At 31.4% G+C, this 61,236-nt stretch overlaps 5 protein-coding genes and 1 long non-coding RNA gene across 7 annotated transcripts; 2 read left to right on the plus strand and 4 right to left on the minus strand.

The window, feature by feature from the left end:
• The first annotated feature begins 7,067 nt into the window (after nt 1–7,067).
• On the plus strand, nt 7,068–10,311 carry LOC107962572 (heparanase-like protein 3). The gene is given in 10 exon segments (XM_016899008.2): nt 7,068–7,559; nt 7,850–7,886; nt 7,975–8,124; nt 8,127–8,157; nt 8,246–8,394; nt 8,515–8,745; nt 8,835–9,024; nt 9,113–9,238; nt 9,637–9,736; nt 9,813–10,311. Coding segments are annotated over 10 exon segments (1,635 nt in total). The 5' UTR covers nt 7,068–7,328; the 3' UTR covers nt 10,203–10,311.
• A 1,788-nt stretch (nt 10,312–12,099) lies between these two features.
• Nucleotides 12,100–14,791, plus strand: LOC107963254 (protein SRG1-like). Its single transcript, XM_016899817.1, has 4 exons — nt 12,100–12,321; nt 13,936–14,105; nt 14,251–14,539; nt 14,651–14,791. The coding sequence occupies exons 1-4, from the start codon at nt 12,100–12,102 to the stop codon at nt 14,789–14,791; spliced, it is 822 nt and encodes a 273-aa protein (XP_016755306.1).
• On the minus strand, nt 14,067–19,615 carry LOC107962573 (arogenate dehydrogenase 1, chloroplastic). Of its 2 annotated transcripts, XR_001701684.2 has the most exons (4): nt 18,319–19,615; nt 16,921–17,897; nt 16,403–16,523; nt 14,067–14,596 (listed from the first exon to the last, which is right to left on the minus strand). XR_001701684.2 is itself a non-coding variant. In XM_016899009.2 (3 exons), the coding sequence occupies exons 1-2, from the start codon at nt 19,410–19,412 to the stop codon at nt 16,943–16,945; spliced, it is 2,049 nt and encodes a 682-aa protein (XP_016754498.2). In that variant the 5' UTR covers nt 19,413–19,615; the 3' UTR covers nt 15,894–16,523; nt 16,921–16,942. The 2 variants fall into 2 exon arrangements, 1 of the variants encoding a protein (XP_016754498.2); XM_016899009.2 differs by lacking the exon at nt 14,067–14,596 and having other exon boundaries at nt 15,894–16,523.
• A 1,610-nt stretch (nt 19,616–21,225) lies between these two features.
• LOC107962574 (pyrophosphate-energized vacuolar membrane proton pump) lies at nt 21,226–25,976 on the minus strand. The gene is made up of 8 exons (XM_016899010.2): nt 25,586–25,976; nt 23,898–24,472; nt 23,408–23,787; nt 23,238–23,324; nt 22,825–23,155; nt 21,946–22,356; nt 21,788–21,847; nt 21,226–21,700 (listed from the first exon to the last, which is right to left on the minus strand). The coding sequence occupies exons 1-8, from the start codon at nt 25,845–25,847 to the stop codon at nt 21,494–21,496; spliced, it is 2,313 nt and encodes a 770-aa protein (XP_016754499.2). The 5' UTR covers nt 25,848–25,976; the 3' UTR covers nt 21,226–21,493.
• A 5,153-nt stretch (nt 25,977–31,129) lies between these two features.
• Nucleotides 31,130–31,770, minus strand: LOC107963255 (60S ribosomal protein L44-like; the record flags this gene model as incomplete). Its single annotated transcript, XM_016899818.2, has 3 exons — nt 31,130–31,285; nt 31,373–31,447; nt 31,726–31,770. Coding segments are annotated over 3 exons (180 nt in total), but the record flags the coding sequence as incomplete, so codon positions are not given.
• A 19-nt stretch (nt 31,771–31,789) lies between these two features.
• LOC107963532 (uncharacterized) lies at nt 31,790–32,876 on the minus strand. The gene is made up of 3 exons (XR_001701964.2): nt 32,713–32,876; nt 32,513–32,579; nt 31,790–31,823 (listed from the first exon to the last, which is right to left on the minus strand). It is a non-coding gene; the product is annotated as an uncharacterized lncRNA (long non-coding RNA).
• Nucleotides 32,877–61,236: the final 28,360 nt, after the last annotated feature.

Consider the following 61,236-nt stretch of genomic DNA (forward strand, 5'->3'; position numbering starts at 1 on the left):
TTATAACATTAATAATAAAATTTATTTAAAATTATAAATTAATTAATAATATTTTTAAATGATACATACAATTAAATCCTAACATTTATATAGAAATGAATTATTAGTTAATAAATATACTTTGGATTGGTAAAAGTATCATATTTATTCAAAAATGTACATATATTACAAATAAAATTATATTGATAAATCCTATAATATTAATGGTAAAAAATTACAAATATACAAATAATTACTTGAGTTTTGCCATGAATCTGTAGTATTAAATATATCATAAATTTCAGTTCAACAGCATCCGACTACGGCATGTTGTTCAATGGAATTGATGGAGTTAAGGGAACAGACAAATGTTACGGAGGCTAAGAATAATCAACTTAATCAACAAACCAATTCTCTATCTAAACACCATAATTTTGAATTTTTCCTTCAAACCCCATTTTGTCGTACCTAATGGCTTGTATAAGTGGGAAAATCAACCCAAAAGGAAGGTTATTAGAACATTGACACCCACTGATTCCGACTTTATTAATTGCTAATAATCAAACACGATAGACTCCTATTACCTTCTCCTTTATTAATGATTGCTACCTTTGTTTGATTCTTGTTTAGATAACATGTATCCTTTTGACTATGGCCACCATTTTTAGATTACTTACGGATATATCTCATGTATTAATTGTGTTATATATGTTACAATATAAAATTAAATAATTCAGGATTTATCATATTAAATTGCGAAGAATAAAAATTAGATGTGAAAGTGCACCTAAACTCATTGATATGGGAGGTCTAGAATGTTAAGTATAATTAATTCGAAATCTTAATTTTTAATTAATTATATGAAAATCTATGCATATTTAACTTATATTTTATTTAACCATTGAAGCCTTATAAATCTTAACCATATTAGATTACTTTTAATATAAGTTAACCTTTTATGAGTTTATAATATAAATAATATGTCATTATTCTTATTATATATATGTTTGATTAAATGTATCAAAATCTTAAATATGATGGCATATCATATTTATCATTTTATAGTTAACTAATATCATGTTATTTACGTTACTTTATATTTATTAAGCGAATCATATTCATTTACTGTCAATTGAGTCTTATCTCAGTTGGCATCAGTATTATTGTCAAAGCAAGAGAACGTGAGTTTAAATGTAATGAAACACATTTATCTTCTTGTTTAAAGATAAGAGGATTGTGAAATAAGGGTGTTAGGTTAATGTTAGAATCAAAAGGAAAATGGGAAAGGGTGTAGTGAAGTAGAATTGAATGAAAAGGTAAGGATGGTTCTCAATCTGTCGCTTGATCTTCGTGATGAAGAAAATATAATGGGATAAAGGAAAGACGTGTGTGTTCACTGAAAATCCCTAACTAGTTAGTTTTGAGTTTCTACACAAAGAAAGGGATCAATTTGTAATGAAAGAGGAATTGCAAAAAAATACACACTTATTTATGAGCTTTTATCCAAATTCATCTTATTATTTTGTCTGTGGTGTAATGACAAAAAATTTTTGTTGATGTCGTGTCATGAATTCCATCCTTCAACACTCGTTGTTCCTTCGACTTTATATATATACAACTTATTATTCCATTTTTTTAATTATAAAATAATAAATATTTAAATATTTTAAAAATATAAAATGATTATTATAAATAAAATAATATTTTAATAAAGGTTAGTATTTGATATACGGACGGTGTACTAATAAAAAGCGAGTAATTAAAAATAATTTATTGTGGTGGTAACTATTTTTGGTAATAAAGTATTTGGTAATGAGCAATAGTCTTACCTTATACTTTTGAATAAACCAATTTGGTCTAAGTTTCTTTCTAAAGACTCAATTATTATTAATAGGTCTAAAACCTTTAAACAATTCTATTAGTTCCCAAGTATGATTAAACATAACAGATTCTAGCTCATTATTAATATGATCTCTTCAAAAACTTGCATCTATTGATTCTACGGCTTTATCATAGGTTTTTGGATCATCATCTACAAAAAATGCATGAAAAATAGAATCACTTATTAGTTTAAATCATTAATCTTAATTACAAAGGAAGTAAAGAAACCAGGTCTAAAACAGTAGCAGTCATTGCTTTTACTTCTCCTAGGTTGCACATCATTATTAAGAGTATTTCTATTATGTTTACTAGAAAAAGAAATATGTTCATCTAACTGTATATCAGTATTTATCCTAGATTTATTTAAAGGAAAAACATTATTAAAGAAAAGAATCTCTAGATTAAAATATGGAATGATCATGCAAAGATATAACACTATTTAGAGCATATTTAAAAATACAACATCAACAATTTTAGATCCAATAGTATTCTTTTTAAAAGCAGACAAACATACTTTTGCTAAAAACTCTCACACTCTCAAGTATTGTAGATTAGGGGCATAACCTTTCCACAATTCATATAGGGTATAATCTAACTTTTTATGAGGCACTCTATTAAGAATATGTTTTGCATAAAGTACGACCTCACCCCATATACTGTCAAGTAAATCAGAACTTAGAAGTAAAGCATTCATCATTTCATTTAGAGTTATGTTTTTCCTTTTAGCTATGTTATTTTGTTGTGGGAAATAAGGAGCAAAAAATTCATGTATAATATCGTCTTTCTCACAAACCTCTTTAAGAAAATTAATGTCATATTCACCACCTCTATCGGATCTAAGACGTAACCTTTGTGTATCTAGAGCAATCATCTACAAATGTGATATAGCAGTGTTTTCCATTTTTACTTTTTGTGTTTCTAAAGTCTGCTAGATCAGTATGAATTAATTCTAATAGTTCAGTCTTCCTAACATTAACAATTTTTAAGGAAGGTCTATCACGCTTGACTTCAACACAAATTTTGCATTTATTAAAGCTACTATCATCTAGATTAGGGAGTAAATTCATTTTTTCAAGTTTTTACATGACCTAATCTATCATGCCACATGTCAAAAGATTCAACAATATAAGCAGAAGTGGTGCTTGTATTATTATTAAATATGGTCTCAATCACAAATAACCCTCCATTCAGATAACCTTTTCTAACATAATCTCCATTACAGGAAAGTACGAGTTTATCGGATTCAAAGGCTAGTTTAATGTTTGTCTTATTCAATAATCCACCACTAATTCAATTCCTACGCAAGGCAAGTACATAAAGAACATTATTTAACGCTAATGTTTTGCCAGAAGTAAGCTTGAGAAAATTCTTTCCTTTACCAAGTTCTTCTGAGCTGTTAAAGTTACCCAAGTAGACTTGTTCATCAACTAGAGATATTAGAGTTTGGAGGGGTCTTAGACGATCTCGCTGAAAACCCAAACTTGATAGGATGAGAGATTGTGGAGAGAGAGTAGAAGAAGTTAGGGTATCAAATGAAAGAAAAAAATGTCTCCTATTGATAGGATTTTGAAAAAGGCAAAAAGGCAATTTAATAAGAAAAAAATGTGATATTTTTATGTAAGGATCAGAAAAGTATGTAATACATTTTTATAACTATTGGAAATAATGATTTGTAACTACTGGAAAAATAAATTTGCATTACTAACAATTATAACCATTATTATCACTTGTCCTTTTACTTATGAGGATTAAATTACTCCATTTATTTTATAAGAGATTAAATATTCCTTCCATCTTGTTATTATTTAACTACTTCCTTTAATATAATTCGTATATAATTTCTATTTTATTATTTGTTTATCTTTTGATTCCAAATCTGTTGCCATGAGCCAACGAAAGTTTGCTTTTATTTTAACTCCCCTCTCTTTTTTTTTTTGTTTTTTTTTAATTACCATAGCTTTAAAAATAGAATAAAAAATAACTATATATTTGATATATTACAATATATAATTGGTTTAACATATTTTTTGGTATTGGAGTTTAACCTTTTTTTTAAATGTGATATTTATATTATTTTTTGGTCTAATTTAGTATATGTATTTAACAAAATATATATATTTTAGCACTCAAAGGTAATAATATTAATTTTTTAATATTTAATTTGGGTTTTAGGATGGATTTGATTAAAGTTAATTGTTAATATTATAATGCTTGAATTTTTATGATTTTGTTAGTAGAATAAATTCAGCCTTAATTATGAAATTGTTTAATTTTGCGTTTATCTTGTCAAATACATTCCGATGGATGTGGTTTAAGTTGAGTTTTAGGATTGATTTTATGAAAGTTAATTGCTATTATTAGCTAATTATGAATTTTTATCAAATTAACTCTAAAACTCGAATTAAACACTAAAAATTTAACAATGTTACCATCAAGTACCAAAATGTTAAATTTATCAAATACTAATACCATATTGAACTTAAAAATATCACAGTAAATAAAATAACAAACTCAAATACTAAATTATATATAAAACCTATATAATTTTATAAAATGCTAATAACTCTATTTTTAGTGACATAACAACATTTGATTTACTAAAAATATCATACGTTACCAACCCATCAAATATTAACCTCATAAACAATATTGGAAAATAGATATTACCAGAACCTCGTTGGATTCAATAAATTTGATTCGAATTAAATTAAATACAAGATCAAATATATACAATTTCATTTAAGTTAATTTAATATAATTATTGTTTAATTTATATAAATTAAAAACTCTACCACATACGCATGTGTCTGAAAATTATAAATTTAGAACATAAATGTCTATTTAAAAATAACATACAATGAATAATGAAATGTAGGGTTAGAAACTAATTAATAATAACACATGGGATATTTGCATTGTTAAAGTAAAAAATTAGATTAAATTATTTATCATGGTATTGTCATCAATCTTGAGTCAGTGTCGAATTAATTTGTGACACAAACTTAATCAAATATATTATTAATATATACAATTGATAGAGGTAATAAAGTATGCATATTACAATTAAAATGTATAAAAATATTAAAAAGTTTTACTAATGTAATTGGTGTGGATTCAAATCCCACTATATACATATTTTTATTGGTTTTTAAGTGAAAAATACTAAAATGCCCTCAAATAATATTACTTATTTTAATTATGAAAGGGCATTCTCGTAACTTCCAAATTGAGTTGATGATCCGGTTGATGGCGATACCAAGTCAACTAAGGGTTTTATTAATGATATAGATATACAACTGATGGAGTTAATAAAGTGTGCACAATAAAATTAAAATATATAAAAATATTAAAATAAAATTTTAGTTAAGTGGTAAATTAAAAGTTTTACTAACTCAATTGGTATGGATTGAAATCCCGCTATGTAAAAATATTAAAATTCCCTTAAATAATAATATTTATTTTAATTATGAAAGAGAAATCTCGTAGCAATCTAGATGTGTTGATGACAAGATTAAAAATAACACCAATTCAATTAAGAGTTTTATTAATAATATAAGTATATAAATGTTAATATTAAAATAATATTTTTAAAAAGTAAAATAAAAATTTCAAATTAACTGGACACGATCTTCAACGAGTAAATTTTAGCATAGTTCGATGAAACTTTATTTATTTTATGATTGGTCTAAAGGATTGTAGAATGGTGACTTTTTCTTCACATGCAAAGTTGTACCTCATTTCATACACTTTGCTTCAATTACTTTACAGTGATTCGAAATTCGACAAATTTTGGATAAAAATATTAAATTTGAGAAAATAATTTAATTTTAAAATTTTATAATTAAAATATTAGTTAAACTTATCATAAAGTTTGAATTTAATTTAATCTATCTTTAAGTTCATATTATTTTTATTTTATGTAATATGCAAGTTATATTATACGAAAATTGTATATATTATACTATTAAGATAAATATTAAAAATATATGAGTTCAAAATTTTAATTAAAAAAATTACATATATTAGTAGTAAAAAGTAAGCATAATTACTTAAGGTTAAATTCTGTTATGAGTACCTAAATTTTGTAAAAGTTATGGATTTAATTTTGTATTTTGTATTTGGTCATTTTTAGTTTTTATATTTTTTAAATTTTAAAATTTGAGTCCTCACCAAACAATAACTATTAAAATTATGTTATTTTTAAATATGATGCACCAAACATATTATCATGTGTGTAATGCAATGTCAACTTATTATTTTCATATATTACTCACTAAAAATCCAATTAATGAATTAACATCTATCATTCACGTCAAAACCGTGACCTAATTGGAAAAAAAATGGATTAAATATATATCTATACGCATAGTATATGACTAATGGTTGAATTTAACCAAACAAATTTAACTGTTACTATTTAGGTGGGGATTAAAATTTCAAATTTTGCAAACTACATAAACAAACTAACCAATTTAAAAAATAGAAAGACTAAAATTGATCAAATAAAAGTATAAAAATTAAATTTATAATTTTCGTAAAGTACAAAAGCTAATAGCAAAATTTAATCATTACTAAACCTAGCCAAATTTAATTAATTATGTACGATAAATCATATCATAATTTAATTTAGTTCAATTCAACACTCTATTATTTTTATTTTTTTATGATTTACAAAAGGAAAGTAAAATTATAATAATAATAACTTAAAATCAAAACACACTTAAACAATAAATATCTTAATGATCGTATCAGCACAGAATTCAACAACCATTCTAATTTAAAAGGCCCTTCCAACAATTATAATGTACCGAAAAGAATAAAACACGTCATTGAACCCAAAAACTGTATAAAATTTCCCGTGAAATGCACATTAATCAATGCGGATCGCCGACACAATAATCAGATAGAGATAAAATATAGTGCGAAAAAAAAGAAAACAACAGTACATAATTTTAATAAATTAGAGTATGAGTTAGCCGTAGATATATATTATCAAATTATTTTTGAGAATATATTTTGGGGGAATGGGTCTCTGAGACCGTAAGAAAATAAAGATTGCGGCTTCGTTGTTCCTTCTTGCAAAAAAGTAGGCCCTAAATTCTCGACATGCAGCTTGCTTTGTTTCTTAGGTAAGAAAAAATCTTTGCTGTTTTCTTTAAGAAATGTAAAGCCCAAAAATGGTTCCATGTAACTAACGAAAATGACTATCTTAACTTATCCTCCCCACTTCCATTAAACATTTTATTTAATATGCCTCTCTGTTTGCATTTATAGCTCACTTTTCTCAGTAAAGTTTTTATTACTATCCCTTTTTATATATATATATTTTTACATTTTGGCTCCTGTGGATGGGAAACCCTGTTAGGAAGTTCTGAACTTGCCCATTCGTAGAAGAATACTAAAGGGTTTCAAGATCTAAACTTTTGTTTTTCAATTGAATCCAAAGATTGGGTTTTCAGCTTTGGTAGATGGGTTTTTGTTTTTGGGTTTGTTTTGGGTATAGCTTGCTTTTTGTAAGTTTACAAGCTGTTGCTGCAGCTGAAGGGGATGCAATTGTTGAGGGTACTGTTTATATTGATGGGAAAGCTCCCATTGGTACCATAGATGATGATTTCGTTTGTGCTACTTTGGATTGGTGGCCTCCTGAGAAATGTGATTATGGAACATGCAGTTGGGGTCATGCTGGACTTCTCAATCTAGTAAGCCTTTTCTTTTTCAGTTTCATTTGCTCTTTTGAACACTTCACCTAGTTTTGTACAGAAAATATGATATCATTCTGTACAGAATCAAGGATTTCTGCTAAAGAAGAATCTGCATTTTCTATTTTAATTATATATTTTCAATTATGAATTTAACTACTTTATCTCTTGATGGCTTTCATGCTTAGTAAAAGTATTCCTGTTCATTTTTTTTTATAAAAAGCCTATTTCCCAGTTTATAATGCTTGCTGAGATGTGTTTCACTTTCATCCATCTTTTCCTTATTGCAGGATCTTAACAATAATATATTCTTAAATGCCGTGAAAGGTAAGTTATCCTTTCCATTCGGATAGATATTGTAAATAACAAAAACATATATATTTTTTAATTATTTATTAGTCCCTATATTTTTCAGCTTTTTCACCATTGAAGATTAGATTGGGAGGCTCATTGCAAGATAAGGTCATATATGGTACAGATGACAATCAGGAACCCTGTACTTCATTTGTTAAAGACCCTTCTGAGATGTTTGGTTTTACTAAAGGATGTTTACCCATGAAAAGATGGATGAACTTAATGCCTTCTTTGCAAAAGCAGGGTAAATCAAATAATTACGTCCTTTTTTGTTCTTGTATTCCTTGTATGAATATTTTGACCATTAGCTTAACTCAAGTTTCATAATTCAGGGCTAAGATTATTGTTGGACTAAATGCTCTTGCTGGTAAATCTATAAAGCCTGGTGGTTCAGCTGTAGGAGCTTGGAACTACACCAATGCAGAATCTTTTATACGTTACACTGTTGAAAAGAACTATAAAATCCATGGTTGGGAGCTAGGTAAATGATAAGCCTCTTTTTCTTTATAACATATTTGCAATTCTTGTTAGATGATAGATGAGATGGAAGACGATTGATGATAGATTGTAATAACTTATATTTGATATCTTTTGCTTGTAGGAAACGAATTGTCCGGGAATGGGGTTGGAACTAGGATTGCAGTTAATCAGTACGCAGCTGATACAGCAGCTCTACAAAGACTAGTGCAAAAGATATACAAGGATGTTGATTTGAAACCCTTGATCATAGCACCCGGTGGGTTCTACGAGTCAAAATGGTTCAAAGAATTCATCGATAAAACAACCACATCCTTAGATGTGGTCACTCACCACATATACAATCTTGGACCAGGTATAATGTACTTCATCTTGTATAATCTTCTGGGAGCTTTAAGACTTGAAAGAAGGTTCTAACTTGACAATCGTATCCTTTTGTCATAGGAGTCGATACCCACCTTATTGAAAAGATTCTTAACCCTTCTGTTCTTGATGGCATCTCTGGAACATTCAGCGGCCTTCATAACGTCATCAAGAGTTCTGCAACTAAAGCAATTGCCTGGGTGGGAGAGGCAGGAGGAGCTTACAATAGCGGCCGTAATCTTGTTACAAATGCATTTGTGTTCAGTTTCTGGTAAAGTGACAATAACTTGCTATCAAGCAACTTAGGCCTTATGCTGTGATTGATTTGTAAATGATATTACATTGGACATGAAATACAGGTATTTAGATCAGCTCGGCATGGCGTCAAAGTATGATACAAAAACATACTGCAGACAATCACTGATTGGTGGAAATTATGGTTTACTAGACACCTCCACCTTTGTACCAAATCCAGACTACTATAGGTAATTGCTTTGTGAAATTCTTTCATTATGAGACTTACATAACTAGAATTCATTACTACAGTAAAGGAAAATTTTTCTTTCAGCCCTTATCACTGCAACCATTTATTTCCAAATACTTAAAAATAAGCTTTTGATTATTTGTGTAAGAGAAAGAGGGAATGCAAAACTATAAAGACGGTCGTCATAGTAATCAGTGACAATAAATTTCCCTGAAACAGATTGCTACACTATTTAGACTTCTTTTTTGCCTCAAACAACTTGATCAGCCTATCATTTATTCCATTTCACTTCAAAATCTGAGGGTGAGCAAAAGTTATTCATGATTTTGTCTTAGTGGAAAATTTACAGTATGCTATCCAAGCCCCCATATGCATGATACTCTGCTTTCTCCACTGCAGTGCTCTTCTTTGGCACCAATTAATGGGAAGAAATGTCCTGTCTACAAGCTTTGATGGGACCAAAAAAATACGCTCCTACAGTCACTGTGCAAAACAATCAGTAAGTCTCATACCACAATTATGCAGCAGATTATCTTCCCTTTCTTGGTATTTGACCAATGTTTCCTATTTTGCAGGAAGGCATCGTGGTACTATTTATCAACCTTGACAAAAGCACTACTGTCCAAGCTAAACTTGCATTCAATAGTACAATGACCTTGCGACACAATCACGAGTCTCGGACTTTGCGCATTCAGCGCATGTCTTCTAAAAAAATGATTATCGAGCTGCCTCAAATGGTTGATGCTGAAATCAGAAGAGAGGAATACCATCTAACGGCAAAAGATGGAAACTTACAAAGCCGAACCATGCTACTGAATGGAAACATTTTAAGTGTGGATTCATCTGGGAATATACCTCCTCTGAAGCCTTTATATGTAAACTCAGCAAAGCCAATAACGGTCGAACCTTTATCCATTGTGTTCATTCACCTTTCGGATGTTATTCTCCCTGCTTGCAAGGTATAACTCTAAAGGGAACCAAAACCGGTTCCTTATTGCTAATCAAATAAGAACACATTGCAAATGTACCATTTTTATCCACTGAAGAAATTATGGCAACATACTTTTTCCATAAGCCCACTTATTTCCTTTCTTCAACCATATGTGTGTGAATGTAAGTATCTATAATTAAGTCAAATCTCTTGTACAACAAACTTGTCATTAGCCATATAAAAGGCTGTGGGAGAACAAAACCACACAGATCGGTCCATCTGTTAGCAAATGCCAACCAGACGATTCATGAGGGAACAGAAGCTTTTGGTGAGTTAAATGGAAGCATTTGTGTTAGCGAGAGGCCAGGAGGGAAGTGGTTTGGTTTGTGGATAGGGATTTGCTTTAGAAGAACAACACAAACCATTTACCGGAGGAAATAATTAATAATTAGAGAGAAAATAAGTCAATGAAGTCAACAGAAACCATTCTCCTAGGCATGAAAAAACATACGCAAAAGCTTTTTTCGCAAGCATTTTCCTCAGAGACCTTCCCCCCATTCTCTTGCTTCTCTATCCATTATTTTCTTTGCCATCTTTCTTTCTCTTGCAGATGAAGCTATTGTATTAATTATTTGATATATAGTATAACTCACAAGTAGATTGAAAATGCAATAAGTGTTTCATTTTTAATATATTTATTTTTTTACTTACATGTAAGATACATATTGTATTCTCAAAGTTGTTTGTAAAGTCTAGAAACTACTCAGATAATGTATGGGATAAATTTAGTTTAGGCTTCGAAGAGAGAGAGAAAAAAAAGAGTTGGTAAAGAGAAGTGGAAAAAGTTGCAAGAAATAGGTTATAAATGCAAAAGGTAATGGAAAAAATGTACTAATTTAATTAGAATCATAAAAATGTTACGAATGTTTTTTAATGAATGTTCAACCTTTCATATTTCATTTTCCTTGACCTTCCAACTTTCATATTCTTTTATCATATTTTCATATCCATATTTTGTTTATTATTTTTTTGTTTATAATGCATTATCAACACGAGTGCTTACATCAATCCAAAAGCCTTACGTTCTTCGTTAGTTTAGATCAAGGTATGTAGCACATTTTATCAAGATATCCATTATGATAAAATTATTTATGTTTATAGTTTGTTTTATTTTTTAAGGGTTCCACTAATCTCGTAATTTGTTAAAAACTTCTAATATAGTCAAATTACTCTTAATTTATTTTATGACTAAATTGTTGTAATTATTTTTTTTTCTGTTATGTTATTCTTGAAAGTTTTGTTAAGGGATTACTAATGTTTGCTTGAATGTTTGTTAATGAACTACTTATATTTATATTAAATTTATATTGTAGCGATATCATCAATATCGAACCTTACAAAACTTGAATTTGTGGCTCTTGATATTACTGAAAAGAACTATTTATATTGGATGTTAGATGCTGAAATATATTTAGATGCAAAAGACCTTAGTGAAACTATTAATGAAGGAAATGAAGCATCTAGTCAAGATAAGGCCAAAGCTATGATATTTCTTCGTCATCACCTCCATAAAGGACTAAAGATTGAATATTTGACTGTTAAAGATCCACTTGTCCTTTGGAATAGTTTAAAAAGGAGATATGATCATTAAAAATCATAATACTTACTAAAGTTTGCTATGATTTGCTGCATTTGAGATTACAAGATTTTAAATCTGTGAGTGAATATAACTCGGTTATATTTAGAATCACTTCCCAATTGAAATTATGTGGAGAGAACATAACTGATGAGGATATGTTAGAAAAAAACATACTCCACATTTCATGCAAATAATGTTGTCCTTCAAAAAAAAATATCTTGAAAAAGGTTTTAAGAAATATTCTGAATTAATATCTTGTCTACTTGGGGGTGAGCAAAATAATGAACTGTTAATGGAGAATCATGAGTCACGTCCAACTTGCTCTACTCCATTCCCTGAAGCGAATGTGATATCATATAACGGAAAGGATAAAGGCAGCACTTGCAGTCGCGATCGAGGACATGGTCGCAGACGCGGTCGAGGACGTAGACATGAACGAGGTGATCATTTTAGGAATACCCACCAGAAGTGGGATCATAAAGATGGAAAGAATGATAAAAACATAACTGGGAAAGTAAAAAGTTTGTGTTATCGTTGTGAAGGTAAAAATCATTGGTCCTGTACCTGTCATACACCAAAACATCTTGTAAAGAGAGACAAATTTTGTTTGTGAGAATGGCAAAGATGACTATGGCATTATTGGTACAACTCATTTGGAAGCTATTGATTTCTTTACCACCCCTGAAGGAAATAATTGATTTTTTAATTTTATTATTATAGCTTTAAAGTATAAATTTTTATGTAAGTTTGTTATGTTTTTAACATGGTTATTATACTATGTTTTAAACTATTTATGAAAATTTTATATATTTTAAAAATTTACGTGACATTTATTTGTTTTCTTTGAAAAATATGAATACCTCTCAAATTCAATTAGCAACAAATGGTGAAGACTTATGCTTAGCAAACAGTGCAACTACACATACTATACTTAAGAATAAGAAATATTTTTCTCATTTAACAATGCAAAAAGCTAGTATAAGTACTATATTTGGTAGTACCAAAATCATAGAAAGCTACGGTATATTGTTGCCTAGAGGAACTACGTTTCAAATTAATGATGCGTTATACTCTCCTAAGTCTCAAAGAAATTTGTTGAGTTTTAAAGATATTCGCCATAATGGATATCATATTAAGACAATAAGTGAAGGGAATGATGTATCTTCAAATTACGAGTATAATTCAAGAAAATAAAATTATTTTGGAAAAATTGTTTGCACTCTCCTCTGGTTTGTACTAGACGAGCATTAGTACAATTGAAGCAAAGGCTATAATAAGTCAGAAGTTTACTGATGACTTTATTATTTGGTATGACCGGTTAGGCCATCCCGGTTCAAATATGATGCGGAAAATTATTGACAATTCATGTAGACATTCATTGAAGAGCCAAAAGATTCTTCAAGCTAATAATTTTTCATGTGACGCTTGCTTTCAAAGCAAATTAATAATTCGGCCATCACCAACCAAGATAAACTATGAATCTATCACTTTTCTAAATCGGATACAAGGACAAATCAATATAGATTTATAGTAATAGTGAATAATAAGAATAAGTAATACAACGATTTCGAACTCTATTTAGAATCAAACCACCGATATTTTATGGTTTTACTCGATGCTTTGACTAGATGGTTGCATGTGTCCTTGTTATCAACTCGAAACATGCTGGTGAATTTACTTCCCAAACTTTTAATGATTTTTGTATGTCTATTGGGATAAATGTTGAACATCCTGTAACACATGTTCATACACAAAACGATCTTGCTGAATCATTAATCAAACATCTTCAATTGATTGCAAGACCATTACTTATGAAGTCAAAACTTCCAATTTCTACTTGGGGGCATGCCATACTACATGCAGCATTACTAATTCGAGTCAGGCCAAGAAGTTACCATAAGTTCTCCTTGTTACAAATGGTTTTTGGTTAAGAACCAAATATTTCCCATCTGATAACTTTTGGTGTATTATATATATCTCGATTGCTCCACCACAACGCTGGCTCCTCAAAGAAGGTTAGGAATATATGTTTCGTCCTTTTAAATAAATGTGTTGTGTGTCTGGCTATTGGCCATGGGATTTCCAATTCGTCCATGGAGTTGCAAAACAATTTTTTGGACTCCCACAGGAAGAGAAGCTGAAAAACTCAAGAGCAGCTAATGAGGTGGAGGGTTATGGCCATGATCTGATAGTCTCAGAAAGACAAGTTCTTGACTGGAACACTCGCTTATTTCTTAGGGTATGTCCTGAAAATCAAAGAAACCTCAATCTCTCGCCTGAAAACCCACATAATTTCAGGTATAACAACTTACACTTAAAAGCACAAAAGGAATTTTGGGGCCAAAATTTGTGGATTTGTGATGTAGTTGCTGTCTAATAGTTTGTGATTTATGATATTTCTATTTTCTTGAACAACTGTGTACTATTAGTTGAATACTTGCAGGGATATCTTGCATGCATACTCCCCCAAGGTAAAGCAAATGATGGATCTTCCCTTTAAGGCCATGGCTAAATCACTTGACTTTGAAAAGAATAGTTTCTCGGGTCAGTTTGGAGACAACACTGCAATGCAAGTGAGGTTCAACTTCTATCCACATTCGGATAGATCAGGTGTGACAGTCTTATTACAAGACGAAGAAGTGGAAGGCCTTCAAATTGTCAAAGATGGGGCATGGATCACAGTTCCTCGCATCCCTCGTGCTCTTGTTGTCAATCTTGGTGACCAAATGCAGGTATGAACTTTTAACATTAAGCACTGAAATCTTGAATCTGTATAATACAGCATTGAGCTGCAAAAGAAAATGAAGTATGGAATTAGTAGAATATGTTGTGAATGGATGCAGATAATGAGTAACAGGATATTCAAGAGCCCTGTGCACAAGGCGGTGACTAACACAGACAAGCCAAGGATATCTGTGGCAATGTCTAATGAAGCAGAGGTAGATAAGGATATTGGACCTGTGGAAGCCTTGATAGATGATTAGAGGCCAAGGTTATACAGGAATGTGAAATATTATGCTTCTTTTAACTATGACTGCTTTCAGAAAGGCAAAGTAGCACTTGAGGAAGTAAAATTTCATGCATAGAACTTGCAAGGATTAAAGGCTATTTTTAGATTTGATGCATGCCTTTTGAAGCATCAAGTTTAATCATATATACTATACATAATATGCTTTTGACTAATGCTTTTATCGAAGTAAATTAGATACCAACTATATTAACAAATTCAAAAAATAAATAAAACAAAATTACTATAGAATGTAAAAGTGAGGTATACATATCTTTAAAATCATGCACCTATACATACAACACATGTTTTTAACGTTTAATTTTTATTTATTTTCACCTTTTTTTTTAACTTGAAGAATAAAGATAGCAACTTAGAATTTTTTTTTTAAAAAACTTCAATTTTCATAAACATGCAAATGTTATTTTAACATGAAAATACTATTAAAATTTGCAGTTATTCAATTTATAAAACTGTCCAAGTTTACCTTGTAACTTCTTTTTCCTATTTTTGATTGATCGATTTATTTTTATTTTCTCCTACATTGTTTAACAATACCATTATTACTCAGATTTCTTATATTGGAGTATAACTGATACTGGTGTTCAGGTTTGAGCTTTGACTATTAAGAAATAAATAGTAATGATAAAAAGAATAAACTACAAAAATTATAGTTTTCAAATATTCATAAAATACTATAAATAATATTTTTAATATAAAGTAATTTCAGATAAAACTAATGAATTGAATAAATCAGCTAAAAATATGTATAAGCATGAGGTGCATACGCCAGCAATTGTTGGTTCATCATATCTCATCTAGGCTTGAATGCTAAACAACAGAAGTTACCTTCGACACGGCTGAAGGGTAACGTTTAAGTTAATATTACCCTGAAGTTACAACTTACAAGATTAGAAATGCTCCAATGAGAATGGTTTTAAACAAGGTCCTAGTGTATGCCTAAAGAATGCTAATCACCAACAGTAAGAGACATACAGAAAAAGATTCAGACGTGTCTGTGATGAGAAACATCCATTGTGCAAGTAGCTTGAGTAGAAAAATCATACTGGAGACTAAACTACTAGCAATAACTCAGTAGCATCAGTGGATTCTCTCTTATATATAATAATCACCACAATGAAATGTGGAATATTATCTGGCACAGCTCCTACACTCAACAAAATGGAGTGGCAATGCTACAGAAATATAAGTGATACAACAATGGCCACCTCCTTTACAAAGAATAATAGAAAATAAAAACAAACTGCTACCTCCTACAAAGGGATAACTCAGGATCTGGTAAACAACTACAGTCAAGACAAAATTTTGATTGAAGCATCATATTCCTGGGGCCCTACGTCACTTGAAATCAAATCACCTATATTTCTTTCATTATTATGATTTATCACCAATGCCAACTTCTGACAATTCTTCCTGTCCTAATGTTCTGTATCTCAGTGCTCATATTTATTTTATAGTCTACAACTACAATTTCCTTATTATTCAGAAACAGACCCTCTTGTAGGCATCATTTGCTTCCCGAAGTACACTAGAAATAAATCTATAAATAAATAAAAAGAAACTTCACTTTTGCAGCAACGATGACGTGCATGGGGTTCGTACACCATTAACAAGTCCTTCACCTGCTGATTCCAGTGAGCAGTAAGAGACCCGATCACCATAATGTAGAAATAACATCAAGTGAAATCCTTCACAAGTAAAAAAATGCCAAATCAATACCAGAATGATAGAATGATAAATATCTAATTAACAGATATATAAATATATACATAAATAGACACATACGTATACAATGTATCCATCAAAATTATACTAATAAAAAGGGAAGACAGGAAGAGATACAGCAACATAGAGTACGTGAGATAACCTGCAATAAGATAAATTTACAAACTTAAACAGTTGCCAGAGGCAATACTTCCATGCCCTCAAGCAAGCAAGACTTTTGAGGATCAACACTAAAGCCTTGATTTTAAGAAATTTTAGCTTAAACAGCCTTTTGATCTTTTGAGAGTCAAATAGATATTAAAATGGCCTAAAAGTAGTAGTACAAACTACATCAAGATAAAGATTAACAATATAACTTACGGATAAAAACAAAAACATAGAGCTAGCTGATTTTAACACTCTCCGGAGAAGATGAAAGTGCTGCACCATTTTTCCTAACTGATTTCTCCTGCAATACCTCAAGCTTCTCTGAATCTCCAAACAGTTCCTTCCGAAGAACACCATGCAATCTACCAAAGAGCTGCTTCTTCAATGACTCAAACGCAAAATCCATTCTCTCAAGCTGTTCCATAGCATTTACATTGTACATGAAAAGCCCATAATAAAGCTCAAAGCTGTCGCCTGCTGTATTCTCCACCAACTTCAACAGAGTCTCGTAACCTTTTGTGTTAATTGGTGTAGACTCCAACTGCAGCTTCTCCAAAACCCTGCCCATCGTATGGGTAATAAATTGAGAACCTGCCGCATGCCAATCATGTTCTGCACATGTCATCTCCACCATTCGGCATCCTTCTCTTGCAAAAATATCAAGGAAACTATTACATCGAGCTACCCGTCTTTCATCATTTCCAATCCTCACCTTATCAAAAACAAAAGGAAGCTCGTTCCATCCATTTTTACCACTTTCAGGTCCAAACATGGGATGTGTGCATAGAATATCAAACTCTGGCGGTAAATGTTGAAGAAACAAATTCCTTGGAAACTCCTTCACTGATAGTACATCAACAAACAGAGTACTTCTCTTCAATCTCTGAAAAGGCATTGACTTGAGAACTTTTTCAGTCGAAAGAATCGAGGTACACAAGAGAATAACTTCAGGATGCTCTTCACAGAGGTCATTAGCATCAGAGAAGAAAGAAACCCCCAATTTCTGAGCTGCATCTCGATAATCAGTTCGAGAATAGGCTAAAACAGAGCGGCCCTGACGAGCCAGAGTCTTTGCAAGGAACTGGCCAAAGTTTCCAAATCCAACAATCGCCACCTTGAGCTTTGAATTGTCATCAACACTTCCCGATATCTTTCCTTTAAATTCATAAGGTATAGTAACATCTTGATATCTGAAAGTTCCAGTAAAAGACAGTAAATATATTATACAATTTGCATCACAATAATCCCAACTTACTCTCTCCCTAGCACTTTTAAAGGTCTATTAATCCTAGATCTATTATAAACTTCACAAATTATTATGCATTTAATACGAAATTAACCATGTCAAGGAAGAAAAAGGATACTAAAATCCTTCATTCCTAGCAATTCAGGCCATGATCTTAATATTAAACGACTATCAAAACAAAAGCATTAACCATAAACAGCCTGTACAACCAAGAAAAATTCTAAATTCTCTGTGATGTTCCTTATTCACCTTCAATTGATATAGAAAGTCTTCAGTCTAGAAGCTAAAAGAATAGTTACTATCTATGCCATGCATGTTGAATTGAACAAAAAATTAAAGAAACAAACGTGACATCCAAGAAATACCTCAAAGCATTTGAGCTGAAAGCCGATGCAGCACCATTTTGGTAACTACTATCATGCACACTCTTTACCTTCTCTCCATTGTCAAACAACTGTTTCCTCACAACGTGATGCAGCCTACCAAAAAGTTCATTCCTTAAAGCATCAAAGGCCAAATCTAACCTCTCCACCATCTCCAAAGCACTCTTATTATACAGAAACAACCCGTAATACAAATCAAAGCTATCCCTACAAGTATTCTCAACCAAATCCAACAAAGTCTCATAACCCTTTGTATTAATCGGCGTTGACTCCAACCCCAACATGTCTAACACTCTTCCAACCGTGTGTGTCATAAACTGTGACCCCGCCGCAAGCTTGTCGTGCTCCTGGCAGCTCATTTCCACCATTTTACACCCTTCACTTTGAAAAATTCCAAGGAATTGTTCACATCTTTGAACCCTGGAGAATTCGTTTCCGATTCTAACCTTTTCGTAAACAAAGAAGAGGTCTTTCCAGCTTTGCTTGGCGCTTTGTGGTCCGAACATGGGATGCGAACAAATGATATCGAAATCAGGAGGCAAGGAATCGAGGAGTAGATTCCTGGCGAACTCTTTGACGGATAAAACATCGACAAACAACGTGGAGCGTTTAAGTCTTTGTAAAGGAAGACTTCTCAAAACTTGTTCGGTTGAGATAATTGAAGTAGAAAGGAGTATAACTTCTGGGTGTTGCTCACATAAGTCGTGGGGGTTTAAGAAGAAGGAAACTCCCAGTTTTTTGGCTACGTGGGAATAATCGGATCTCGATTGGGCTAAAACTATGTGGCCTTGAGAAACAAGAGTTTTAGCAAGGAACTGGCCGTAGTTACCGAAGCCAATGATGGCAATCTTGAGGGTGGAAATGGGTGGTGCATGGTCTGGGTGGGATTGGGATGTGGGATTGGTGGAGGAGCATTTGACATGGAGTGGTTTAACGGAATGGACAAGTACGGGTTTTGTTATTGAAGGTGATGTTGGAAGGAAAGAGAGGTGTTGGAGGAAAGGTGGAGAGGAAGAGGAAAGAAAAGAGAGAGAGGGCTTGGAAAGGGACGGATGGAGACAATGATGAGTAATCATGACTTGTTTAGCAGAAAGGAAATCTCTGCTTATGCACCTAAAATTGGCAATCGGCAGCAACCGGCGAAAGAGGGCTGACCCTGAGACCCTTTCGACTATGGGTGTGTCCAAAATCAGCAATGAACTTAAGATTTCAAGGGGTACTGTTTTAGCGGCCCTAGAGAAAGAGGGAGCGGCTGCAGCACCATTGTTTTTCAAAAGCTAATGATTTTAGTTATTCAACTCCACAAAATTACAAAATTATTATTAAATAATTTAAAAGTTTTTATTTAACTCATTTTTTTCATTTACTGTTTATATATACAAATAAAAATTTAATAATTTTATTCTCCGATAACGCTGACTATCAAATTAACTTAAATTTAAGGTATATTATTTTACTTGTCATTAGATACTAATATATCATATTAATTATCGAATTGTTACTTAAAACTTACTAATTAGGCTTAAAAATAAAACTCAACTTCTCAATTACTTAAATAAAAACTTTTAAATAATTTATTAACCATTTTGTAACATTTTTAAAATTGAGTGACTAAAACATAAATTCGCTAATAGTATAGTCAATGCCAAATTTACCCAAATTTTTAAAAGTCAATGCCAACTTCAAAAAAAGTTAAACTGTACTTTTAAGTACATGTACTTTCAATATATTTAAAATTTAGTTTCCTTACTTTTATTTTAAGAAATTTAATCTCTTTATTTTTTAAATTTTAAAATGGAAGTCTAATTGTTATTAGTATTAAATTTTTTTATTAAATTCAGATTTATTGCAATATTATTTTTTTCATTACATAACTATTAAGCAGGGAGAAGCAAGAAATTTTCTTTAGGGGAGCGAAATTAAATTATATATTTTTTACAGTAGTAAAAATGCAATTTCATTATTTTATAGCCTATATTTTTATAATTTTTAAAGGATTAATTTTATCATTTTTAGAGGGTCAAAATGTAATTTATCATTATTAATTTAAGATTTTACAAATTATAAAGAGACCTAATTGGAAAATTTTTCATTTTAGAGGGTTGGAGCCTTGTCAGCCCCTGACCCCACCCTTGCTACTAAGTGAGTATTTTTCTTATTTCAAAATTTTACACCAACAAATTTAATAAAAACATAATAGTGCTAATAATTGGACCAAAATTTTGAAATTTAAAAAGTAGAGAGACTAAATTCTTAGAAATAAAAAATATACTAAATTCTAAATTTACGAAAAATACAAGAACTTATAGCATATTTTAACCAAAGGAAAAATAAATCATCATTTAATTTAAAAATTTATAACTGGTATAATAACACGAAAAAAATAATTTAGACATGAATTACAATAGTTAAACATGAAATAAAGAATAATTAATACATATTTAAACTTAATATTAGATAAAAGAAATTAAAAATAAATCACGAGAAAGATTAAATTAATTTATTATTAACCCATATTAAAAAAGATTTAAGAATTTTGATAATTTAAGTTGGAAAAGTTATGGAAATAAATTTTATTTGTAAGTTGTGATTAAAGTTAGCCTAATCTATGTAAGATATATTTTAAATTTTAAAGAAATAATTTTTCACCATAATTATTTAAAGGTCGATTTTGATTTTGTGTCACGTGCCATTTCGATGCCACAGAAAAGGAGATTTCAGCAAGGATTATTTCTTCAATTATTTTTATTTAAAAAAAAGTCATATAAGCTTGGTAGAATGTAGATAGGTCTAGCAAGTAAAACAGCACTTTTCCCAGTGGATTAAAAATGATGGCTTCATTTGTCATACACTCAATTGTTGAGTTTTGCCTGCAATTTATAACATGAATTTCAGAGCAATACAAACAAAACGCCTTCTTCCATGGAACAAAAGAAAGTGACAATACAGTTCTTAACTCTTTTCTAGATTGACCATTATCATAGTCATCATCATCATTGATTTCATTGTCAACCCTTTACAAGGGAAAATTTTCGCTATAGATTCAACCTTTAAGAGGATATGTCAAAATGTGCTACACACTAAAACTATACTTACGAAAAAAAAAGGAGATTTGGAAGAGAACCGGCAGACTGGAACCGTTTTTGTGTTCTTTTACTTAAAATATCTTGAAAAGCAGTCCACCGTGTGTGGCGAAGAAGGGTGCAAAGACAAGTGATTCAACAGCCATTAGCTTGATGAGGATGTTCAGTGATGGTCCGGATGTATCCTTTAAAGGGTCCCCAATGGTGTCACCGATAACAGCTGCCTTATGTGGTTCTGATCCTTTGGGACCAAGAGTTCTTGCATGTTCTGAAGCACCGGCCTGCATTCCACAACAAAGTCCACACAAAATATAATAGAACCATTAACTTCAAAACATCAAAATTACAGTCAGTCAAATCATGGATACCTCGATATACTTCTTAGCATTATCCCAAGCACCCCCTGTGTTCGATGCGGAGATAGCAATCTATAAATATTACCAAGACAGAAACAACTTAAAAATGATCCTTTTGTAGGAGAATCACAAGGTTGTGGTGACCCGATATTAAGACTTGTTAACATTACCTGGACGCCAGAGACGAGGGATCCAGCGAGGACACCAGAGAGAGTTTCAACACCAAAAAAGATCCCAACAATAAGGGGTGTGAGCATAACTAGCGCACCAGGTGGGATCATTTCTTTGATGGAAGCATCAGTAGAGATCTTAACACAGGTAGCATAGTCTGGCTTAGCAGTGCCCTCCATGAGACCTGGGATCGTGTTAAATTGCCGACGCACTTCCTCAACCATCTTCAAAGCAGCACTTCCCACACTCTTCATGGTCATAGCAGAGAACCAGTAAGGAAGCATTGCCCCGACAAGCAACCCAATAAAAACTTTAGGGGTCAATACATCAACTGTTGAAATAGCAGCACGGCTCACAAAGGCACCAAAGAGGGCAAGGGACACAAGGGCTGCTGAACCAATGGCGAAACCCTGAAAAGAAATTAGGAGTGTACAAATGAATACCCATTATCACCGTAATGCAAAAATATAGATCACATTTTCTTCAAGCAAGCAAACACATAAATGCTACGTGAAGCAAAAAGAAGTGCAACTACATTACAGGCCTTAGTACAACAATTAGTTCTCAACAGACAAACCAAAGAAGAAAACAAAGATGCTCAAGCAGTAACAGTTTCAAGGGCAAATCTCTTAGTAAGTAATCAAAATATAGAATAAATGTTAAAGTTCAATTTACACTAAAGCAAAAAATAAGGACTTGGAAAAGCAAACACAAGCTGGCTTCAAGGGACAAATGCAACATTTTTGCAAAGACATCAATGCCAACCAAAACACTAAAACCTGCATTAGAACTTGTTATGCCAATGCAATCCAGAGGTGACATAAATCAAACAAGCAGAGAAACTGTATGCCCGGTACTTCAGCGAAAACAAATCAAACCTTTCCAATAGCAGCAGTGGTGTTTCCTGCAGCATCAAGAGCATCAGTTCTCTCTCGAATTCTGTGGCTCATGCCAGCCATCTCAGCAATGCCTCCAGCATTATCACTGATGGGACCATAAGCATCAATAGCCAATCCAGTAGCTATGGTGCTCAGCATTCCAAGGGCAGCAACAGCAATGCCATACATAGCTGCAAAGCTGAAACTAACAAAAATACTGATTGCAATGGCAAAAATAGGAATAATGCAAGACTTGTAACCCAAAGCAAGGCCGAAAATAACATTAGTCGCTGCTCCAGTCCTGCAGGAATCAGCAACGTCTTGTACAGGGCTGCAGGAGAAAGTACACAGTTAAAATCAATGACAACAAAAGATAGTCCAAGAGAAAAATAGATACCATCCAGACTAATTACCTGTATGCATTGCTAGTGTAGTACTCGGTTACAAAACCGATAATTAGGCCAGCCCAAAGACCAACAGCAACACATAAGAATAGCTGCCTGCAGATGGAATTCAATGTCACACTCATTCTAATGCAAGCATATGATGCTATTTCTCAATGAAAGAAGCACCAAGAGTTTACCAATTCTTCACAGCTTTCTGATCTCCAAAATTGAAAATGGTAAAGGAAGATGGAAGAGCTACCCAACTAACAATCCCAATTCCGATAGTCATGAGAACAGTGGAGATGATAAGCTGCCTCTTTAATGATGGCTCAATTTCCTTAACAGCCTTGATCTCAAAGAAATCAGTAGCAAATAAGGTGGTGATTAAACAAACAATGATACCAACGGAACTTATAATGAGAGGATATAACATCGGAGTCAATTCATGATTGATGCCAAAAGAAGAGATGGAAGCGACAACAAGTGCAGCACAAGATGATTCAGCATAGGACCCAAAAAGATCAGATCCCATCCCAGCGATATCACCAACATTATCCCCAACATTGTCAGCAATCACCTGAAAACAGGAAAGCAACTCAGCGACAAGTGAAAACCCAACATGAGGAACCAAAACTCAATTTCATAATTCTAAGTGCCATAACATGTTAGTAGATACAAGTTACTTACAGCTGGGTTTCTAGGGTCATCCTCAGGAATGTTCCTTTCCACCTTGCCTACAAGATCAGCACCCACATCAGCAGCTTTTGTATAGATGCCTCCACCAACTCTTCCAAAAAGCGCCATGGATGAACCTCCAAGTCCATAACCAGTGATTGCCTCAAAAAGACCACCCCAGTCATCACCATAGTAGAGCTTGAATAAGTTGATGGCAATGTAAAGCACCAAAAGACCATTTGCAGCAAGAAGAAAGCCCATGACAGCACCAGATCTGAATGCAGTAATAAATGCCTTCCCAACTCCCTTTCTTGCCTCCAGGGTGGTTCGAGCATTAGCATAGGTAGCAATTTTCATCCCAAGAAAGCCAGAAACTACTGAAGTGACAGCACCGAGCAAGAAAGATACTGTGCTGAATATAGCAGTGGCAAGAGCAGGTTTGCACATCTTAGATTTGTCATAAGTGCAAGGCTGGCTCTTTGTGCTGAAACCCTCTACCGAGCCAAGGAAAAGGAAAATCAAGATTGCAAAAGCAACCATGAAAATGCCAACATACTGGTACTCGGTGAAAAGAAATGAGGTTGCTCCTGCAAACTCATAAGTCCAAAATTAGCTAATGGGGAAAGTCTTCTCCAAAATTAACAACAGAAAAGGCAATAAACAGAGCAACTAAATGTAATCCAGTAATCCCTTGCAAGAAAAGTACTATATTAGAAACATCATCTACAGAACAAGCTAGAGTTTTCTTATTACCGTCCTCACTTAATTCTTTGATGCAATGTACCAAAACAATAAAATAAAAGATAGAACCGAAATAATTCCTCTCAAAACAGAAAAATAGTTGCATTTTCCAATACAACCTTTTGTTGACGGCAAATTTAAAAATATTGAATCTATATATACTTTTGTTTTTAAGAACAGTAACCTATAAACACAAAAATAAAGTGTAAAGCAGAAACGAACTTGGAAATGTTAAACCAAAAAGTAACTTAGTATGTTACAATCTTAGAAGCACAAAAATGATTCCAAAGCATCTCACTTTCCAAAAGTAAAATAAAGTGCTAAAGCATATAATATCATGAAATAGTGCAGCATTTGCTGAAATCAGCTTTTACTCTGACAATCATTCATGTATGATACATTTAACGCAAAAACACAATCTTTTTTCTTTTTTAGAGAAGGAAGAAAACAAAGTAAATAAACCATCCAACTTTTATATATTTGTTAAGTAAGGCTTTCAGAGTAAACAAATTGAAGGGTTCTGGCGACTGAAAACTTGATTCAGTGCAGCCCCATATGAAGTAGGAATTCCAGATCTGGTACAAGCAAATACAAACCTCAAGAAATACAAACACTTAGGACAGGAAAACATCAAGAAATACAAACCTCGTGCTCCAAAAATCTTTCTTCTTCCCAGTGATGATTCATAAAACAATATCAAATTTTATACAGACAAACCAAAAACACCACCAACCAAACATAAAAAAAGAACTCAAAGATTAGAAAAAGATCTTGAAGTTCAGAACACCAAGAAAAGTCTCGTTTTTCTTCAGAAAGACGAACCATTTCAGCTTAACTAATTCCAACATGCAAAGACGGGAACCCAACATAAAAATTATAAAAAAGTCCAAAAGAATCCACTTTTCAAGAAACCCAGACCTCAAAAACATGTAAAAAGAAGGGTTGAAAAGAGCAAGAACCTTCAGATATGGCGGTCTGAATTTCAGCACATTTAATAACAACATTATGGTCATTAAGACCTTCTTCTTCTTCAATGAGGTAATCGGAATAGCCGTTTTTCCCACCCGCACCGTTGTTACCGGGGGAACCCGAGTCTCGACCCGGGGAGAGCTTCACCTTGGAAACAAGAAGCCATTGTACAAGAGAAAAGGCAATTCCAATAACGGCGCAAACGGGGATCAAGATCTCAGCTCCGAGATCTGGCAAAATCGAAGACCCCATATTGACCACCCTCCTAAAGAAATGAAAAGAAAAGAAACGACCGACGCGAGAGACAGAGAGAGAGAGAGAGAAAAGAGAGTACTATTTTCCAATGAAAGGAAAAATGGGAGAGAAATGAGAGTTTATATACACGCAAAGGGTATAGTCGAAAACTTTAAAATATAATAAATTAAATCACAAATTAAATATTTTTCTTTTCTTTTCTTTTTTTTATAAAATTGTAAGAAGTGGAAGGAAAGTTTTACATTTACAAATTTAAGTGGTGAAAATCACTTTTGTTTTTTACCTTTATTTTGGGGGATTATGTGGGAATTTTACAATTAAAATTAATTTAGGACCGAAGTCTTTTTTTGTTATTATTTAGAAATGTAATTAATAATTTCGTTTGACAACTTTGTGTTCAAACTACTTGCCATAATTGATAGTGATTACTTGGCTAAAATATGATTATTTCCAAATATTCATCTTACAACTTAACTAATTATTTTTTTATAATTTCATTCTAATGGTTAATGTTGATATCACATTGTGATTGTCACTGTAACTCTGACGGTTTATTTGATGGGCATAGAGACGTAAGTGATTGTAAGTAATTCAAGTTTGGAGGAGGAAGAAGAAGAAGGGTTTTTATATGTGAGAATTTGGGAGAAGAGAGAGAGATTTTGATTCCTTTGCCTTAGATGGTCTTATAAAAGACGATGTTGATTCTTCTAGAGACATCATGTGTCCTTCCCTCATTAATTTCATATTTCCTAAAGCTTAGTCGACCTATTGACCTCCCTTCCTCCTAGGTATGGGTTGTTATGTTAGGAAAACGGGTAAATACAATGTATGGATGGCAAGTATTATATCCTCACCAGGAATGTGGTTCTCACAACAGGTGCTTGCCATGCTAAAGATCTGTGAGGGAGAGAGGTCATAGAGTCTTGGTCGATAAAGTCTTGATATTGTAGTTCTCTTTAGCTCGCGAGACAGCTTGTGAGGTTGATGGTTACAAGCTGAGCTCATAGGGGTGTAAATGAAACATTGGTGCTCGCAAGTTACTTGAGTTCAACTCAAAAAATTCAAACGAGACTTGATACAAATTTAAACTTAGCAATACTTGACTCAAATGACTCGTGAGCTTTATCAAGCTTTTCATATTTTTATATTATTAAATTATATTATTACCCTTGATATATATTATTAACCCTAAGCTTATTTATTGAGTAGCTTGAACTTAAGAATAGATGTTCGATCAAGCTCGAGCCAAGTATTGAGCTCCCAAGTTTGAGTCGATATCGAGTTCAAGCTTAGCAATATTTAAATTCGTTTAAGCTCAATTACATCTTTAGAGCTCACAAAATAGAAGTATAACAATAAATTATGTGAAAAAAATAAAAAAATATACAAATGCTCTAAAAATTGACTCCAACATTTACTTCAATAATTAAATATATCTTTTTCACTAAAATAATAATTTTAGAAAAAAAACAAACAAGTTTTAAATACAACAATTAAATATCAGTACATGATAGAGGCCGAAAACTAGTTATGATTAAATTATGGAAGTAGCAGTAAAGCTTTCAAAGATGTGATCAAAATGTTTTAAAGCATATGGCAAGTTTTTAGGATAAGGTTTGTTAAAATATTAAAGTTTACTGTATTCACATATCAAAATTAGATTTAGGCGTTTATTCTCTATAAAAAAAATGTGCATGTATTTAATAAGTTGGACCTCGTGTTTAAAGGAAATGAAATCATTCTTTTTTTCTTTTTCTTTTTTTTTATTTGGGTTGAATTGAGATATGATATATATATATATATAATTTTTGTACACGTTAAATTAGTATGGGTATTATTGTTGATGTAAGAGGATGTAAATTCGAGTGTGTTGAAACGTATTATCCTCCTATTTATAGAGTAGGAAGAGATTATAAATAGTTCTAAACATTCAGATATAATTAGAAAATTTAATAATATTATCACATGATTAATAATAATATATAGGGTGTTTTTTTAAAAAGAAATCTAAGCTTAGAAAATGAAATATGAACCAAATGCAAACAAAATGGGTATTTATCAATGGAAATTTCTGACTTGAACAAAACAAGGAAATGAAAACGACATCGTGTACCCAAAAATGATGCCAATCAACGCGACGGAGTTATGTATAGGATTGGGCTTTTCCCTAAATAGGAGGAAACCATTTTTATTTTATTTTTTCAATTAATTATTCTTATAATTCTAGAAGGGCGTATTTTACACGCATTGTGCGCCTGAATCAACCTTTTTAGAACGAATAAAGACTCCTTATTTTTATTTTTGGAACAAGTAATGATATTTGAATCGGATCAAATAGATAAGTTAGAATGAGAATTGACCATGATACTAATTTTGAGAATGATTTTAAATTGATAAGATTGGGAGCTTGATTGAATCCGCAAAAAAAACAACCAAAGGAATTAATAATTTAATCAATTTTTTTTATTTTAGTGATATTTTAATTGACCAATTCGAACATTGTTCCAATTCTAAAACATTGGAGAAAAGGGTTAAAAAAATTAAAATCATATGCCAACATTTTTTGTTCTGATTATTTAACTCCAAATTTTTTTTATTTAGTTATTAATGTTATCAACATTTGATATTTTGGTTTTTTCCTCCTTTAAATCATTAACAAAATGTTCACATTGTCTTTCCTTATTCTCATAGTAACAAATTTAGCCCTCTAATATTTACAAAATCTATCAGTTTGACCCTAATTTTAAAAAATTAATATATTTAGCGCTTAATTTTACATTCTATCAATTTAGTCTATATTCTAAAAAATTTTAAAAAGAATAGATAAAAAAATTCAAAAAATACTTTAAAAATAGAAATTAGTAAAACAATTTTTTTTATAAAAATACATAAAATTTTACAAAAGTCAAAAAAAAATTAATCATCTTCTTTTGATTTTTTTTATAAAGTACATGGAAATAAGTAATTTTCATTGTCCTCTTCTTTTGTCATATTTATTCTGACAAAAATTCATTATCATCTTTTATTTCTTCTAAGGGTAAGTTTGGATGGACGGTGAGTTTACTTGCGGTTAATGCAAAATGTAATGGCATTAAATACTATAACGATATTATAGCGTAAGATAAAAAGTAAACTAAACACACCACACTTAATTACCCATCCAAACCCACCTTAAAAGAATATCAAAGCACTTTGGCTAACCCCATTCAACGCCATAATCTAAACGTAAAACTATCAACACCATTTTCACCTATCGCTATCCTCAATCCATCTTAATCTTCACCCATCAAAATCACCGATTATAAATCCAAATTTGGGCAAATACACTAAGCAAAAGCAAAACAATCCAATTACAATCAAGGGTTAATACTTATTGAAAAGTATTTAGTTAACATTTAAATTTTTCTCCACTTAATTGATACTTAAATTTGTTTGTCATACATTTTGGTATTTTTACATTAGTACCGTTAGTTAATGTTGACATGATACTGACAACCAATCACATAAAGATACGCGATAAATATAAATAAAAAATTTAAAAAATCTTTAAAAACATATAAATTAATAAAAAATATATTTTTTTATTTTAAAATATATTTTAAAAATTTTATTTATTTTTATTGAAAAATGAAGTTTTTAGTAATATTCCATTTTTAAAAGGTTTTAAATTTTTTTTATCTTTTTCGAATTTTTAAACAAAGACTAAATTGATAAAATGTGTACAGTTGTGGGTTAAATTTGTTATTTTTTAAAATTAGAATAAAATTGATATAATTTATAAATATCAGAGAACTAAATTTGTTATTATACCAATAAAAAAGACCACATCAAAATTCTGCTAATGATTTAACAAAAGGGTGACGAAATATGGAATGTCGATAACGATAGTAATTAAATTAAAAAATTTGGAGTTAGGTAAAAAGACACTGATAATTGGATGGCTATGGGTTTTGTTTGCCCATATATTTATAAGTACATAATTGAGATATATTTATATCTATATATATAATATGTATGAAAAATATTTAGAAATATTGAAAAACCCGAAATAATATATCAAAACATATTAATATTGGTATATATGAATACCATAATAAAAATGAGTTGTCTATCGATACGGTATTCACAACCTTGCACGTTTGGTTCGCTGTATTGGATTAGAGGTGTATTGGATTAGAGGTGTAATGGAATAGAGGTGTAATAGCAAATCAACTGTTTGGTTGAATGTAATGGAATAGAGGCGTAATAGTAATCTTGTGTTTGGTTGAATGGAATAGAGGTGTAATAGCATAATGGAAAAAACTAAAATGACTAGAATACCCTTAGCATAAATTTATTTTGGTAAATGATTATTGTTATTGTTATTTAAATTTTAATAAGATTATTATTATTAATAATAAATAATTTAATCATATTTAAACATAATTATTATTAAATATATTAAATATATTATAATTAAAATATATAATTTAATAAAATTCTTAATAATTAATATTCTTATATGAATTTTCTCAAATCATAATATATGATACTATAAAAGATAATTTGAAATGATTAATATTAAATATATTTTAATTAAAATATATGATTTAATAAAATTTAAAATAATTATAACTAATAAATTATCTTATATGAATTTGTATAATTTAAAATAATTATTATTACATATAATTTAATAATAATATATAATTTCATAAAATTATTGATAATAATTTTTCTTATATGAATTTATACAATTTAAAATAATTAATATTAAATATAATTTAATAATGATATATAATTTCATAAAATTCTTAATAATAAAATGTTCTTATATGAATTTACTAAAATCAAAATATAACTTGAGAATTATATTCTGCATAAACATAATTAACTTATATTAAGAAAATGTTAGATGAAAATGAAATTCTACATCATAATCCATATGTTATATAGTTTTACAACATCAAAAAGTTTGAACATCGATTTTACTTAATTAAACCAAAAAAAAACTTTAATGAGAAAAAAATTCCAAAAAGATCTAACTCTGCAAAAAGAAATAAAATATCCAACTGTTTTACTTAACTAATCAGATTGCTTTGCGTTGAGATCTTATTTATCTTTCAATTTCCAGAGCTAAAATGGATCAAGAGTGCTGAATTGAATTCCTCGTTCATGAAAAGTATAGCAGAGATTACTGAAGTTACCAAAAACAAATAAATTAAAATACAGTATTTAAAACAAATGGCGACAATAGATCAAACGATGCCATTACCTATTAAGTGCTTAAAGAACACCATATCCCTCAGAAAACAATACATTAGAAAAACTAGAATTCCATAATGTCTTAAAAAGTTCCCAACAACATGACATGACATGAAATGAATAAACACCATTTAGAAAAGAGATGTTCCCTTCCCTTTCTTGTCGCCACCAATTTCAAAATGCTTGCACCTCTGCAACAACACAAGACACAAACACCAACACATTAGCTCATCAAGCAAACACATTGGTCAACAAAGGGTTTTTCTCAATGCACAAACCTTGATTAGATGCTGGGATACATGCTTGCAACCCTGGCATTGCAGCCTCAGCACAATCTTCTTGGTGGTCTTGGCCTATTCAAACCATACAATGCCATTAATATTATATAACATGCTAGGAGTCTTGAGAAATAGCAATGATCAGAATGACAAAATGAGTTAACACTTCTTACTAACTAGTACCAGAAGGTGCAGCATAAGATATTAGATCCTCTCTCGGTGTATCGAGAAATAGCAATAACTAAACATCCTTTACTAACTAGTATTAGAAGATTCAGCATAAGAATTCTAGATATTTTGGTTATATAACTAAACACCAAGCAAGATACAAAAGACAAGTGAAGAGGAATTACCTTCTTGTGGAACACTAGTTTGGTCTGACCACCATAACTTGATTTTTTTAAGCAAATTTCTACCGCATTTTTAATGCCAATTTGATGTTCTTAACCAACTGCCATTAAACATTTACAAGAAAAAGAGAGAGTCAGCTGTTAATTAATAATAACCAATTAAATAATCATGCAGAGCTTAGTTACGCAATATTTATTGCGTCATTAGGGAATATATTGACCTAAGCAAACCTTGTATTCATCAAGCTAAGGCAGAAGATATCTATGCATTAATTTCAACCCCCATAGTGTGGCATTGAAAGGGTTCTGAGCATGTTAACAAACTGATTTGATTATTGATGCAAGAACGAAAATGATAAGAATCGGGTTGAAAAACAGGTAGTATAATCCATGAACAAGCAACAGAATATGAATCCCATGCTGCGAAATGTAATAAGACCATGTTTTTGCATGGGATAAGCAAACCAGATAGCATACATAAACCTTAAGACATAACATTGCAAAAAAGGATAATCATCTAGGCCTATTGAGCAGAGGTTTGATTCTACAAGAATGAACATGGTGCAACTTTACGACAAAAACTTGATTGCGATTTCAAGCTGCATATAAAGCAAGCAAAGAAGTAGAATTGGGTTCTAACTGACCATAGTGCAGTGTCATAGTGAACATATAGAAAGCTTCATAGCTTCCAACTTCATCCGGGTTCGAAAATTAACAGCCTATTGAAAAAAACATGCCTAATATGCCACAAAAGTGAGAACCCTATAGGCCTAGACTAAGGTTATGCAACTGGTAGTAGAGGCGCAGGCGGCGGTGCTGGAAGTTCAAATCTGTGAAAGTGATGAAATTTTTGGGTCCTGATAAAATAAAGAGCAAAAACATATGAGAAGATGGAGCTAAGGGCAAAAATCAGTTTTAAGTTTACCTCTACAATCAATGGAAGGGAAACGTTAGAGAGGATGAAGCTTGATGAGGGTAGAAAAAGATTACCTCCCTTCCCGCTACTGTTTCTCAGTCGCTGCAAGAAGCGGAAGAATGGTGAAGCCCTTTGACTGTCAGCGTACCTTTGGCTGGAAGAAGATGAAGGCGAATCGATTTGGCTGGAAGAAGATGTGAAAACATGAAGGTGAATCGATTTGGCTTGATTTGCGGATATGAAATCGACGAGAAATTTTTGGGGAGAAGAAGGCAGGCTATTTTGGTCTCAAAATTAAAGAACAAAACGGTGAATAGCTATTACAAACTAAAAGTCAGGAATACCTATTACAGCTGCTGAGGGAATAGGCAAGGAATAGCAAAACCTCCGATTTGGTAAACGGTGAACCAAACGGCATATTGGGTGGGGCCACCGAATCGGGGTGTAATGGATTAGCCATTACACCCAACCAAACATGGTATTAAAATTTAAAACTTAAAAGATGAAATAATATTGTGATTATTAAATTATTGTGTTTTATAAAATTAATTTTCTTTAAAAATTAAGTTAAATTGTATATAAATTATTATTCAATTTCTATTTAGAAAGAATGTTAAAAGGGAAGAGTAATAGAAAACAACCTACTATAATACTTATAATTAAAGATGAAAATGATAGTGATACTGATAAGTTTGTGAGATAAATTTCAATTTATTTATTTATTTTGAAACTAGGTTATGGATTGCATGAAGCTGTCAATCATGCAAGTAACGTAAAATAAAATAAAAATAAAAATAAAGGGTTTAGGCCTGCCAAATAATTAAGACGGGGAGGGAGATGAGGACCCTTCACCCAATGTGGATGGCAGCCTCGTAGCCAACACCATGTACCTTTACCAATTTTTTTTTTTTGAAATACACTACTCAAAATTTAATTATATTTATAGGTGATTAGGATTTTTTAATAAAAGTATATAAAGCATGTAATTGTTTTATATAAAATGTGAATTTAGAGTAGTGTAGATGAGTTCATTTAGTTTTGATTAATTAAAAAAGTTAGATTTTAAATTAGTTTATAAATTTATTCACTTGTGACGTTTATAATGTGATATACCTTAAATCTGAGTGCATGATAGATTATGTATGCGCGATTCTTATACTTTGATGTAAGTAAAAACTTGAGTTCAAATAGATAAGGAACTAAAAACTGATGCATTGGTATACGACTTTTGTAGTATATAACATTATTCACAATAGTGGAATTCATACTGCAATAAATGGGTGAATGGTATCCTCTCATTGGCATTATTTACTAGTTTGTTTTTTAGTGGTTTCGAGACAACAAATCGGATAAGTGAGTTCGTAAATATTATTATTTAATATTTACAAGCCAAATATAGCATTATATTGACTTTTGATTTGATAATTTTTGGTAAGTGAATGAAAATATAAGTACAAGTGGATTTTGAAAAATGAGGTTTCGGGACCTCATTTCTATAAACTTATTTATAATGTGATATACCTTAAACCTGAGTGCATGATAGATTATGTATGTGCGATTCTTATACTTTGATGTAAGTAAAAACTTGAGTTCAAATAGATAAGGAACTAAAAACTGATGCATTGGTATACGACTTTTGTAGTATATAACATTATTCACAATAGTGGAATTCATACTACAATAAATGGGTGAATGGTATCCTCTCATTGGCATTATTTACTAGTTTATTTTTTAGTGGTTTCGAGACAACAAATTGGATAAGTGAGTTCGTAAATATTATTATTTAATATTTATAAGCCAAATATAGCATTATATTGACTTTTGATTTGATAATTTTTGGTAAGTGAATGAAAATATAAGTACAAGTGGATTTTGAAAAATGAGGTTTCGGGACCTCATTTCTATAAACTTAGCCCGTAAATATTTTTATTAAATATTTACAGAGTTACTATATAGGTATATTGAAGTTCAATCTGGAAATTTTAGTGATTCGATAGTTAATTAAAAAAAGACTAAATTGTAAAAGTTACAAAAGTTAATCGCTATTTCCTTATTAGATAGTGGGATTGTTTTTAAGTATTTTATATGTTAAAAATATATTTAATTAAAATTAACATGTTTTATAATAAAACAAAAGTGAAAGAAAACCATTTTACTATTTTATCATCTTCCCCATTTCTCCTTCCACCAAAATTGAAATGGAATGAAACACCATTTCTCCTTCCACCAAAATTGAAATGGAATGAAACACCATAGCTAAAGCTTGGCTCGACCATTGATATTTTCTTGCATGGTAAGTCATTTTTCACCCATTTTTCGTAAATTTTATATTTTTGAGATCATTGCAATTAGGTTCAGTTAATCCGTATCTTCGTTTTCAAAACTGTTAAAGTTTAATAAAATTACCATTGATTATTTTTGGATGTTCTTGATATTAAATGGAAGATTTTGAAGCTTGGAAATGTTTTAGGACTATTTTGTTAAGTGTTTTTGGTTAGTTTTAAATTTAAGGACTGAATTGATAAAATAATAAATTTAGCATGAAATTATTGTGAAATTTCAACAATTATGGGCTGTATATGTATAATTAAAAATTTGGCTAGTTTGGTTTTGGGTTTAATTGTGATAATTGTAAAAGTTCCGGGTTTAGGACTAAATTGAACAAAAGGTAAAGTTTAGGGTAAAAGTGTAAAATATTGATAAAGGATTATATATGTGAATTTAAGTGTTTTAAAGTATTTTAATTAGTTAATTGGATGAAAATATTATATTTAGATCAATAAACGGGTTAGTTGGTTGATAATTGCGAGAAATAAAAAGTCATTAAGTAGTCGTCGTTGAAGTGTTCGTAGTTATTGTGTTTAGGTAAGTTCATATGGTATTATTTTGTATATTTTAGTGATGGTCACTAAATGAACTATAATTACGACAAAGGCAAACGCACCTATCGAAAAATAGTATAGCTATGGTGAGTAAGGAATATTGTATCCATGAGGACTAAAAGTACTAGTAATTACTATTTTTCTATTATTTAGCCGATAAATTGGAATGATTGTTTTAATCTAAATTTACTAATCTCAATTAACTAAGAACGCGACAGAGAATGAATTAGGAAAATATTTGATGAAAACCAAAGAGAAAGACAATATCCAGGAAAGAATCTACCTAGACTTCACTTATTATTCCGAATTTGAATTAAATAATTTATTCACTTGTGTCTTGATCCGTAGAAATCCCTAAATTATGTTAATATCTCTTTTGAGAGTTAGAACAACTGACTTTAGGTTGATTAATCAAAATCTCTTTCTAACTAAAACCTTTATTATCGCATTAACTCGATCTATGGATTCCCTTATTAGATTTAACCCTAATCCGGTAGATTTATGTCGTCCTATTTCTAGGATTGTATGTAACTTCACTCAATTATACTATATCTACTCTTAAACAGGGACTTTTGCTCCACTGAAATAAGAACATTAAACATGAATTAATATCCCTAAAATATTAAAGCACGAAATAAGCATAAATAATTGAGAACAAGAATTAATTATTTATCATATAATTCAAAAATCAAATAATAAGATTCATCATAGGTTTCATCTTCCCTAGGTATCTAGGGAATTTAGTTCATAATCTAAAAAGAAAACATCTCAAAGTCAGAAAAACTACAAGACATAAAGAAATTCAAATAAGCTTCGAAAGAAGTTAAAAATAGATCTTTAATCTTGAAAGAGATCCGCTTCTGAGTTGGCTTCGATAGTGTTCCTCGAGTAATTTATTCAATCTTCTCTGCGTACTCCCTTAGGTCTTCTTCTAATTGTTATTTATAGACTTTAGAATACTCAAAAAGCTTAAAAATTGGGTTTTTCAGCGTGTTTGGGAAACAGGGTGCGAAATCGACACGGGTTGGCACATGGGCGTGTGGCCAACCCGTGTTGAAATGCTCAAGCCGTGTGGATGCTGAAAATAACTATTTTTGCTTGATTTTGGCTTGTTTTTTGCTCCTTTCGCTCTCTTATGCTCACCTAAGTATAGAAACATGAATTTAAAGGATTAGGAGTATCAAATTCATTAATTTACATAATCATCCAAAATGCATCAAGAATGAGATTAAAAACATGTTACTTTTATGGCTTATCATTTAGTAATGTTATTATTAAAAATTATGTAATTTGATGACATTGGTTATATCTGAAATATTACGATTGAATTGGTGAGAAAATGGATTGAAATGTAAACTATTATACGATTACATGTATCGAGCTCAGATGAAGATAGGATATGATACAATTGGCATGCTAATAGGTTATATTACGCGCTGTACGGGATTGACTTGTGATGAGATGATGATTCTTGACTTGTTATTATCCATCGAATCTACCGGAGTCCAGCATTTGTTACAGACTATCGTGTTATATTTACAATGATTCTGGCATGTTACAGGGGGTAGATGTTAGCCTACGAGCTTGTCACTTGGTGCCCAGGCATGTTTTTGATTGGTTTGGCTCTTTTGAGCTTTTTGGCATGTCTTGGATGGATAACCGCATATATGTATCTATTTATATCATTCATCGGGTAGATTTTTAATGGTTAAATGACTTGCTAATGAATTATATAAATGTTTACATGATTTATAATTATATTGTGACTTGGTATTGAATGATCTTGTATGATTGGTTAGATTATGCAACTCATGTATATAAAACTCACCTGTTGAATGATTGTGGTTGACAGGATTAATGTTTATTAACATTGTGTTAAATGTATAAAATGAAACAAGTATATAAAACAGTTATATGGAATGAGAGATTGATATGAATTATTTAAACGAAATGTAATTTACAAAATGATTTTGTGTTAAATGTGTAATATGAAATGGCTATATGAGACGATTATACGAAATGATTATATAAAATGAATATATGAATTGATTATATGAATTGATTATATGGAAATAGATATACTAAATGATTATATGAATTGGTTATATGGAAATAATTATAAAATGTTTATACGAAATGTTTATATAGATAGATATGTAAAAAGGCACATTTGAAATGAATCCTTGAAATATAAATGTGAAATGTTAAATTAATAGATGTTGAATGAAAGGTATACCTAATATGTTTACTTGTATATGTTTTGTAACATGATAAGGTTATAAGTTTCATATATGTGAACTCACTAACCTTGTGAGACTTGTGATATATATAGGTTAACAACGAACTCATGACCTTGCTTATGCAAATTGTTTAAGTTGCAAACTTTATGGTAAGTTAAATATTAAGTTTAATACGAACTTACTGAGCAAAGATTTGCTTACATCCGTTATGTTTGATTTCTTATAGATCATCAAAAGTTTATGTCGATTGGAAGTTCAAGTCGGAGCTCACACTAAACGTTCAATGACTCAGTATAAATTGTGATTATATTGATCTAGGTTATAAGTGGCATATACTAGGAGTTTAAGTTCACTTGTTATTAGACATGTTGGTTCATGTTTTATTATGTGATGTTGTGGTTGTGTTTATTTGGATCTTTTGGTATTTTGGCCATATGTATATAAGTGGTATGATTCATGCCTTTGAAAGTTTGGTTTTGATTGTGATTTAAAGTTATGAAATGCTTGATAGATACATGTTTTGTGATTTGGAAAATGATGTATGTGAATTGGATTTTAAATGTTTGAATTGTGGTACCAATGAGGGTACATTGGTTAGGCATTTAGGTTGAATGTGAATTGACATAATTTTGGCTTGTTTTGATGTGTTTTGAATAGGTATAATTGGATGGAAATAGTATGGGTTGGAACCTAAGATATGGATGTTGAAATAACTTGGTTCTGAAGTCATTTTAGGTACACACAGCTTAGGACACGGTCTGTGTAACAACTCGTTTTTCAGTGGTGTCGAAAACGATGGTTTTAGGACCACAAAGTCTATGAGTTAGTTCGTATAATTCGTATTTAAATTATACGAGTCAAAAATAGTTTTTATAGTGAATTTTGATTTGAGAAATTTTAACAAACTGAATTAAAAGTTAGTATAAGTGGTTTGGTTCAAAAGTCAAGTGGTAATTGAAAACGAGGTATTAGGCCTCGTTTCCATAATTTAAGGTCGTAAATATTTTTATTAAATATTTATAGAGTCGTATTATATGTGAATTGAAGTATGGTCTGGTAATTTTGACGATTTATTGCTCAATTACCGTAAAAGGATTAAATTATAAAAGAGGTAAATATTAATTGCTGTTGATTTAAAAATAGTAAAGGGACCAAAATGGTAATTAAACCATGGTCAAAAGTCCAAGCTGTAGTGACATGATTAAATCCACTAACTTTTGGGCTATTTGCTTACTTAGTCTTAATTAGTTATGGATTAAATTGAAATTAAGCTTGTTTAGTTAAAATTTAAAATAATTGAAGGACCAATTGTGCAATTAAACCCTCCTTAAATGGCCAAAGGGTAGAAATGGTTTGGAATTTTCTAGTTTTGTAGTTAATTGCTATTAGATCCTTATTAATTAGTAATTAAAGAAAAAAGGACTAAATCATAAAAATTGTAAAAGTCAATCACTATTAGTTTAAAAATTTTAATAGGGGGACTAAAAAGGTATTTAACCCACAATCAAATATGATGAGCGGTGGAATTTGTTTTTAGTGTAAGAATATGTTAATTTTATATTTTAAAGAATAAATAAAATCAGTTAAAAGGAGAAAAAGAAAAAAAAATACAAATGATTACTTATGTTCTTCTTCCCTAAATCGAAGCACCATTTTTAAGACATGGGAGGTTCGGCCAAGTTTAGGCCTATCTATTTGGTGAATAAATTTCGTCCGGTTTTAGCAATTTTTATATTTTTGAACTCGTATTAGCTTAATCTAGTAACTCGGGACTAATTTGTAGTATTATCAAATGTTTTGGATTATATCATTTATGATTTTAGAATATTATTGAAGTTTTATGATATATTATTAAGCTTGGTTGTTAAATAGGACTATTTTGTAAAGTAGTTTTTGTTAATTTCAATGTAAAGGACTAAAATGTGAAAGTGATAAAATTGAAAGGACTTGGTGTGAAATAGTAGCAAATAGGGGCTGTAGGGAGGTATTGAATAATTCGGCTGAAATTAATTGTGGTTAAAAATGGTTAAATTGCAAGTTTTTAACTTAAGGATTAAATTGCTTAAAAGTAAAATATTGGGGGTAATTTCGTAAAAATTTCAAAAAGAACTTAATTGTATAAATGAGTTGATTTTGCCGTTGGAATTATTGAATCGAATGAAATTATTATTTTAGATCAAGAACGAGTGGAAGACCGAGGAAAAGAGAAAATTACCGAATAGTACTTGTACATTTGTCATTGCTGTAATTTAGTCAAGTTAGTCCGTATGTTATTTATACTTTTAATGATTCTTATATTCTATGATAATATATATTTTAAAATGTTATATTGTATAATATTATGACCTTGAAAATGAAAAATGGAATATTGATTATACTGAATGCTTGCTCAAACGAGCATTATCCACTGATTATACTAAATGCTTGCTCAAACGAGCATTATCCACTGGTTATACTGAATGCTTACTCAAATGAGCATTATCTACTGGTTATACTGAATGCTTGCTCAAACGAGTAATATTCACTGATTATACTAAATGCTTGCTCAAACGAGCAGTATCCACTGGTTATATTGAATAAGATTTTCTGTGCCGATGATTGGATACGAGCACTAAAATAATGTTCCGAATATTATTTGTAGACACTAAATTTTTCCCGGCCCATTTCAGTATTTAAAAAACCCCCCCAAAAAAACGAAGTCCAAGTTCAGTCCAGAATTACAAATATAATTTGGCCCGATCGGAATGGCCCATTACTTGAAAAGATTTAAGGTCCATCTACAAGCTTGACTCATATGGAAATATAATCTTCAATGATATGCAATCTTAGATATGATACAATCTTAGATATGATACAATCTTAGATATGATTGCAATCTTAGAAGATATGATTTTGTAATCTTGGAGATTTAATTTGTAGATATCCTTTAATCTTAACCGTTGATGTAATTGATCTGTACCGTTGGATTTGGGGAGGCTCAACTATAAATAGAGGCCTCTCCCTTCATTGTAAAGGGGACTTGAGTTTTGGGAAGCAATAAGAATTCTTGAGAGCATTCACTCAAATTTTTCTCCCTCCTGCGTTCTTACTCTCTCTGGTTTGTTCTTATTTTATTCTTCGTCTATCTTAGTTTTTCAACCTTTTTTAATTTCACCCCTTTTTTATATACTTTTAAACTTATTTTTAATTTATTATATATATTATTTATTATATTATTTATATTTTCAAAATTTGTAAATTATTATTATATATTATATTTTAACTTATATATCTTATATATTTATTTATTTATATTATACATTATTTTAAAAACTTACATTTTTATATTATATACTATAAATTATTTCATTTATTATTATTTTTATATACTATCATATATTATCTATTTTAAAATTCACTATTAAATATTATATTTTTATGTATTATTAAATGTTTATATTATTTGATATAATACAATATCATATTTTTTATTATTTTATCTTAAAATTAAAGTTTATCTATAATATATTATTATCACCCGTTTCTAAATTGTATTTTAATTATATACACAGATATCCAAATTACTCACTTTATTTTATTAAACCTTTTTATATTTTTTATATTATAAATTGTCCATGTATTAAATGCTATTTTCATGATTTTATAAAATGTTGATTGCTTGATAACATATGTTACTATATTATTATTATTATTATTATTATTATTATTATTATATATTATTGTATTTGTTTGTCTTGTTTTGTTTTTATACAATCATACATCATGCATCATTTTCTCGTTTATTAATATGTTTAAATATATGTTGAATTACATGTTTATATATTTTATCTATTCTTCTTTAATATATGTTGTTTTTTTATGTATATTTTACTTATTTAAAATTTGCCATATTTTATATTTCTTATATATATATTAATTAATGTATGACATTTATGTTATTGTTATTATGCTTTTATTTACCTATTTCTATAATATGTTATCTTGTATGTTATGTTTTATTATGTTAATGTGCTCCTTCATGCATCAGTTTTAAAAACGAGACTTCAAAGTTTTCAAAAATAAAAAGGCAATGCTAGGTGTTTGGAAGCTTCGAAAAAGTAGTGCCCTAACTTATTGGGTTGCAACTTTTCTCGTTGAGTTCTAATAGTCAAGTACCCTTCTAATTTTTTTTAAGGTTTTCAAAATACGAGCAACTGTCTTGGAATTTCAAAGCGTTGTGTCCTAACTTATTGGATGTGGCATTTTGTCGTTTCGAGATAGGGATTTCAAAAAGGGGGGCTAACTTAGTGTCAATATTTTGATACGAGTGAATCTCAATTTTCAAAATCAAAATATTCTAAAGAGGATTGCATCTTAAAATTTTTGAATTTCCGACATTAAAGACACTTGATAATCAATTAGGTACCAATTTTTGGGCATTACGAGGGTGCTAACCCTTCCTCGTACGTAACCGGCTCCCGAACCCATTTTCTGATTTCGTAGACAAAAACTAATGATTTTAAAACAAAACATTTTATAAGGTGATCCAATCACACCTAAAAAGATTGGTGGCGACTCCCGTTTTCATTTTTCTTAAAGTCGATTCCCATTTTCCAAAACTCGATTTAAAAATGGTTTCGACAGCTTGGCGACTCCTCTGGGGACTAATAAGAGAGTCAAGCCGTGTAATTGATTATCTCTTGTCTTAATGTCGGAAATTAAAAATTTTAAAATTTAATCTTCTTTGCATTACATGTGTTTGTGTTATTGCATGTGTTGTTATATTCTAATACGCATTGCATTTGCATGACCGTTGTGGTCACACCCTTAAGTGGGAGTGAGAAGCTACGCCTTCGTGAGGTTTTTGCCTCCGTGCAGGATAGTGGATCACTTTCGGGATACATCCGTACCTATGGTTTCGTGAGATTTTTATCTTCGTGTAGCCATAGGGAAATGTGTCCCCCTGAACTGAACTTGATTCAAATGAGCCTATAATGGGTGAGGATCGAGGAATCTGCTGGTTCAGGTACCTTAACTTTAGAACTAAACCACATATAGAAGGACCGTAAGAGCTCAACCTAGATAGAATTATACCGTAATTATTACCCTTGCAGGTTATCTTTGAGTTTATTGTTATCATGTGATACTAACTATCTCCTTTCTTTTGTTGCATATCATTTCGCATTTAAAAGGTATCAATTTTCGGTCAGTTAGAGAGTTTTATTATGGAGAACAGACTTCTTGATAGAGTGGAAGACAACGCTAACGTCCATATATGGTCAGAGCAAACTCAGTTAGTAAAGGAAAATAGTTTAGCCATGGGATATGTGTCAGAGCTGTCAGACTACATTCGTATCACACAGGATAATCAGCATGAGTTAAAGGAAATATGGGATCAATGGGGTAGCGAAGCCAAGCAGTTGTTCTACAACAACCATGGGGACTTGCAGTACTTGCTTGACTTAGGAATAGACGAGAATTGGTTTCGGGCCATCACTCAGTATTGGAATCTTGTATACAGTTGCTTTACGTTTGGAAAAGCCTGTATGGTACCCGTGGTGGAGGAATATTCAATTTTGTGGCGTTGTCCTATGACTCAAGTTGATAAATTTTACTCAAGGGCTAACTGTATTCCAACTTTTGTGAGGAAGTTGATGAATGTCATAGGGAGAGAGAGTGAGCTAAAATGGAAAGAGCAGGAGGGAAAAGGGGCAGTCTTGGAATTCCTGCCTCTTCCGCCACTAGTGCGTCTTAATGTTGTTTCCAATCAAAGCAGAATTAGATACGAAGAAGATTGTTCGACACTCTATGGCAAGGCATGCTGCAAGTCAAAAGGTAATGTACTCACCAATCATTTTAAGGCGAACAAAAAGAGTATTGATGGACATTTCTACCATTACAACATTTCTCTTTCATAGGAAGATGGTCGATGGTAAGAGTGTTGGAAGAAAAGTGATTGACAAAATGCATGGACCTACAAAGGTGAGTTGGATGGAAAGAATTGTACCTATGATGGTAAAAGGCTTATTTATTATAGGACCAAACAACAAGCATGAGTTCACTATGTTGCACTTATCAGAGATAATGGAAATGCAAGCCCTGATGATCTGTCAAAATGGACGCAAAAGAATGAGATTAAAAAAGTCCATATCATTTAAAAGACCTCTAAAGTAGAGATTAACTATACTGAGAAGATACCCATCTAAGCATTTTAAAATGCTTTGCGTGGACAGGAATCTGAAAGCTCTCAAGAAACCCTAAAGGTGTTGGATATCATTTTAAGGTAGCATGTTAAGTAGGAGTGCCCACTTGTTTGCCAATCTTTCTTTCAAGATAATCAGAACAACTTCACAGACATTGGAAGAGGTGTCCATAGATGTAGGGATTATCTTATGGTTGAAGCCATAGCTCAAATTCAGGATGGTAGTAGATCATTTACGGACCATGAAGGTACAAGCTGATACATTGAGCACAGTCAGATCATTGTCAAGAGTTAGCTTTGTTGAGTTAAAACTTTGGGCCATGGGACGAAGGCGTATTTGTAATCCATTCATATGTAAAGATATTCTTTTTCTAAATAAAGTTTTCTAAATGAAATTAAGTCGAGATCGATACCTTTTTGCATTCATGCATTTGTATTACATCACATCGCATTATATGCATTTAAATTATAAAAAGACCATAATTAGTTAAAGTTATTAAAAAAGAAAGAAAAAGAGAGAGAAAGAGAAGAGGGTCACGGCTAAGTGAAAAAAAAACGTTCCCTTACATATCCCTGACTTTTGTGTCAAGAGGGATAGCTTACCCGGAGAAGGGGGTGTTTGGAAATGAAAATAATCCCATCAATCTCATACATGAGGAAGGGACTGAACAAAGAAACCTTGAGGGCATTCGCCCTTACGAACCGAGAAGTTTTTTAAACAATTGGACTGCAGAAGAACTTCCTGTAATCTTTAGGAATTTTACGGAGTAATATTCAGAACACTCTTGTTGCTCTAAAGCCTAGGAGTAATGAGATTTCTTTTGAGAAGTGGGCTCATGTTCAGACATTTTTATTTTCAATAAAACATACTTTTATTATTTATCCGAGTAAATATTCTTTCATTCTGATTCTTTTGACCTTTGACATTCTTTATAAATTTTTATTTCATGTAAATAGTCATTTTTGAATTCATTTATTCCTTGTATATTCTTTTGTGTGCCTATCATAGATCCCTAGATATCAATGACACAGGCAACGATACTACAGATTCAGAGTTCTTTTTGAGAGCGATATGTGTTTAGAGGAATCTTAGTACTTTGAAGGTGACAGAAATTGTGACTTATTTCTAAATTTGTTGAAAATGGTTTTTACCCCATGAAATGGTGGTAGGAAATATAGCCTTAGAGGAAAGAAAGATTGTGAAATTGGAATTAGCTGAGGAGACAAAACAAAACCTTGTTGAGACTATTATGAAATTCAAAAATGTGGTCCAAAGACGCATTTGCAATTGCCAGGGTAAACATGAGGTTTTGGGACACTGTTGGTCCACCATGGAAAGGGATAGTATCAGTTGTATAATGAATGCCAAATTTAAAGGAGTCAAGACTTATGAGGCATGTATGTTATGGGCCCGAGCTCGTCAAGAGTTTCAAGCTGACAATGACTCATCTTTGTGGACGTCAACTACTCCATTAAGAGGGGGAGATAGCTTCATATGCCAATATTACAAAGTCAAAAGTCATCCATTCTAAAAAAAAAAGAAAAATAAGAGATTATAACTGCACAATGCCAAAAGTTTGCAGTCTTTTCAAAGATAATGCGCCATACCACAGTACAACAAAGGTTGCCAAAAGAAAAGAAAAAGAAAAAAAATAAATTACAGAAGATGACCGAGACTGGTAAAAATTGGCATAAGAAACTACCGCTTACTCTCTATGCTTACGCTGGGGCAAACACCTTCAATTCCAGTAGTTTCAAAGGTTCCAACCATCATCCTTGGAATGGGTACATAGTTTGGTTCTCCTGAGCAGTCTGATGTGCTGTCAATAGCTGCGATGGTTAGCTCGAGGCGGTGGCCATTGATTTTCAGCTATGGGGCATCAGGCCGTACATAGTCTCTGAAGCTTAAAATGATAGATTCTTTCTTCAAAACTAGTTTCTGACAAAGTGGATGACGGTATCATGAAGGAAGCTCTCTTAGACTTCTATACAAAGAGGAAACATGATCAAATCATTATTTTTAGGGATGGAGTTAGCGAGTCTCAATTCAATCAAGTTTGGATCAAGTTATTGAGGCATGTAGGTCCCTTGACGAGAAGTGGGACCCTAAAGATTGTGGTACGAAAAACCATCATGCCAAGTTTTTTTTTCAGCAGGGATCTCCTGACAATGTGCTACATGGTATTGTCATTGACAACAAAGTATGTCATCCAAAGAACAATGATTCTTACCTTGGTACCCATGCTGGAATGATTGGAATCACGAGGCAGACCCACTATTATGTTCTCTTAGACCAGGCTGGGTTTTTGGCTGATGATCTGCAAGAGTTTGTTCATTCTCTATCCTATATGTATCAAAGGAGCACTACAGCCATATTTGTTGTGCCTCCTATTTGCTACGCTCATTTAGCAGCTTCACAGTTGGGGGCAATTTATGAAGATTAGGGATGCTTCAGAAACATCATCGAGTCATGGTGGGATGTATGCTCCAGGAGTAATCTCTGTGCCTCAGCTTTCCAGGTTGAAGGATAAAGTCAGCAACTTCATTCTTGTTTGCTGAGAATCATTGAACCATCTTTTTGTAGGGTTTGACAAACAACAGCCAGGACGGCTGCTGGGGTAATCCCTTTCTCATGGGTTTATGAATCAAGATTTTTCCCCCAAGCTTTGATGGAGTCAAGAATTGAATACCTCTAGTAAACTTAACTTGAAAGTATTCATCCTAAGAAAATGTACCAAGAATGGATGACACAGACTTGTGACAAAGAAGGTTCGTCCAAAAGAATCTCATAAAGGAAACCTTGCAAAAGGATGCCGAATTGGGAAGGGCCATATGTTACGAAGAGGGCTTTCTCTAGAGGTGCATTGCTTTTGACAAGAAATGGATAGGAAGAATTTATCTGATCCAGTGAATTCGGACTCAGTCAAAGAGTACTTTGTCTGAAGGAGAAGGGAAGCCAAGGTGAAAACCCGCAAAGGGCACTTTGGGACTTCTATTTTTAAAAAAAAGAAAAAAAATAAAAAAAATAAAAAAATAAAGAGAAAAAAGAAAAATATGGAGAGGCCAAGGTGAAAACCCGCAAAGGGCGCCTTGAGACCAAAGGGGTTTTGAGTTGAAAACCCGAAAGGGCAGCTCAAATTTGGAAAGTCATGCAGTGACCTTGCTATACCAGATTCGACGAGAAGTGAAGTATGTTACATATCGAGGCATCAACGAATTACTTTGGATCTTTTAAACACATGTTGAACTCAAGAAAGTCTTCATTGAGCTGGTGTATAGACGCTCAAGTGGCGATATCTGGGGCATCTGATTTTTTGTCCTGTTTACTATCTTTGGATTCTCTTTCTTCTCAAAGATAGATTCCTAGATTAACCTCCCTTGTCTTTTTGATAAATCATTATCCTCAAGATCAATTTATTCATCCCATTATTCATAAAGTGTGTTGTATAGAAATAATGATTGATGAACTAAATATCTTTACAAACGAAGTTTTGCATATTACTCTGGAAATTTCTAGATAATACAAGAAACTGAAATAAGACAATTGTTTAAAGAATTTTCATATTTGAGGTTCGGATGTACTCGGGGAAATTTCTTCTTCAGTCTAAAAGGTGGCTAGACATTTTAAATTGATCTTAAGAAAGGATCATTTCATAAACATCTCCAGCGGGTCACAACATTTGGAGAATGGCACAATAGGACTAAGTTGATTCAAAGCATACAAGCAGGTATGATTGATACATCAAAAAGTATAAAGTTAAAACTTCGATGAGGGAATGAGTGATGACGCCCGAAATAAGGGTCATATTCATAACATTTTGCATTATAACATGTCTAATTAGGAGAATTTGACTGACTTCGATCATAGGCATGAACTCATACGCATCCTACAGGTTATGTCTTTTATGGGACAATGTAGATCAAAGAAACAAGATTTGGCATCCCTATGTTTATAGGGAACAGATCGAAGATAGTAGATCTGACATTCCTGTGCTCTCTGTGAAGCAGATTGAAGATTTCAGCATGGCATCCCTGTGTTTATAGGGAACAAGTTGAAGATAGCAGATTTGGCATCCCTGTGTTTATAGGGAACAGATCGAAGATAGCAGATCTAACCTTCAGATGTTTATACTGAAGCAGATCCAAGATGATTTGGCATTCTTGTGTTTACAAGGAACAAATCGAGGACATAGCAGATTTGACTCTCAGACGTTCTCAAAGATAGCAGATCTAACCTTCAGATGTTTATACTGAAGCAGATCCAAGATGATTTGGCATTCTTGTGTTTACAAGGAACAAATCGAGGACATAGCAGATTTGACTCTCAAACGTTCTCAAATATAGCAGATCTAACCTTCAGATGTTTATACTGAAGCACATCCAAGATGATTTGGTATTCTTGTGTTTACAAGGAACAAATCGAGGACATAGCAGATTTGACTCTCAGACGTTCTCAAATATAACAGATCTAACCTTCAGATGTTTATACTGAAGCAGATCCAAGATGATTTGGTATTCTTGTGTTTACAAGAAACAAATCGAGGACATAGCAGATTTGACTCTCAGACGTTCTCAAATATAGTAGATCTAACCTTCAGATGTTTATACTGAAGCAGATCCAAGATGGTTTGGCATCCTTGTGCTTACAAGGAACAAATCGAGGACATTGCAGATATGACTCTCAAATGTTCTCAAACAGACTCAAGATGGTTTGGCATCCTTGTGCTTACAAGGAACAAATAGAGGACATTGCAGATATGACTCTCAAATCTTCTCAAACAGACTCAAGATGCTTTGGCATCCTTGTGCTTACAAGGAACAAATCGAGGACATTGCAGATATGACTCTCAAATATTCTCAAACAGACTCAAGATGGTTTGGCATCCATGTGCTTACAAGGAACAAATCGAGGACCTTGCAGACATGACTCTCAAATGTTCTCAAACAGACTCAAGATAGTTTAGGCATCCTTGTGCTTACAAGGAACAAGTCGAGGACCTTGCAGATATGATTCTCAAATGTTCTCAAACAGATGATTTGACATCCTTACAAATCAAAGAAGCAGACTCAGTGTCTCTGTGTTCGGCAGAAAACAGATCAAAGATATCAACATAGCATTCTTGAGGTCGTAGGGAGAAGGTAGAAGACCATTCGAGGAAAAGATCGCAAAGATTGGGCTAGGCCGGGCAAATTTGGTCCTTTATGGTCTTTGCTCAATTCCTATTACATAGCAATGAGCAAAGAGGGGTAGCTGTAGACACTCAATTTTGCCCGGCCCATTTCAGTATTTAAAACCCCCCCCAAAAAAACGAAGTCCAAGTTCAGTCCAAAATTACAAATATAATTTGGCCCGATCGGAATGGCCCATTACTTGAAAAGATTTAAGGTCCATCTACAAGCTTGACTCATATGGAAATATAATCTTCAATGATATGCAATCTTAGATATGATACAATCTTAGATATGATACAATCTTAGATATGATTGCAATCTTAGAAGATATGATTTTGTAATCTTGGAGATTTAATTTGTAGACATCCTTTAATCTTAACCGTTGATGTAATTGATCTGTACCGTTGGATTTGGGGAGGCTCAACTATAAATAGAGGCCTCTCCCTTCATTGTAAAGAGGACTTGAGTTTTGGGAAGCAATAAGAATTCTTGAGAGCATTCACTCAAATTTTTCTCCCTCTTGCGTTCTTACTCTCTCTGGTTTGTTCTTATTTTATTCTTCGTCTATCTTAGTTTTTCAACCTTTTTTAATTTCACCCCTTTTTTATATACTTTTAAACTTATTTTTAATTTATTATATATATTATTTATTATATTATTTATATTTTCAAAATTTGTAAATTATTATTATATATTATATTTTAACTTATATATCTTATATATTTATTTATTTATATTATACATTATTTTAAAAACTTACATTTTATATTATATACTATAAATTATTTCATTTATTATTATTTTTATATACTATCATATATTATCTATTTTAAAATTCACTATTAAATATTTTATTTTATGTATTATTAAATGTTTATATTATTTGATATAATACAATATCATATTTTTTATTATTTTATCTTAAAATTAAAGTTTATCTGTAATATATTATTATCACTCATTTCTAAATTGTATTTTAATTATATACACATATATCCAAATTACTCACTTTATTTTATTAAACCTTTTTATATTTTTTATATTATAAATTGTCCATGTATTAAATGCTATTTTCATGATTTTATAAAATGTTGATTGCTTGATAACATATGTTACTATATTATTATTATTATTATTATTATTATATATTATTGTATTTGTTTGTCTTGTTTTGTTTTTATACAATCATACATCATGCATCATTTTCTCGTTTATTAATATGTTTAAATATATGTTGAATTACATGTTTATATATTTTATCTATTCTTCTTTAATATATGTTGTTTTTTTATGTATATTTTACTTATTTAAAATTTGCCATATTTTATATTTCTTATATATATATTAATTAATGTATGACATTTATGTTATTGTTATTATGCTTTTATTTACCTATTTCTATAATATGTTATCTTGTATGTTATGTTTATTATGTTAATGTGCTCCTTCATGCATCAGTTTTAAAAACGAGACTTCAAAGTTTTCAAAAATAAAAAGGCAATGCTAGGTGTTTGGAAGCTTCGAAAAAGTAGTGCCCTAACTTATTGGGTTGCAACTTTTCTCGTTGAGTTCAAATAGTCAAGTACCCTTCTAATTTTTTTAAGGTTTTCAAAATACGAGCAACTGTCTTGGAATTTCAAAGCGTTGTGTCCTAACTTATTGGATGTGGCATTTTGTCGTTTCGAGATAGGGATTTCAAAAAGGGGGGCTAACTTAGTGTCAATATTTTGATACGAGTGAATCTCAATTTTCAAAATCAAAATATTCTAAAGAGGATTGCATCTTAAAATTTTTGAATTTCCGACATTAAAGACACTTGATAATCAATTAGGTACCAATTTTTGGGCGTTACGAGGGTGCTAACCCTTCCTCGTACGTAACCGGCTCCCAAACCCATTTTCTGATTTCGTAGACCAAAACTAATGATTTTAAAACAAAACATTTTATAAGGTGATCCAATCACACCTAAAAAGATTGGTGGCGACTCCCGTTTTCATTTTTCTTAAAGTCGATTCCCATTTTCCAAAACTCGATTTGAAAATGGTTTCGACATTATTCATCTGATGAAAGTTGTGATTGTTGGGAATTTCATTGTTTAAATACAAAGTTTGATTTATCATATTTAAGTGGGTAAAATTTTATTGATTATTCACATGGACTTACTAAGCTTTATGTAAGCTTACCAGTAGTTGGTTCATTTTTGTAGATTATGTTTTTGTAGACTCGGAAGATTGGATCAACACGAGAAATCACACTATCCGGAAATCTTTAGTAGACTTTTATTTTGGTTTGATATATATGACATGTAATAAGACCTTTTTGGATATGTTGTATTGGTACTTAGTTTTGTGAAAGTTTAGACTTTATTTTGTGTTGTTATGTTTGATTAACTATGGAAATATGCATACTTTATCTAACTTGAATTATGGTATGAAATGAAAAGTTTCGACTTGTAAGGTAACACTCCGCAACCCTATTTTGGTAATAGAACAGGATGTGGGTGTTACAGTCTGTCACACAGTCGTGTGCCACGCATGGCCTCCCCACACAGTCATGTGTCTTATTGATTTTTAGGTGCAGGATTTTTCACACGGGTTCAGTTTGTTACACGGCCTGAAGACACGGTCGTGTGACCCTATTTCAAACTGTACACGGTCTAATGACACAGGCATGTAGAACAGTCACATAGCCATGTTTGAGGCCACACGGGTTGGTTTTTGCCATACGGCCGTGTGATCCCTGTTTTCAGTTTTCCCATATTTTCTATTTTGTTTCGAATTAGTCCCTGTTTGTTTCCAATTTGATTTTAAGGCCCTATAGGCTCGATTTAAGCTTTGTTTTCGCATATATGCTATGATTAATAATTGGATAATGATTTTTGATATTAAATTTTGATTTTTGAATTGTTTTAAGATATTATCGAACTTATTTACTATCATACTATTGATTTATGATGATTAAATTGAACTCTAAACTGTTTTGATTTATTATTGGACTTGTTAATCGTCATAGCATCTCGAAACCTTAATTCGACGATAGAGACGGGTTAGGGGTGTTACACATTACATGATAGATGAAAAGTAAACATGATTGTAGTTCGTTTGTCTTTATGATAAATGACTTAATTACTATTTGATAGTAATCGACTTTTCATGAAGGAAGATGTAATGATTACCATGAGATAAAATATGATCGTATTAGGAGAACAAATTTATCCCAAAGAGATTAAAAATATCCTATGAGAGTAACACACGTATGATAAGATCATTGGACAAGAATTGATTGAGTAGCTTTCATGATGGTATGTAATTAGGGAGAACTCAATCATGATACTATAGTGGAATGGCTTCGTGACTAAATGAGTTTATAATTAATAGGTGAAAAGCTAGAGTTTAATTATAAATCATTTGAGCCCTAATTATATATATTAAATCAGTCGCTCTGCCAACTCGTTGAAATAAAAAATGAATTGCATAAAGAGTCAAATGAACAAAAATGAATGGAAATGATAAAGTTAGAGAAATGAGTTACATTAGGAAATAAATGTGTTTTCTCACTAAGTATGAAAATGATTTGAAAATTAATTTAAATTTTTTGAATTATTATTTAATTAAATAATTAAATTTAAAAAATAGATAAATTAATCGGTCATTGTGAATCCGTTAAAAACAAAAATTAAAAATATTTTCTCATATATTCTTTTATGATAAAGTTTCCATGACTTTAATGTAATTAGAATTGGGTTAAAAAATTATTTAATTGAAAAATTAATTAATTAAAATTAAATCAATAAATAATATTTATTTTAAGAAATAAAAAACATGTATTGTATTGAAATAAATTATAAAGTGCTAAGCTAAAAGTCTAAGAAGCACATATAATTGGACCAAATACAATACAGGCTCAAAACCTTTCATAATATATACGAGGGGAGGCAACCCTAGTATATTTAATTAGGGTGTGCCACCCCTCTCCTGGTAGAACTAGGGGCCTAGTTTTTCTATTTGATACGTAACATCCCTTGCCTGATCCGATTGCTGGATTTGGGCTACAAGATGTCACATCCGATGAGTGAGCAACATTAATTAAAATTTTTTCCACAAAAACAGAAATTTATTCTAAATATACAATTATTAAATCATTACATCATATCATATTTCAAATAAGGGTTTATACAAGCTTATGAAAGCTCTATTAATAACCCAGAACTCTTGGAGGACTAAAATGTAACATTTTCAAAAGTTTTCAGGTTGATGCACAACATTAGTAGTTCAATGTCATGACTTCCAAGACAGTATACAAGCTTTCCTATCTGAGGACAAAATTACAAAATTTTCTAAACTGTACTAGATAGGCATTGCGACCTTAGGGTTCATTACACACAACTGTCACACATAATAAAACGTAACACAAATTAACATATTAAAATTATAAATATAACTCAATTTCATGATTACTTAAATCCATAAATTTAGCCGATTGAGTCTTAGCTTAGTTGGTATTAGTATTGTTGTTAGTGTAGGAGGATGTGGGTTCGAGTGCACTAGAGCACATTATCCTCCTATTTAAAGGTTGAAAAGGAACTATAAATAATTCTAAGCATTATATAAAAAAGAACATATATATAATTAAAACTTATCATGAAATTAATATTAAAAAAAATCCTTAAATTAATCAATTATGGATGTTGAATTCAGGCAGCAATAAATTTCCGTGATACAACTCACGGGAATTGAATAAAAAATTCGTCCACAAATCTGATCTGGTAAAGATATTCCTAAGTTCCAATTTTAATCAATGAAGCATGTGATTTTGAAATTTAGAACACTTTTAAAATAATGAGAGAAAATAATATTTATTCCCTCAATTTGTTTTTTTTTTCAATTTGATTTTTGGACCACATAAAAATAATTACCTAACTTCAGCATGTTTCTATCTTAGTTATGTATGTTTAAAAAAAAATCTATTTTAGTCACTAATATTATGAAAATTTATTATTTTAATCACTTCTACGTTAAATCACTAACAGGGCCATTTTATTGGCATAATAATAAATTTAATTCTCTAATATTTATAAATTCTATCAATTTAGTCTTGATTTTAAAAATTTAATAAATTTAGCCCTCAACTTTACACATTCTATTAATTTAGTTTTACTTTTTAAAAATTAAAATTTTAAAATTATTCAAAATTTCATTTTTTTAATAAAAATACACGAGATTTTACAAAAATACTTAAAAATTATGAATAAATGAATACCCACTTTACTTTTTCCCTCTGAATTTTATTTATTAAAATAATACTTTTATAAATAAAATATTTAAAAAAACCCACAAACAATACTTAAATAAGATTCAAAACTTTTCCTTATTTTAGTTTATTTTATAATAATAGATTTTATTATTCATCCAATATTGCTTCTTAGTCTCGTTGAATTTGCCGAGCGTTGGGCACCACCTTACCCATGACCATCAACACCAATAACCCTTGCTCTGAATTCCTTGATTTTTAAATCCTCCATCATCGAGCCATCGAACTAGGAATTGCTTGTTGAGTTACCAACATGGCCTTCCACCTACTGGATCTCCAGGGCCTCGTCCTCACCTATATAAATCCTAAATCATGTTTGACTTTAAGCACAATCTCAAATGCAACAAACCTGTTATGGGAAACAACTTAAAAACATTGATTCTTACCGTTTTCGACCTCATGCTATAGTTTTAAGCCCAACTCGAATATGTTAATCTTTGATGTTGAAAAAAGGGAAGAGTTGAATCTCTGTAAGTTTTCTTTATGGTTTTTTCCCCTTAAAATTTTTTTATTTATAAGATTATTATTTTAATAAATAAATTTTCAAATGAAAAAAAACAAATATTCATTTATTTATAAATATTTTTATACTTTTGTATGTATTTTTATAAAACCTTATGTACTTTTATTGGAAAATGAATTTTTATTTTTTTTAAGAATCAAAACTAAATTGAAAGAATATGTAAAGTTGAGGGCTAGTTTATTGGATTATTTAGATTTATGATTAAATTGATAGAAATTGTACACATTGGTGGGCTAAATTGTTATTGTACTAATAAAAAGGGCCAATATTAGTGGTTTAACGGATGGGTGATAAAAATATTAAATTTAATGTTAGTGGCTAAAATAGAAAATTTTAAACTTAATTGACCAAAACAAAAATACACTAATAGTTTGAGTGACTATTTTTATAGTTTATCCTTTTTAATTTGAGTCCATGTGATAATGTGAAAGAATGTGGCAGAATCTTAAAATGCGCTTTCATCGTGAAAACCAAAACTAAAAAAAAAACTCAAATTATAAGAAAAATACAAAATAAAAAGATTTAGAAACCAAATAAAAAAATTGACAAATACAGGGATTCAATATTCTCATATCCATTGAAAGAAAGCTAAAGTAGTCCTCAAATGATGGGATGGAAGTACAAATTTCACACTTCTCCAAAACATTGGATGCGTAAGTGAGGATTAAACTTAAAGTACAAGTCCCTATTGCCCTCTAAATACTTTGTATATTTATTATTTTACCATTGAAATTAAACTAAAATGGACCATATGACAATTGACCTAATTGATTAAATTTAAGTTCCACCTAATAAGGATATTTTGTGTCTTGGTATATTTCTTTAAATGGAATCCAGATTAGGGATCATGTGGGTGCCAAAGTGACATTATTACCGATCACCAACAATTTAAAAAAAAAATTGCATGACAATGAACTAAAATAAAATTAAATGGAAGCTTAAGCTTTGGTGGGGAGAGTGAAGGGTAGTCACGGCTGGTCAATCGTCACCCGCGGAACATTTTGGCTCTACCCACTGCCCACCGCCCCAAGGCCCTTTCCCTATCTACATATTGTATATTATCAATTTTATTGGTCACATAAAAGTTATTAAAAATAAACATGACAATAATTATCATACCATGTTTATTTATAAATCTCAAATTACATCCAAAATTGAAGAATGTGGTTTTTCTTTTTCTTTTTTATTAAGTAGAGAAAGAATAGAATAGTAACTAATTAACCATCAATTTTGTGTTATTAATTTTATTTGCATCTGTATTCAGTTTTGAATTACATCTAGTGGATAGTAAAAGATAACATATTGTAACGATTGGTCCCAAGCCATTGAAACTAGTCCATCTGTGAGCTTATTATTTTTTTTTATATGTAAAGAATAATATAATAATAATTATTATTATTTTGGAAATTTAATTTGTAGGTGAGTGATTTTCCTATTTGATACGTTAAAAAAATATTAATTTTCTGGAAAATGTAAATTTTTAGGGAATTACTTTTACGCAATCATGATAATGTAATTCTTTTTTAATAATGATTAAATTTATCATTTTATTTATTTATTTTCATTTTTATACAATAAGATTTCACCAAAAATTCATAAAAATTATTTAATTTTAAATACTATCGAATTAATTTTTTGATATTCTCAATTCAATATATATTAAATATTTAAAATTTAATTTAAATTTAACCATATAATAAATATGAGTTAAATGGATTAGTGTATTTTCATTTAAAATAAATTAACTAATATCATTCAAAATAATAAAATAAAATTACATTCTTGTTAATAATAAATATCACTAATTTTTTTAAATTAATTAAATTTTTATTTTATTTAATACAAGAAATTTCAAAATTTATCACATTTCTATTAAAATACATGGTGAACCATATGTATTAATTTAACTTTTTCAAGATTTAAATTAGTACTTGTAACGCCCCAAAATTTTAAGAATTTAATTGTGAAAATTTGCAGTAATTAGAATTTTGTATTTTTAGTTTTGTGTTCTACTTTTGTGTTTAAGGTCTCGGGTTCGAGTTGCATCATTAAAAGTTTTATTATTTTTGAAATCAACCCATAGTCACGTGTTACCTGGTTAAGTTCAATTCAGTGTGAAATTGTGCCAAGAATGAGCCTGTTGGTTCACTGATCAAGCATTTGTTTGTATTTTGTTAGGCCCTGTGTTCGAGTCCTGAAGGTTTCCAATAAGGAAAATTTTTATCAAATACTAGAAATCTACTTGAAAGTTAGGAAATTAATTAACGATAGTTCCTTCTTTTTCATTTTTATTTCTTTCTTCTTTGTCGTTTCTATCTTCTTTTTCGTTTTATTTATTTTCCCAATTGGAGTCGTGAGGGAATACGAGATTAACAAAAATTTTGTTGTTAGTCATTAGTCAGAAGGCTATCGAGTAAGTAACTGTCAATGTGAGCGTTTTCGCGATTTTTCTTCGTCTCGTAAATTGCTTGGAATAGGGTATTTTTGAGAGTTGCGAGAATCTTTGATTAACGGTCGTTTGCTTACCTAGCAAGTGAGAATATTAACAATAAGGAATAGCAACAAGATAGTCTCTTATTGTTGCTGAAGTTACGGTAAGTTTGGGTCGATTGAAGGGTTCATGTTGAAACTTTCGACACAACTATTAAGTGAGTAATCGGGAAATTCTATTAATTAAATGGATAAATTGTATTACTGAATGATTGTTTTAGGCTTCAAGAATCTTTTGCGTTGTTGTTTCTTCGAAACCTCTTTAGGTGCGTACCGCAAACCTTAATTTCTGTAAGTTTTGGTCGTCGAAAATGGTGGCTATCAATGCCACACGGTCAGACACACGGATTTGTGTCTAGGCCATGTGTGGCCATATTAGTGTAGAGTTCGCATGGGCACGAACACTCGCACGGGCACGGGCGTGTGTCTAGGCGTGTAGCTCACTGTTTGTGGTACAATATCACACGGCCAGGGATACGGGCGTGTGCCCAGTCCATGTAGCTCACTGTTTTTGGTACAAAACCACACAACCAGGGACATGGGCATGTACCCAGGCTGTGTGAGTCACACGGACGTGTGTCCAGGCCGTATAACTCACTGTTTATGCTTTGGAACGGTAGAGGCAAGGCACAAAGGCGTGTGACCAGGCCGTGTGTCATGTTATGGGGGCCTGAAACTTTTTTTGAGGCCGTGAATGTTCTTTAACACTATTACTGACTTCTTCATTGTATGAATGGCTTAATTTGATTGTATGAAAGTTATCTGATATTTTGAGACTGATGAATAAATAACATAGTTGTATGTATACTATAACACTTATTCTGAGGTTGAACTATCTTACCTCTTTGTGAAATAAAATAGAATGATTGAATACTCAATATGGGCACTTGTACTCTACATTTACATGGGTTGAGATATTGTGAAGAAGGAAGTAATCTGTTTTGAATTAGTGGCTATGCCATAATACGTATAAATTTGATTTTGGCGCTTTGTCACTATCTGGTCTAGCAGCTAAGCTACGTATCTGTAAAGTGTCAAACGGACACTCTGACGTATGCAAGGTTGGTTGGGCATTGAATGTTCTCAATGGTGTGTTGGGAGGGTCAAAGACTGTGTGTAACAAATGGGGATAAGAATATTACATCTGAACCTGATTTTTATTGTATATGAACTGAAATTGCATATACATATGTAACTATCTGCTCTGAGTCTGAACTGAAATTACTTCTGCATCGAACCGAATCTTTGAATTTGGAATTACTTTATAAGTGAGCATTAATTGAATAAACTTTTTTTATGTATTGAGTTTACAACTCACTTTGTTATTTATTAGATTTTAGGTGGTTCCCAGTCTTGAACGGGTCGGTGTAGCGGGAGCTCGGTTGTAACACCCCAAAATTTAAATTTTTATTTTTACATATGTAGGACACAAATATATGTTTATTTCAGTGGTTAAATGTTCTGAGTATGTGTAGGAGGTCCCAAGTTCAAGCCATAACTTGGGAAAATTTTGGTATTTTTATGAACAAAACCCTATTTCTAGTTAGTAGGCTTTTAAGTAAAAGTTAGTAAAATCATCTAAGAATGGGCCTGCTGGTCTGGTGGATAAGTGGAGAGTTGGTGTGATGGAGGTTCTGTGTTTGAATCCTTGGATAGACAATATTTTTGCTCTGGGTGTGTGGCGTATTAGAGTCTGATTGAAATTGAAATGTTGGAGTGTTTGATTTTTGGTGTAATGGGTAGTTGAGAGTATCGAATCAGTTTTGATTCTTTTCCCAAATTTTCCCCCATCTGACATTTTTTCTCTGTTACTTTCCCTCTCTACATTCTTTTTTCCTTTCCCATTTCTTTTTCGGTTATTTCATTCTTGTTTTCTGCTGGCCCTTCCATTCCTTTGTTGTTATTTTTCTTGTTTTGACCTCCTATTTACTTCCAAGTTTCTGTAGATCGTTATTCGGGTTTTGGGCTCGTTATTGGTAAGTTTGGATTTTGCTATTCTAAACGTTTTGTGTTCTTTCTAAGAGGTTTTTTTTTGTGTTAAGAGTTAATTAAGGAACGATAAATCGATCCCAAATGACGAATTAAGTGCAAGGGTTACTCGTTTCGCTCGAAGGTAAGGGTTTAGTTAAATTGTTAGAAGTATGCCTTTTGACTAGATGTTGAATATCGATTTAAGAGTTTGATTGAGTGTTATTGGTCATTTTTAGGTTCTAGAGGCTTAGGAGTGCTTTCGCATAAAAAACATTACATGTGTGTACTCAATTATACAGAAAATGAGGTTTTGGCAAAAGCTGAAAACCTTACTGTAGAATCCACACGGGTGACATGAGCGTGCGATCAACGAGGCCAAGCTGTGTGCACAAGACACGACCGTGTGATGGCCAGACAGGCTGTGTGTGACACACGGGCTGGACTGATTAGGTTGTGTAAGCCACACGGACGTGTGAGATTTTGGGCCAGGTCGTGTGATCCATATGGTCAAGGAAAATTTGGGTCGTGTGGGCCACACAGGTAGGCCACATAGGCGTGCGAGCCCATTTTTACTAAAATGACTGTTAAGATTGCAGGGGTCGCTCAAGTCGACTGCGTACCCTCCATATGGTCAGTAAGCACTACTTAGACTCTTAACTGTGCTATATTGATTGCGTGTATTATGTACTGAGCATGTTATATACCAGTATGTATACTGAACTGAATATGTATATGAAAAACCTGTGATAGCATAACACCCCATTGAATGTTGTATTGAATTAGGTTGGGTTGATATTATTTGGAGGAAGTGTACTGAAAGACTCTTAAACCTAATATACGGGCAGCTCAGCTGCAAATTACTGTTTTGTGTCGCATTCAGTACTACCTGGAGTGTAGGGAAGGGTGAGTTGATTTAATCCCTACATGGAGTGTAAGGTTGGACGGAAATGGTGTGTAGAGGCTGGTTGGGTAGGATTTTGTTACAGAATACTATGTGACTGCCACTGATACTATGATGGGCTAAGGTTCTACTAAATATTTGATACTGTACTGAGATGGGCTAAGGCCCAAACTGTTACTGATACTGATAAGGGCTTAGGTCAAGGACTATTTCAACTGTGTACTTTGTTTTGTTATTGTTTGTTTTCTGTGAGATTACACAAACGTAAACTTACCCTTTTGTTTAAACGTGCACGGGTAATCCCCAGATCTAAACGGATCGGCATGACGGAGAACTCGACGGTGACCACGGTTTTGGACTGTTATGGTTTTAAATATTATTCTTACTTTCATTTCTATTTTATTTTTATTTGTTTAACTTTTGGGTTGTAAATTGGACTTTTGGGCTATTGTTTAGTTTTGTGGTTTTTGTTTTTTCTTTACTTTACGAATTTTAAACTGCTAGTTGTAGGAAACCTTGGTTTTCAAAGGAAACAAATGTTTCATTAAGAAAAACACGATTACTTAAATTGTTTTAAAAAGCTTCCGCAACGAATAACGTCTTGAAACTAACGAATAAATGAGTAACACAATTTAGAAGCTAGCAAAAGATAAAGAAAAGTTTTAAACGGAAAATGTTTTATCACATCAACATAGTTTTCAAACACCCTATCATGTGGAATTGTCAGATTCGACCATAACGTATAGACCGGGTTTGGGGTGTTACATTTAGTGATATCAGAGCCAGGTTACAAAACTCGACTGTAGATTATGGGTTATTAAAAGTTAGTTTTTGAAGGATTAATTTTCAAATGATTTGAAATGTTTCTACTGAGTATGTGGTACACTGAGTCTCCAGCGCCGATCCTATAAGTATTCTGAACTGTGAA

Source organism: Gossypium hirsutum, chromosome A06 (genome assembly GCF_007990345.1).
Source record: "Gossypium hirsutum isolate 1008001.06 chromosome A06, Gossypium_hirsutum_v2.1, whole genome shotgun sequence".
Classification (NCBI taxonomy): Eukaryota; Viridiplantae; Streptophyta; class Magnoliopsida; order Malvales; family Malvaceae; genus Gossypium; species Gossypium hirsutum.

Coding starts and splice junctions, on each gene's coding strand:
- LOC107962573 (XM_016899009.2), bottom strand. CDS start 19,412: ATGATTACTCATCATTGTCTCCATCCGTCCCTTTCCAAGCCCTCTCTC. Junction 17,898..18,318: donor TTCAGCTCAAATGCTTTGAG/GTATTTCTTGGA, acceptor TGGAACTTTCAG/ATATCAAGATGTTACTATAC.
- LOC107962574 (XM_016899010.2), bottom strand. CDS start 25,847: ATGGGGTCTTCGATTTTGCCAGATCTCGGAGCTGAGATCTTGATCCCC. Junction 23,156..23,237: donor TACACTAGCAATGCATACAG/GTAATTAGTCTG, acceptor TTTCTCCTGCAG/CCCTGTACAAGACGTTGCTG. Junction 21,701..21,787: donor ATGCTAAGAAGTATATCGAG/GTATCCATGATT, acceptor TGTGGAATGCAG/GCCGGTGCTTCAGAACATGC.
- LOC107963254 (XM_016899817.1), top strand. CDS start 12,100: ATGGAGAATCATGAGTCACGTCCAACTTGCTCTACTCCATTCCCTGAA. Junction 12,322..13,935: donor ATAAAAACATAACTGGGAAA/GTAAAAAGTTTG, acceptor GGACTCCCACAG/GAAGAGAAGCTGAAAAACTC. Junction 14,106..14,250: donor GAAAACCCACATAATTTCAG/GTATAACAACTT, acceptor GAATACTTGCAG/GGATATCTTGCATGCATACT.